This window comes from Lactuca serriola, chromosome 9 (genome assembly GCF_051521515.1).
Source record: "Lactuca serriola cultivar US96UC23 chromosome 9, Lser_US96UC23_V15, whole genome shotgun sequence".
Taxonomy (NCBI): Eukaryota; Viridiplantae; Streptophyta; class Magnoliopsida; order Asterales; family Asteraceae; genus Lactuca; species Lactuca serriola.
The window spans coordinates 86,741,274-86,813,362 of record NC_136416.1 but is presented as its reverse complement, the minus strand read 5'-3'; the positions used below and the strand labels follow the sequence as shown (position 1 = coordinate 86,813,362).

The following is a 72,089-nucleotide window of genomic DNA, read 5'->3' as shown; positions in this document are numbered from 1 at the left end:
CCTTGATCAGGATTTTGACCAAGTTTTACAGGTATTTTGGGTATTTTAAGCCGTGAATTTAGTCTAGGTCACTGTTTTTGATATATATGATCCGTAGAGTTGACAGTTGGAGCTATGACATGTTTAGTTATCTTTTTAGGCTATGAGGTGAATTTTACTCACTATACTTATGGGTGGAAGGCACCAATGTCGGCACATTAAGTTATACATCTTGGTATGTAGGATGTTTCTATGTGATATTGATCTGCTAGATATGCACGATTATATGTTTGCTGGTTATGTGTTTATTTGTTGCTTAGGTTGACATAGGGTGGTTGGGTTGAGGCTATACTACTTCATGTTATAAGCCAACAAACCTAGGGCAATCCAACCGGGAGGTTGGTGGGCCAAGGTAATCCAACCAGGATGTTATGGACCGAATATGATATATGCGTGGCAATCCAACCAGGAGGTTATGGGCCAATGCAATCCAAACAGGAGGTTATGGACCAGAGTAATCCAACCGAGGAGGTTGTGGACCCAACATGCTATATGTACAAACCATGTTGTGTGTGGTACTTTAGGGGAATTCAATAAGCTTTGGCTTACTGTTTTCAGTATTATGTTTTAGATACTTCAGATGACCTGGGGTAAGCAAAGCCAAGATTGTGCACACCCTTCCAATTTTATGATTTTGGATTTTGCGATACTCTTATTTGTGGTTAGTACTTTTGAGAACAATGTTTTGTAAGCAATGATGGGTTTTGCTTGGATTTTAAAAAAAATTATACTTGATTTTTGGGACGTTACAAGTTGGTATCAGAGCCCTGGTTTGAGCTAATTGGATGAGCATTCATGTGAATCCAAACTCAAACTATAGATTTGTAATATTTTCATAATTGATTTCAAAATAGTTTTCAAATGATTTTCAAAAATAACAAAAGAAGGAGGATATCTGTACAATCAATTGGAGCAAGCAAGTTTATCCCAAGTTACCTACACTGTTATTTGTTATTGATGATTACGGTAGAACTGCATACTAGTGATAGCTAGGGATGTTCAGGAGTTACATGATAAAACAATTGTCTGATGTATGATGCCTGATAGCTTAGTAGGACTTCTTGTATGTTAGATGAAATTGACATCATTATTGTAGTCTCTTAGCATGTACATCACAGTTGTACATAACTAAGATTCTATAGCCTGAGAATGTTTGATTTAGCCTTATATCATGTTCCTTGTTTGGTTGTGCGCTTGTGGTAGAATCAGGTATTCGACTCTCTATGGGATCCAGTGTTATGTATGATTAGCATGCACGAGCAGTTACAGGGTTGGTGGAAGTTTCATAGGTGAGTATGTGGGTGTAGATGGCCTGTTGAGGAGTGATTAGCCACTCTCGAGAAGTGAGGATAGGATGTTTGCGTATCGTGTAACTCCCGTCTTTCTAGGCTAAACATTAGTATGATGATGTAATAGTTAGGGAGAACAATTGTAACCTACTTTGAAGTAGTAAATAGGAATTAGTTGAATATTATGTGAATTATGTGATTTTATGTGCATTATACTCATTTATAAGATATAATAAGTTAAAAATAAAAATAAGCATAAAAAACTAATATATAGACCCAATATCTATGAAGAAAGTTGTAGTGGTCGTGACAAGGATTCCAGAGATATAAAGAACGCCGAAATCTGAGTTATAACGATGAAGTTATGGCCTGTCGAAGTTTCACGACAAAATCGGCACAACGCTGTGTGACGTAAAAAGTGAGTTTATGATAAAGTACATTTCAGCCTTATCAATCTTAACGAAAGTCGTAGTATATGTTAAACAAAGAGCCTGCCTAGAAAGAACGTCCAAATCTGACTTCATATGATGAAGTTATGATTTTTCTAAGATTTGACATAGCAGTCTGGCGGCTGGAATTCGAACTTTAGATCGACTGATTTTTAGCCGACAGAACCTAAACAAGAATCAAAGATCTCATTAATAGGAGCTCAACGATAAAAAGACAGACGAAAATGAACTTCGGATGATAAAGTTATGAATTTTTAACGGACTTTACCTATGCATGCCTGTTAAAATATAACTTTAAAAATAAATTAAAAATTAGCCGACGGAGTCTAAACAAAAGTTATAGAGTACGTCTCCACCTATGCGTGGATATAAAGAATATCGAAAATGGAGCTCGTATGCAAATGTTATAGAATTTAGAAGTTGGAAGAGGCTGCTGCGAGGGTGAGTATGCCCTGCGTAGATGAAGCATACGCCCTGCGGTCTCAAAATACTTGGCATTGAAACGTCCAAGTCGCCCCATCCAAACCTCACCATCTGTCCCTTCGTACGCAGAGCATGAATGCACAACGTACCTCCGAGGTACGCCCAACATACCAAGGACCAGATTCCCTATTAAAGGGGTGCGAGGGTTGCCACTTTTACTCACACCATCACCCTTCTCTCTCTCTCTCTCTAACCTCTCTCTAAAACCATCCAAAAGACCTAGTAACTTCTAAGTTCCAGAGGAAAGCCCCACAACATCGGAAGGCTCCAAGAAAAAGAGCTTTTCGGCTCGGAAGTTCTTCCCCCACAAAGCCCGGTTCTTAGCCAAACCTCCCGGTAACTAAGTTATGCTTACCCTACTTTAAGTATAGCTTATGTTTAAGTTTATTATCGTTATTATGAACTTATAAACAATATATATATATATATATATATATATATATATATATATAATATAATATAATATAATATAATATAATATAATATAATATAATATAAAAGGTGTTATTATAATATCCTTTAACTACTCGCGGTACGGGGAATCTGGTTTGAAGGGTTGCATAGGATTGTTGGATTTCAGAAGTGCTATAATGCTAAATTGGTCATGCCCTCCGGTGTTTCATGTATGGCCCCTATCTGTATATAGTGGTTAAAAACTATTGTTTACCACTTATAAAACAATGTCATTCGTAAATAGTCGCAATAAATATTAGACTAAAATCTAGCGGTAATGATACTAGGTTTCGTTAAAGGAAAATACAATTATTAAAACGAAGCGTTGCTCGAGTTGGGAATCATCACTTTAACAAGTGAGTGCATATTTACTTTCATCTTACACATAGATATGAAGTATTTAATATAAATTACGTGTTATGTGTGAATATTATTTGTGTTCCTAATATCTATGCTGGATGAACAATTTATCCATGTTTTAAATGATTTAAAGTTTATATGTATTTTATATCTACGAATATATTGGGTAGGATGAAATAGTTGATGTGAGATGAAATAAAATGATGAGAGGCCTCAATGTTTAAGTTGACTTAGTCATCTAGTGGGGTATAGGTGACGACAACAGACTATTCTAGAGAGTCTAGTGGAACGCTGGCAAGCTCGCAACCTGTATGTGTTTGTGAACGATGTGTTCACTAGTGTACTCCATCCCCCTCATGGTTGCCTTAGTGACATATATTGCTGAGGAATCCACTAAGCAATATTGTCATCCCGATGATGATCATTAGGCTAGGTCCTTTAATTTAAATGATTTAGGGACAGAAAGTGAGGATAACAGGAACAGGTAATTGGGTTAATTGATGTGATGAAATTAATAAACTTAATTATTATGGGTTAAAAACCCTATGTGCTCACCAGGTTCCTAAGCATGGCCCATTCGGTTTCTTGTATACAGGCAGTGGCAAGAGAGCACAGGAGTGATGATCTGATGAGAGATCAATGGATTATTGGCCACTAGAATAAATAGATATTGTAAGGCATATGTTGTTTCTGTTTATGCATTTGATTTGTATTGACAATGACATCCCAAGGATTTTAATATAATGGAAACTAAGTAGAATCGTTGGCCAAGCTAAACCGCCAGTGGTTGGAAGGAATAACCAAGATGGAGGGATTGACAGGGATGGGTGTATGTATAAGAACTTTTTTAGTGCTAAACCACTGAGTCTTTCCAGAAGACCAAAACTAGTAGAGATTATAGACTGGATCTCTGAAATGGAGATGTTATTTGAAATTTGCAACTATAGTGACAAACAAAAGACCGTCTTTGCAGTCAGAATACTGAAGACCAGGGTTTTAAGCAGGTGTAAGTTGTTGGCATATACGATGCTATGAGGAGAAGCCATGAGGATGTCTTGGGAAGCCTTCATGGAGCAGTTGAGGATGCAATACTACTCGGAGGTAGATCTGATAGACCTGAATAATGAGTTTCAGAACCTGCAGAGAGGAAACATGAGTATTGATGACTATGCCACCACATTCACCGAAAGGATGAAGCTTTCCCTACTTGGTGCCTATTGAACTCGCAAAGATAGATAAGTTTGCTAACGGATTTCCATCGGACTTTGACCCAACGGTCAAAATGGAAACTACATTGAAAACGGCTATTGGAGGAACTAAGAATGTTGAGGCCAACTTAAGGGAAAATGGTATTGAGAGAGCTGAGGTTGGTGAGAAAAGGAAGTTTGATGGATCTTCAAGGTCCAACAAGAAGAGCAAATTCTCGAAGTCCGGTTCAAGGAAATTTGGAGGAGGAGGAGGAGGTGAAGCGAAGTGGTACGAGAAGTGCAAAAAGAAGGTCTGTTATGGGTGCAATGAAGAAGGACATATTTCGAGGGAAATATGGTAAGGAGGTGACATATTTTAAGAGTGGAAATGATGGAAACTATGCCGATGACTACACATTCAACAAGAAGGTCTGTTATTGGTGCAATGAAGAAGGGCATATTTTGAGGGACTGCCCAAAAAAGAAGGAGGTGGCAAGGCCTAATGCTCCACCGAGGCCAAAGGTGAGAGATTTCCAGATGACCTTGGAAGCCACAAAGGATGCAACAGATGTCGCTTCAGGTACCTTTCTTGTAAGTCGATTGCCTGCTAATATATTGTTTGATTATGGAGCAAATTGCTCCTCTATATCTCACAAATTTGGTAGAAGACTAGCATTGCTTGTAGATAAACTTGATAATGCTCTATTGTCAAAGTTGCCAGTGGAAAATTCCTACCTGATAGCAATTGCATTAAAAACGTCGTCATCAACTTGAACGGAAACGAATTCCACAAGGATCTGTTACCCACTGAGTTGAATGGTTTCAACATCGTACTGGGAATGGATTGGTTTAGCGCCAATGATGTTGAGATATTGTGCAAGAAGAAGATAGTAAGAGTAAACCCACCTGGAAAAGAGTCATTTATGGTGTACGGGGACTAACATAGAGTAAATACTGGATACATTTCCCTGATAAAAGGCGGAAAATGCTTGTCCAAAGGATGCACATCATACTTGTCATTGGTAATCGATGCAAAGAAGGAGAAGAAAGAAATACAAAGAATACTAGTGGTGTGTAACTATGCTGAAGTCTTTCCTGAAGATCTTCCTGGATTACCTCCTGATAGAAAAGTGGAGTTTCGAATAGACTTGTTACCAGGATCGACACCAATAGCAAAAGCACCATACTGATTAGAACCGACAGAGATGAAGGAGCTTATGATGCAACTTTAGGATTTATTATAGAATGGTTTTTTTAGACCTAGTTCATCACCCTGGGGAGCTCTAGTGTTCTTCGTGAAGAAGAAGGATGGAAGCATGAGGATGTGCATAGAATATAGAGAGCTGAATAAGGCAATGGTGAAAACCAAGTATCCATTGCCAAGGATTGATGACCTATTCGATCACCTGTAAAGTTCAAGCTATTTCTTAAAGATCGATCTTACATCAGGATATCATCAACTGAAAGTAAGAAAGTAAGATATTGAGAAGACCACATTCAGAATGAGATACGGACGCTATGAGTCCTTGGTTATGTCATTTGGACTAATCAATGCTCCAACTGCATTCATGGATTTGATGAATAGGATTTGTAAACCATTCCTTGATAAATCCGTTATGGTGTTCATAGATGACATTCTAATTTACTTAATGAGCCAGCAGGAGCATGGCAAGCATCTACAAGAAGTATTAGAAGTTCTGAAGAAGGATAAATTGTACGTAAAGTTCTCTAGATGTGATTTTTGGATTCGAGAAGTCCAATTCTTAGGTCATGTGGTTAACCAAGAGGGAATAATGGTTGACCCAACAAAGATTGAAGATGTGATAAAGTGGGAACGACCAAAAAGTCCCATGGAGATTCAAAGCTTTCTAGATTAGCTGGATATTACCAAAGATTTATCCAAGGCTTTTCTTTGATAGCTGCTCCATTGACAGATTTGACCCATAAAGGAGCTACATATACATGGATTGAGAAACATGAAGAAGCATTCGAGAAATTAAAGAAGAAGTTGTGTGAAGCACCGATTCTTTCTTTACCTGACGGAGTTGAAGACTCCGCAGTCTATAGCGATGCATCTGGAGTTGGGTTAGGTTACGTTTTGACCCAGGGAGATAAGGTGATATCATATGCATCTCGACAATTGAAAGAGCACGAAAAGCACTACCCCACTCATGACCTGGAATTGGTAGCAGTAGTATTCACATTAAAGATATGGAGGCATTATCTTTACGGCACGAAGTGAAAACTTTTCATTGATCATAAGAGTCTCCAGTATCTCTTTGATCAAAAGGAATTGAACATGAGACAACGACGCTGGCTAGAATTGCTCAAGGATTACAACTGTGGGATACTTTAGCACCTTGGTAAATCAAAAATATCATAGCTGATGCTCTAAGTCGAAAGGTAAACTTGGAAAGAAAATGGCCGAGAGCGTTAACAACTGAAGTTGTCTCAACGATTGTGGAAATCATCAAGAAAGTTCAGGAAGAAGCTTTAGAGAAAAATAACCAAAAGGAAGAACGTTTAGGCAAAACTTTGGTGTTCAGTACAAATAATCTAGGATTGAAGGTATTCCAAGATAGGATTTGGGTACCTAAGATGGGAGAAATAAGAAATCTTATGATGGAAGAAGCTCACAAGACCATGTACTCGATTCATCCCGACAACAATAAGATATATAGGGATCTAAGTGTTGGATAAGGTGTCTAAGTCCATAACTATTTCGGGCTTGTACTTGACCCGACCCGGCATGGTCCATTTGGGTTGCATGGCACCATGCAATTGGATAGACTAAATGAGAGAAATAACACTTGGAGATTATTAATATATTATAAGTTCTAATATATTAATAATATTATTTAATTAGTTGATCAAAGAATTAATTTGGAATTAATTAAGTGATCAAAGGATAACTAATTAAATATATGGGTTGGTTATGTAAATCATCCATATCTTGTATAGTGGGCTAAAAGGATCCATGGATTATCAAGTTGGGTTCTACCCATAGGATGCTCCATGGATGCTCCATGGGAGTTACAAACCCATGGGTCATGGAAATGAAGAGTCATGACACATTAGGGTTTACATGGTGTAACCCTAGATGTGCCAACACTATATAAGAGTCCCATTCTCCACAAAATTGGCTACACAAGCAACACAAGTTGAACACTAAGAAACTAGAGGGCTTGGCCGATTTTGAGAAGTGTGTGTTATCTCAAGAGTCTTTCCAAGAGCATTTGGTGTTGTGTGAAGCATTTGAGGCATCACACTTGGGGTGCTAGGCTCACAAGGTTTCAAGGAACACAAGCAACAACAAGGTAAGTTATTCTATCTATGATTCAAGTTAAAATTGTTCCCCATGTATGCTAGATAGCAATATAACCTTGGAATTCAACTTTGCATGATAATTAGACAAACATAGATCCAAGGTTATTAGGGTTGCATGTACACTTAAGAAGTGTTAGAATGCTCAAAACCCATCAGTGGTATCAGAGCCTAGGCTTGTTTGTTTGTTATTTGTGCTTAAAAGTTGAAGAAAGTCGAAAATCTTGCTGTCTGACTGATGGACTCGGCGAGTCCATGGGGAGGACTCGTTGAGTTCATGTGTATCTTCAACCTACTCGGCGAGTAGGTTTATGCACTCGGCGAGTAGGGTCGACAGAGTGTAGAATTTCGACTTGAGTTGCTGAAAATGGATTAGAATCATTACCCTAAAATGTTTTGGTACTTGAAAACTTGTTTTAGAAGGTGTAATGTCTTTTCTAACTCATTTACAACAACTAGTTATCAAAATTACAAAGATTAAATGTGATTTTGATTCTTGAAAGTGTTCATATTCATATTCTTGTTCTTATGATGTTTAGATGATCATAGGAATTATTTGTAACCTATGTGGTAGATTAATTCATGATCATAATGTGTTTTAATGGAGTCCATAACTTGTCCTCAAGTTATGGAAAACCAAAAGTCTCTTGGATTAAAAACCATTAAAAGAACACAAGAGTTAGGAAAAATGAAAAGTCCTCATTTTATTACTCTAGTAAACTCATAAGTTACAAGAAATGAAAAGTTTTGAAAGTTTACAAAACTTGCCCTCAAGTTTTGGAACAAGTAAAGTTAAGTTAAAACTTTAGTTCCAACCCCTAGAATTTTAAAAGTTAAAATTCAACCCTTATACTTATATTATTATGATTTAATAATTATATATATATGTATAAGAACAAAGTCGTCTTACCGCTAGTACGCCTCATTCACGAAGCCGGTCTATAAGGTGGGTATAAGGTTGTTGCCTATAAAATGGTGACTTAATGGGTGTCCACTCTCACCCACCGCTTGCTTGATCGGTGGAGGGTCGTTAGCCGAACGGGTAAGACAAGGACTTATTAATTCTCATTCAAAGTATGATGAATATTATAAAGTAACTAAATGTTTTATTAAATTCCCAATCTTAGTTACTTTAGGAAAAATGTGAATAAGGTGCTATTCCATGAAATTACACTTTACACTTTGATTAAGTCGTTGGTGGAGCGTGTGTGGTTAACCGGCACACTAACTTGGACTTAACAAGGTAGGTAAAGGGTGACTTAGGGTTTATTATAGTATCGATGGAGCGTGTGTGGTTAACCGGCACATCGATTGAGTGATAAACTTTAAGGGTACCAAGTGATTTGCATGGTTACTTCACACCTCGTTTTGTGATCCTCGGTATCCCAGTCACAAAACTTGGAGGGCACACTCGAGATTGAAACATGCCTTTGAAAAAGTTCATTGAATCTCAAAGAATCTAGGAATTTCTAAGATCCATTCAAAAACCTAATACTAAAATATTGCGGTTTTCGTGGTGGAAATTGGTGAATCGTCATTCACCTACCTTTCAAATATGATATAGCTTAGATTACGGCATACCTCTTCTAAGTTATATTATATTGTGATTGGATCCTAGCCTTAATACTACATTTGGGTGTTTTATTAAGGACTCTCTTATATCTAAACTAATCTTGTCCTCTTTCCTTCAGATGTCTTTCAACAATGCTTCTGGCTCTAATCCTAATGGCTCCTTTACCCTTATGAACTTGTGTGGGAAAGTCACCTTTGATGGATCCAACTTCAATGAGTGGATCAGAAACATCAGGATGATTACCCGCTACGAGGACAAAGAATATGTCCTTGACAAGGAGCTTAAGGAGATTGATGAGTCCACTGCAACTCCTCAGGAGATCGCTGAATTTCGGGCACATGAAAGGGATGCTACGAAAGTGGCTTGCATCATGATGGCCACGATGACAGCGGAACTCCAAAAGTCTTATGAGGATTTCTACCCTTATGAAATGCACCAAGATTTGATGGAAAGATACCATCAAAGTGCAAGACAAGAGAGGTATGAAATCATCTGCTCCATGATAACAACCATGATGAAGGACGGGGAATCCGTCACGAGCCACATGCAGAAAATGCAAAGGTATGTGGATCGTTTGCTGAAGCTTAATGTGAACTTCCCGGAGGATCTTGCAATAGATATTATTTTGCATTCCTTACCATCGTGCTATGATCAATTCCGCATGACATATCACATGAACAAGGAAGAAGTCACCCTCAGCAAACTTCAGGGACTTCTCAAGACCGCAGAATCAGGTCTTAAGGGGAAGTCGGTTGCTATCACTCCTAATCAAAACTCTACTCCGGTTTTGGCAATTGGGAAGAATCGATGGAGGAAGAGAAAGAGATCTTCGAAGGGTACCAAGGCTCGGACCCTTGATGGCTCTTCTTCAAGTGGAACCAAGAAAGGTTTCATTACTCCTTCTTCTGACCCAAAAGAGGCTAAATGCTTCTATTGCCATGAAAAAGCTCATTGGAAGCGGAACTGCCCAAAATACCAGCAAGATGTGAAGGATGGGAAAGTTAAACCCAACCATGCAGGTATTTACACTATCATTTCTAATAACTCACCCCATTCTAATTCTTGGGTCCTTGATACCGGGTGTGGTATTCACATTTGTTGTGACTTGCAGGGACTAAGAAGAAGTGAGGATGTGGAGCAAGGAAGGATAAACTTGATCATGGGGAATAGGAAAGCTATACCTGTTACCAAGATTGGAGTTTATACTTTATCGCTAAGTAGTGGGTTTAGTTTAGATCTGAATAAGTGTTGTTATTCGCCAGGAATGGCAAGAAATATTATTTCCTTCCATGCTTTGTACAAACAAGGGTTTACCTTTTCATTTAATAATGAAGTTGGTTCTATTGATGCTTTCTTTAATAATATTCTTTATTTTAAAGCATTACCTTGTGATGGTGTGTATGAAGCTGTATCTGTTGTTGATAACTTAGGAAATAATGTTTTGTGTATTGATTCTACTAATAATAACTTGGATAAAGCATCATTATGGCATTGTCGTCTTGGACATATAAGCAAGAAGCGCATAGGCCAACTCCAAAAGGATGGAGTCTTGGAGTCGTTTGACCTAAAGTCAGATGATAGTTGCGAATCATGCTTACTTGGAAAAATGACAAAGTCACCCTTCACAGGTTCGTGTGAGAGGGGTGAAGGTTTGTTGGACCTTATACATACGGATGTGTGTGGACCATTCAAACATGCCACAAGGGATGCTAATCGTTATTATTTGACTTTTACTGATGATTATAGTAGATATGGATATGTCTACTTGATCAAGCATAAGTCAGAGACTTTCGAGAGGTTTAAGGAATTTAAACAGGAAGTCGAGAATCAATTGGGCAGGAACATTAAGATGCTTCGATCCGATCGTGGTGGTGAGTATCTTAGTTCAGAGTTCCTCGACTATCTAAGGGAATGTGGGATAGTCTCACAATTGACACCTCCCAGGACACCACAGTTGAATGGTGTGGCTGAGAGGCGTAATCGAACCTTGCTAGATATGGTTCGTTCCATGATGAGTCGAGCTACGCTACCAATCTCATTCTGGGGGTATGCCTTAGAGACTGCCGCCCATATTCTTAATCTAGTCCCTACAAAGAAAGTTGCCAAAACTGCTCACGAGATGTGGACTGGTAAAGTACCTAAACTAGACCACATCAAGATTTGGGGTTGCGAGGCTTTCGTGAGACGCGAGACTCATGATAAGCTCGAACCTCGAAGCGAGAGGTGTATTTTCATCGGTTACCCACAGCGATCCTTTGGTTACCTCTTCTACAGACCTAGTGACAATGTGGTCTTTGTAGCAAGAAGAGGTGTCTTTCGAGAAAGAGAGTTTATAAGCCAAGGAGACAGTGGGAGGCAAATTGATCTTGAAGAAATTCAAGAATCAAGCGGTGAAGGAACTTCAAACTCTAGCCCTCAACTTGAGGAGGAAACTCCTGTTGAGCCAATTGACAAATCTGTACCTCTGAGACGTTCCACGAGAGTTAGGAGTGCACCTGAGCATTACTATGGATTCCATATTACTGCAGAAGGTGAGACACTTATTAGTGATGAGACACTAGTAAGTCAAGATGACCCTAACAGCTACGAGGAAGCCATGGCAGGCCCCGAGTCTGCTAAATGGAAAGAGGCTATGGATAGCGAGATACAATCCATGTATGACAATCAAGTTTGGAACTTGGTTGAAAATGTACCAGGTCGTAAGACAGTAGGGTGCAAATGGGTCTTCAAGAAGAAGACCGACATGGATGGTAAAGTACACACTTATAAGGCTAGACTGGTTGCAAAGGGCTTCTCTCAAATTCCTGGAGTGGATTATGATGAGACCTTTTCTCCGGTAGCCAAGATTAAGTCTATTCGGGTTCTGTTAGCCATAGCTGCATTTCATGACTATGAAATATGGCAGATGGATGTCAAAACCGCTTTCCTTAATGGAAAGTTGGCTGAAGATGTTTACATGAGTCAGCCAGAGGGTTTTGTCAGCAACGAGTACCCTAATAGAGTGTGTAAGCTTGAGAAATCCATTTATGGATTGAAGCAAGCACCTCGCAGATGGAATCTTTGCTTTGATGAAAAGGTCAAGGAATTTGGCTTTTCTAGGAGTGAAGATGAATCTTGTGTGTATGTCAAGGCTAGTGGGAGTATAGTCAGCTTTTTGGTATTGTATGTGGATGACATACTACTCATAGGAAACGACATTCCAACCCTGCAGGAAGTAAAATCCTGGCTTGGGAAGTGTTTCGCTATGAAGGACCTTGGTGAAGCTGCCTATATTCTTGGGATAAGAATCTTGAGAGATCGGAGTAAAAGACTAATTGGACTTAGTCAGAGTACCTACTTGGATAAGGTGCTGAAGAGATTCAGCATGCAGGATTCCAAGAAAGGAGAGTTACCCATCCAGAGTAACACCAGATTGAGTAAGACACAAAGCCCTAGCACTGAGGCTGAGATAGCAGAAATGAGTCGAACACCTTACGCTTCGGCTGTAGGATCGATCATGTATGCTATGACGTGTACTCGACCCGATGTAGCTTTTGCCTTGAGCATAGTTAGCAGGTATCAGGCGAACCCTGGCAAGGCACACTGGACTGCGGTAAAGAATATCCTCAAGTACCTACGGAGGACTAAGGACTGGGTTCTTACCCTCGGTGGGAGTGATGACTTGAGAGTTGTTGGGTATAGTGATGCTAGCTTCCAGACTGATAGGGATAATTTCCGCTCCCAGTCGGGCTGGGTCTTTATCCTAAACGGAGGAGCAATTTCTTGGAAGAGTTCCAAGCAAGAGACACTGGCAGATTCTACTTGTGAATCAGAGTATATTGCAGCTAGTGAAGCAGCAAAGGAGGCGATATGGCTGAAGAACTTCATTGGAGACCTTGGAGTTGTACCAGCTATTAAAGAGCCAATGGAGATTTTCTGTGATAGTGAAAGTGCTGTTGCCTTAGCCAAGGAACCAAGGGATCATGGGAGATCCAGACACATCGACAGAAAATACCATTTCATTAGACATCGGATCGAAGAAGGACACCTCGTGGCAAAGAGGGTATCATCGGATGAGAACCCAGCAGATCCCCTCACGAAGGGACTGAGTAGGGTTAAGCATCTTCAGCATGCTCGGAGCATAGGGCTGAAGGATGATATAAGTTTTAGTAGTTAGATAACCCGGAAATTTGTAAAGTGTAATTGACATTTGATGATGAATAAAAGGTGTTTTATTTATGAGTAAAGTGTTGCTATCTCTTGTCAATCGTTTACTATATTTCTTTTGCATGTTTTGACTTCCAGAATAATTTTGTTTGGTATAACATATTATTCAAACCTCCACAGTCGGTCATATGTTGGAAGTAGATATGAATCAAGACTGTCATGTTTGGTTGTAGAGGTCTTGGACAAGGCTACAACAATCATGAGTGCTCATAAATTCTGAGCATTGGACACAACCCACGCTCACTGGAATCACTTCATGGAATTTTATCTCGAGTGATCGTGAGACGGTAATATCATATAAGTCTTCAAACCTAGAGATATGATTTGTTACTTACAAGTTGGTTATGCATTGACTGTACGAAACCGCATTGGTAACTCGATGTTATAAAACGTACTTTTGTGTGTAATTCAATAAGTGGTGGAACAAACATATGAGTCGAAGTTTATCTGTTCCTTCTTGGATTTAGAAGCTGATATCTGGGCCCCTCGATGATTTTGTTTTGACCCATGTACCGGGCCCGGTCAGAACTAAGTTGATGTGTTCAATTAAGTTCTATGTCAAACAAATCGGAAATCGGGAAACAAATGCTGGACAAAAAGCAAGACAATGTTCCATGTATTTGTCCGGCTGATATCTAGAACAGAGGATTATATGATCACTTATCTTAAATGGCGTATCATCATCTTCTCAGTTCCGAGAGACCTTGAAAGAGCTACGATTGCCGGTCGGTTCCTGAAGTACTAGAGATATAGTTATTAGACTTATCCAAGTGGGAGACTGTTGGATAAGGTGTCTAAGTCCATAACTATTTCGGGCTTGTACTTGACCCGACCCGGCATGGTCCATTTGGGTTGCATGGCACCATGCAATTGGATAGACTAAATGAGAGAAATAACACTTGGAGATTATTAATATATTATAAGTTCTAATATATTAATAATATTATTTAATTAGTTGATCAAAGAATTAATTTGGAATTAATTAAGTGATCAAAGGATAACTAATTAAATATATGGGTTGGTTATGTAAATCATCCATATCTTGTATAGTGGGCTAAAAGGATCCATGGATTATCAAGTTGGGTTCTACCCATAGGATGCTCCATGGATGCTCCATGGGAGTTACAAACCCATGGGTCATGGAAATGAAGAGTCATGACACATTAGGGTTTACATGGTGTAACCCTAGATGTGCCAACACTATATAAGAGTCCCATTCTCCACAAAATTGGCTACACAAGCAACACAAGTTGAACACTAAGAAACTAGAGGGCTTGGCCGATTTTGAGAAGTGTGTGTTATCTCAAGAGTCTTTCCAAGAGCATTTGGTGTTGTGTGAAGCATTTGAGGCATCACACTTGGGGTGCTAGGCTCACAAGGTTTCAAGGAACACAAGCAACAACAAGGTAAGTTATTCTATCTATGATTCAAGTTAAAATTGTTCCCCATGTATGCTAGATAGCAATATAACCTTGGAATTCAACTTTGCATGATAATTAGACAAACATAGATCCAAGGTTATTAGGGTTGCATGTACACTTAGGAAGTGTTAGAATGCTCAAAACCCATCACTAAGACCTTACTACTGGTGGCCGACGATGAAGCTCAATGTTACAAAGTATGTGACAAATTGTGCAACATGTGTGAGAGTTAAAGCACAACATCAGAAACCATATGGGAGTTTAGAACCTTTACATGTATCCATGGCTAAATGGGAAGACATCACCATGGATTTTGTGACTAAATTGCCCAGAATGAAGAATGGTCATGACATGGTTTGGGTAGTCATGGATCGTTTCACAAAGTGTGCACACTTCATAGAAGCCAATGAGAGATTGTCTATGGATAATCTTGAAAACGCTTACATGAAGGAGGCAGTAATACTTCACGGTGTTCCTTTAACGATTGTATCAGATCGTGATAGTCATTTCACATCAAGGTATTGGAGGAGCCTGCAAGAAGAAATGGGTATGAAATTGTGTTTAAGTACAACCTACCATCCGCAGACTGATGGTCAAAGAAAAAGAACGATTGAAACATTAGAAGATATGCTAAGAGCATGTACCCTAGAATTCCATGGTAACTGGGATGAGCATTTACCATTGGTAGAGTTTTCCTACAACAATAGTTACCATACAAGCATCAAGATGACACCTTATTAATCCTTATACATATATAAGTGTCGTACGTTGTCTCGTTGGCTTGAGATCAGAGAAAAGAAGTTTATAGGCCCCAAGATAGTCCATCAGACTGCTAAAAAGTTGAAAGTGATTAAAGAAAGAATGTTAGCAGCTTAGGATCACCAAAAGAGTATGCTGACAAAGAGCAACGACCGATGACATTCGAAGTTGGAGATTTGGTTTTTCTCAAAGTCTCACTGTGGAAGGGACTTATAAGATTCAAAAAGAGAGGAAAGTTGAGTCCAAGGTTTATTGGACCATTCAAATTTCATCAGAGGATTGGGAACCAAGCTTACAAGTTGGACTTGCTGGAAGAACTAGATGGTACTCATCACACCTTCCATGTGTTTTATTTGAGGAAGTTCACGGAGAAGTTTCCGATATAATTCCACTTACGGAGTTAAGGATGGACGAGAATAAGAGGCTAATCGAAGAGCCTTAGACATTTGCTGACCGTAAGACAAAAAAGTTGCGATGCAAGATGGTCGACTTAGTGCTTGTGCGATGGAAACATACGAATGGGCCGAACCTTACCTGGGAAATAGAGAGTGACATGATGAGTTGCTATCCACATCTGTTTGCTGATGCATGATTCCGAGACGGAATCACCCTAAGGATGAGAGAATTGTAATACCCGTGTTTCTAGGCTAAGCATTAGTATGATGATGCAATAGTTAGGGTTAACAACTGTAACCTACTTTAAAATAATAAAGATGAATTACTTGACTATTATGTCAATTATGCGGTTTTATGTGCATTATACTAATTTATAAGATATAATAAGTTAAGAATGAAAATAAGCGTTAAAAATAAAATAATAGTTAGACGCAATATCTATGAAGAAAATTTTAGTGGCCGTGACAAGGATTTCAGAGATATAATGAACGCCGAAATCCGAGTTATAATGATGAAGTTATGATCTGTCAAAGTTTCACGACAAAACCGGCACAACGTTGTGTGATGTAAATCGTGAGTTTACAATAAAGTACTTTTCAGCTTTATCGATCTAAATGAAAACCGTAGTATACGTTAAACTGAGAGCATACATAAAAAGAAAGTTCAAATCTGACTTTGTATGAGGAAGTTATAATTTTTCTAAGATTTGGCACACCTACACGTGGGTATATAGAACATTGAAAACGGAGCTCGTATGTGAAAGTTACGGCATTTAGAAGTTGGAAAGGGCTGTTGTGAGGGTGAGTACGCCCCGCGTAGATGAAGCGTACGTCCCGTAGTCTCGCAATACTTGGCTCCGAAACGTCCACGTCACTCCGTCCGAACCTCGCCATCTGTCCCTTCATACACGGAGAGTAGTCCTCGTACGTGCAACGTACCTCTGAGGTATGCCCAGCGTATCGAGGACCAGACTCCCTATAAAAGGGGTGCGAGGGTTGCCACTTTTACTCACACCTTCACCTTTCTCTCTCTCTCTCTCTCTCTAACCTCTCTCTAAAACCCTCTCAAAGCTCTAGTAACTTCTAAGTGCTAGAGGAAAGCCCCGGAGCGCCAGAAGGCTTCGAGAAAAAGAAGTTTTTGGCTCGGAAGTTCTGCCCCCGTAGAGCCCGATTCTTAGCCAAACCTCCCGGTAAGTAATTTATGCTTACCCTACTTTAAGTATAGCTTATGTTTAAGTTTATTATCGTTATTATGAACATATAAAAAATATATATTATATAATAAAATATAAAAAGTGTTATTATAATATTTTTAACTACTCGCGGTATGCAGAATCTGGTTTGAAGGGCTGCATAGGGTTATTGGATTTCAGAAGTGCTATAATGCTAAAATGGTCCTGCCCTCCGATGTTTCATGTCTAGTGTGTGTCTGTATATAGTGGTTGAAAAGTATTGTTTAACACTTATAAAATGATATCATTTGTAAATAGTCTTAATAAATATTAGACTAAAATCTAGCATTAATGATACTAGGTTTCGTCAAAGGAAAATAGAATTATTAGAAGCGAAGCGCTGTCCGAGTTGGGAATCATCGCTTTAACAAGTGAGTGCATAGTTACTTTCATCTTACACATATATATGAAGTATTTAATATAAATTACCTGCTATGTGTGCATATTATTTTTGTTCCTGATATCTATGTTGGATGAACGATTTATACATGTTTTAAATGATTTAAACTGTATATGTATTTTATATATACGAATACTCTGGGTAGAACATGGGTAGATGAAATAGTTGATGTGTGATGAAATAAAATGATGAGTGACCTCGATTTTTAAGTTGACTTGGTCATCTAGCGGAGTACAGGTGATGACCATAGACTATTCTAGACAGTTTAGTGGAACGTTGGCAAGCTCCCAACCTTAGATGTTTGTGAAGGATGTGCTCACTGGTGTACTCCATCTCCTCATGGTTGCCTTACTAACATATACTGCTAAGGAATCCCTTAAGCAGTATTGTCATCCCAATGATGATTCTTAGGCTAGGTCCATTAATTTAAATGCTTTAGGCACAGAAAGTGAAAATAACAGGAACAGGTAATCGGGTTGATTAATGTGATGAAATTAATAAACTTAATTATTGTGGGTTGAAAACCCTATGTGCTCACCAAACTCCCAAGCCTAACCCACTCAGTTTCTTGTATACAGGTAGTGGCAAGAGAGCACAAGAGTGATGATCTGATGAGAGATCAATGGATTATAGGCCACTAGAATAAATAGATGTTGTAAGGCATATGTTGCTTCTATTTATGCTTTTGATCTGTATTGACAATGACATCCCGAGATTTTAATATAATAAAAATACGTTTATTTAGAAATGCTTTGATAAATTCTTTATCATATTTTTGGGAACAAATTCTGCAACATATTTCTTTAAAAGGGTACTCTGATTTTCAAATAAAGCATAAAAATCGGTGTTTTCTGGTCTTGAAATTTGGGATGTCACATATTGTAGTCATGGATTTATTTTATGGCAGTTTGCGATGATCCATTGAGACAAATATGGGTAGGTGTGGAAGCTAGTATGAGCCCATACTACTAGAAGCACATGACCCGTACGTGTACTAAGGAAGTCACAAACGCCGAGGATTTAGTCTACCTATGATGGTATGGATTGTGGCATTTCTGATATAATTTTGGTTCATTTTTCAGTATGGTGTTCATAATAAGATCTGATTTTGGATCTGGAGCGAGTGGCCATGATAGGCCAAGGCTGATTGCTTGTTTTTAAGATGACTGAATTTTTGTTTCACTCGTGCTATGTCTTTTATTGAATGAAATTCCTTTATCATCTGCTTCTTTAACTCTTCCTAGGGGGTGCATAGGCTTCGTCTACACCTAAGGCCTTGACTTGGATACTCCACTAGAGGAGATCCCTTCCCATGCATGTTGCAAAATTAACTCTATGTTCACCAACACACTTGCTCTCTATCTCTTTTATCCAATGGATCAGACTATCTACTCCTTTGTCTTGATAAAAAGATCTCGATTTACTGCTAACAAAATCTTGATATGGTCTATTCATTTGAGTATCTTCCTTATTGCTTCCTTCATCCTTACTAGCTTTGAGATTTCCTAACATCAGAGACTTGACGTTGAATCATGGTATGAATGGTAGTCAAGTCAATATAGGTTAGCATTGAAGGATTGTTATCCTAATATGACAACAAGAAGGTTACTCATTGTTCCTAATGGGTTGTCATTCTATCCTTTATTTACTGGGAAAACACTAATTTTTCCATTTGTAGGGTACTAGATTTGCTTTCCGAACAACTTGCCTTCTTATCGCTTGTTAAATAAAGACTTTAATTCTATCATATGTATCTTTTAATTTATTATCGTTTTCTCTCTTACTACGACATGCTATTGTTGCTTTCCCAACAACTCTTATTATGAACAAAATTTCTTATTATTCAAAGGAAATATTTCTTCGTTGCCCCCAGTCCTCTAAACAAATTAAAACTCCTAAAAGGTTTTAATATCTAGGGAATCAAAAGCTTTTGGGGATGAAAAGTGTCAATTTTAAAAATTTTGGACATGCGCGATGGGCACACGATGTGCGCCGCACACACATGCAATAGATCATCATTAAAGTCAATTTTTGGCCTCATTCTATACTTTTCCAACATCTATTTGGTCCCCCTCTTTTTTCTCTATTGGGTCCCACATGCATGACGTACGCATTATACACCTACTCTCGAACTTTGATTTTTTATCTCATTCGACTCTTCTGCTTCCAGGTGACCTCTATACTTAATCCAATAACATATTTAGGCTTAATTTCGCGTTTTTAGGTTTTTTGAGGCTTTTATCGATTGATGGATTTTGGTTAAATTTCGTGAAATTGATGAGTAATTTAGCTAACCATACTACCGATTTTAATTCCTAGATACTCAATTTCGAGTTTATTTTATCCATTGATCCTCATTTTGATTTTTTAGAATTCAATTTTTTTCAAAACTTTTAACTAATTCCTTAAATTCGTAATGTTTTAGAAGAAATGAAATACCTATTTGCATTCTAGAAGCCTAGTCGAACATCCTTATTTGGTTATTGTGTTGAAAATTGGACGAAACAACGATTTTCCAAAATTGTTGTTTTTCTTGTTCTTTGAGCACACTACATAGAGGCATGTGTGCCGCATTCACTCACACGTAGCATGCGCCGTTGCACATTTGGTCAATTTCAACACCCTTTTGCAACATCTTAAGTAGACTAGCTCATACTAGATAACATGTATGGGTATTTTGGGAGAAACTTACTTGAGTTCGGCTGATTACATGCACCACACCCTTTCTAATCTTAGAAAACTATTTTTCTTAAAAATATTTTTCTTTTTTAAAACTTTACCAAATCCTCAGTTTGAGTTCAGACACACCCGAGCATATGTCTAAATCCCTCAAACCCAGGCTTTAATACCAATTTGTAACGTCCCAAAAATATGATCCAAAAATTTCATTTTAAAATAAAATAGTATTAAAAAAATGTTATACATACAACCCAAATGAAAATAAGTGTATCAAACATCATATCTATCAGAGTAATATCTCAAAAAACGGAAACCATATAGTGTGTGCTCTACAATCATCCCGAGCTCTTTCATTTGAAAACTGAAGTACCTGAAACATAAATTGAAAATCGTAGGAACAAAGCTTAGTGATCTCCCCAAGATACCACATACCTTACAAACATAAATCACATGCTGGGCTCCCACCCTGCATTGGGCCTCGCCTGGTATTGAGTCCCACTTAGCCTTGGGCCCTGCCTAACATCGAGCCCCGCTCGGCTTTGTCCCCCGCTCGGATTACAAATCTGTCCATCACTAGGCCCCACTTCACTTTGGGCCTTACCTAATACACACATAATCATATAAACATATAACCTTACTAGGACATGCAATAATCACTACGACTATAACATACCATACAATCATCGATCCCCGCCCGACATCGGGCCTCACCTGATAAGCATAAATGTAGATACTAATGACCAGCATACAATCTACTCATCAGGCCCCGCCTAGCATCGAGCCTCGCCCGGTAAGCATACCATACACAACACATGCAAAAGGCAGGCATCCATTTAGCATCCCAACATATAAACTATGGGTTGACATTAGTGCCTTTGACCTACTAAGCACAGTGAGGAAACTCACCTTGCACTGCTGAATCAAATAGATAATCCCTGACTGTTGGTTGACAGATCCCCGGGCTATCAATACCAAATAACATTCAATTAATAATTGGATTCACATTCAAACCATCAGACCAGTATTAGGGTAAATGACCAATTTAACCCTTACCTAGTTTGGACCAGGACTTAAGCCCAAACCTAATAATCCAAAAAGGCCCAAATAAGGCCCAAAATATCCCATGGTCAACCCTGATTAAACTTCTCGTCAAAGTCAAAGTCAACAGTCCATGCTGACCAAACACGCTGTGTTGCCCATTGGCCATGCCATGTTTCACCATCATCTAAATAGTCGGGAAAACCCCAGCCAACACGCCGTGTTTGCCCGAGTTTCAACAACTTAATACATTAAGTTGTTTTCTCCAATTCTAAGAGCTCCAAATCTCAGATCTAGCCCATAACGTGGTCCATAAGGATAAAGTTTCCAACTTTATCCATTGGGACTACCCAAAAAGGTTCAAAGCTCAATCCATAAAGCTTAATAATGCAAGATCTTAACCAACAATCACTTACTCCTCAAATTTTGGGGTCTATCCTTTCCAGAAGTGATTCAAAAACCAAAACCATCCCAAAGGTTGGTGCTTTATAGACATTCATGTCCAATGCAAGTATTGAACCCGTATTAGTTCAAAATGGGGATTTATTACCTAATCTCTAAGCATGACATCAAAACTTGATTATAATCCAGATCCATAACACTACTAACTCCTCTTGACCTGGAGATTCATAAAGTTGCCAACTTTATGAGATATTACCATTCCATCATTCATGAATAAGAAGCTGAAAGAACAAAACTCAAGATCTAACAACTTGGAATGATAAAAATCGAGTCTTGGACACTTACAAAGGTCCAAAAGAGTTTCAAACTAAAGAATGAAGGCTTGCTTGCTGGATCCTTCCCTTCCTACCTCCACCTTATTCCTTCTTTAGCTTCAAAACTGCCAAACTAGACCAAAAATAGAGGGAAAGATGATTAGGGTTTCTTTCAGGGCTTGAGGGGCTGAGGATGAACAAACCCTAGCCATCTTTTTCCTTTAAATAAAGAACAAAACCCGGAAGATTAGGGTTTCATTCCAACCGTCAACACACCGTGTTCCAAGAGGCAACACGCCATGTTGAACATAACGAAAGCTGCGCTTCTTCTTATCTAGACACGACATGTTGGTTCGTCCAACACGCCGTGTGAGATCCTCAAAAGGGGATTTATTCCCAACAATTGTTCCTCAAGATTTCGAGTGTTACAGGATTTCTTTATACCATTTTAACGTTAATAGCGTTATTAACATGGTTGATATTTACTTTTTATAAAATCATAAGTCGTCCAATCGGAGTCAGATTTAGGCAAGGTTTATATCCTTGAGACCACTTTGCTGTGTACTTTCCAAGTACACTGACTATTATTAAAAGTGGTGTAACTTTTTGGTCACTTATTTTTGACACTATATAACGGATCATATTTTTCCTCAAATATGAAAAGCTCTATTATCATCATTTATCTATGCTAATCTCTAGTGACAGTTGATGACATAATTTTCCCAATTTTCACATACTAGTTTCAATTTCATCACGAGGCAACATTCCCAAGTTGATGAAGTCTTCAATAACCGGAACATTAGACCTAACTCGATACCAAGTAACTTTTTTCCCCATGAAGAAACTAAGGATGAACAAAAGAGAAAATACATATGATCATACTTCAATGGGGTAGCAACTAGAATTTATATGAGGTTCTGTTCCGAAAATCCTTGCTCTTCAAAAATTCAAATGTCCTAAAGGAACAGATGGAAAGGATTAGTCCTGGAGAGACAAGCCATGTCACATCATAATTTGCTAAGAGAATTTCACGCCTAGAAGTCTACAATCACCCATGATCTTGGATTGAAGATTTTTGGGGGCATTTGTTATGAGTAGAAATTTTGACTTACCATTTATATATTAAACTTGAACTAACATCTTAGGTAAGCCCAAGATCTTGTATTTATATAGTATCTTAGACTACCATCATTTTTCTTAAAAAAATCTTATGCATGAACTCAAGGCTTAATGAAAAAGAAATAGACCAAGTCAACAACACATGGTCAATGCCTCATGTACATTGGAGACCCTCGAGAAAGTCAGGTCAAGCAGAGATCAAGGAGAATCCCAAGAATGTAAGACTTTAAGTTATTCTTATTATGTATAAAAGTCTAACTGATTTATGCACATATAAATACTTCCACATCTTCTTATCTGATTATTTCAACACTCGAGCACCAAAACATTATTTCTAAGGACAAGTGAGTTTATCATCTCTTGAGGTTTTATGCCGGAGATCCAAAAGGATTAAGGGTTTTCCTCATACATCATTGTGTTCTTATATTGATTTTACCCATTCATGATTGTTTGATCAATGACACCTTTTTTCACATACTTGTTTGATTGTTAATTATCTTTCATATTAAATTAATTATCAATATATTATGTGGTATCTTGGTACCTTTTCAAGTATCTTACAACTTTCTTACGCAAAATAACTTATCAATCATTTTAACATTATTTTTGTCCCAAATATTATAAGTACATTTATTTATGCTCCAAAACGAATAAATTTCATTAAACAATTTTTCTAAATATAATTACCTTCTTCCTAGGATTTTGGGCATGATCAATATATTCGACATCTTTTAAGATCTTTAATACTCTAGTTTTCAACATCATACCACACTTACTAATTTGATTACAAATTTTTTTTGTTAATTTTTGATAAAAAAAAATGCAATGTAATCACATCGTGCTCTTCCCGTACCGTCAAAAAAACCTACAATATTTAAACATGAATCTATAAGCATAATGTTTATTGAGTTCCCAAAGATACCACATACAAATGCGGGCTCCGCCCATGGTACATAACGGGCCACACCCAAGGAACATAATGGGTGCCACCGAAGATACTTAACGAACCCCACCCAACATACATAACATACATGCGAGAATCATAAAGACAGTCTAACATTCTACACAGTATAGTGGTAAGACTCAATTGAACTTAATCAAGAGATGCTCAACAACAACCTCAACAACAGAACAATTAACCTGAGCTACATAAAGCCAAACCGGTACTAGTCTTTAGTCAAATACTTAATTCTACCAAAGTTTGAATAAAAGTGAAACTGGTCAAAAAGTCAACGGTTAACCCACCATGCCATAGCCAACACATGATGTGTCGTGGCAACAAGGCGAAAAAATAGACGTGGCCGAAACCTTCCATTATGCTTCGATCCACCCTCACCACAACATGGTGAGCGTCCAAAACAAATTAATGGATTAAGCACTTAATCCTTAACCTCTAGAGCTCAAAAGCTCAGTTCTGATTCTTCTTAGGGTGTTAATTGATTAAGTTTCCAGCTTTATCTAGGACATCGCAATAAGCCAAGATCTAAAAACCTAAGTCCAAAACCTTACCAAAAGGTAATAACTTGTACATGGACACAAAGAAACCTCATTTCTTCATTGACAAAGGTCCAGTAGCTAAGTATATCACTTAGAAGTTGTGGAATTCTTCAAAATCCAAGGAAACAAAGACTTTGGGACCAAAACGTCATAAAATGAACCCATAACACAAGATACTCATCGATCCAAAGGTAAAACTCAATAAATCATGAAACGTTTTGACTTAAAAACTTATAAAATGTGATTGAGAGTTGAGATCCTCTGATGCAACCTTATTTCTTCATTGACAAAGATCCTTTGATGCAAAGCTACAATACTTAATCTTGCAAGAACTTCTTTATCAAATCACCAAAAATTACACCAAAAATGGATGGGATGAGAGTGGAGTAGCTCAACCTATGAAGATGGAGGCTAAGGTTTTCTCCTAAGGGCTTTAGATGTGATGGAGGATGAGAAAATGACGCAAAAATGAAACCAATCCTTTATATATAGTGAAACCCTTTTATGGGCTTCAGTTGCACAACCACCGCATTGTGGTGACATGACGTGGTGACGGACTTTTGCGGATTCCTTTCAACCTTAAATGATCATACTTCCTCGTTTCAATTTGTTTTTGGTGATCCTTATATACACGCGAAGGTATTAACAAGCCCAAAACTTCTATCTAAATACTTTTTACTTAATGCATACTGAACTTAATTCATTAATACATGGAAAGAGTCCAAAAATATCACTTTTTCTTATTTTACCCTTTTTGGCTCCAAAAAATTAAGGGCTTTAGTTACTTAACCAACTTCATCAACATGAAATAAGGTGTAAACTTTATTTCCTTGAAGTCCAAGAGCTTTACTTGATCAAATTATGGTCGGCTATCCATAATTAAAAACATCATGAAATCGGATTGGATTCAGTTTTGCTAGTTGTTGGTTTAGAACATAAAGTCTCGTTTATAAAAGATTTGTGTCATCTATTCCAAGCTTTGAAGTGGAGATTGTTGTGGTTATAATTTTTCTATCCGAGATAACAAGGAGGCTTAAAATATTCTCTTGTGATTGTGAAGAACATTCCTTTTGACTTATGAGCTCCTCATTGATGTATTCATTTGTAGAGTAAAAACCCCATATTATAAAGAGTAGTTAGTTTGTTTTGTTAATATATATAGTTAAGCTAGATCATGTTATAGTTGAGATAGATCCTATTTTTGTTACTATCATTTATACAAAGAGCTTAAACGTAAAATCCATCTCATTCTTTACGTGAGAAAATGACTTACGAGGCCAACGAAGTTTCCAAACCATTCGAAAAACCCCAATCATGTTTTGTATGTTCAAGAAAACCCAACGAACTTAACATTTTGTCTAAAAAAGCCCAACGGAGTTTCATTTTTGTTGAATTCTATGGAAGTCAAAGAAGAGAAACAGATGATGTGGCTTATTACCATATCAGAAAAATGATTTCTAAGATCAACGATGTTTCCAAACCGTTCGAAAAACCTCAATCGTGTTTTGTCTATTCAAAAAACTCACCGAACTTAACATTTTGAACTGACAAAACATGATTGAGGTTTTTTAAACGGTTTGGAAACTTCGTTGAACCTTTCTAGACAAAAAGTTGAGTTCGTTGAGTTTTCTTCAACATACAAAACATGATTGAGGTTTTTTGAACAGTTTGGAAACCTTGTTGGGCTTGGAAGACATTTTACCTTCATACTCCGCTTTATCAAATGGGGAATTCAACTCAACAGTTACTGCTATAGCAAGTTTAGCTCCTTTTTTAATCCAAAATAAGAAAATGCTAATGCTGATATTACGTGGCATGAAAGTTGTCTTTGGAAGGGTAAAAAGTTTTATTTATGTTGAAAAGAAAACCATTTAACTCAAAAATACATTTTTTTATTTTGATACCAAGTCCTTTTTGACGACTTTTAACAATATATGTGTATATATATATATATATATATATATATGTATATATATATGATTAGGTTATTCTATTCAAAGTAACTAGTTTATAACCTGTGGAAACCACGGTTACAAAATTAATTAAACTTTTATACTAAAAACTCAAATTATTAATCAATTAGTTTAAATAAATTATTAATTAAGATATTTTTTAGTTATATATAAAATTATAATCATTGATTTAAATAAATATGTGAAATTATATCACTTTATAATTTGTATTAATTTTATTTTAATTTTTATTTTAATGCTATTAATTTAATGTAGATAGAGTGGGAAATTTAAAATTTAAAATCAATAATCAATATGTTGACAAGTGGCAATTATTAATTAGGAGATATAATAGGGTGACACATGACAAAAAAAGAATATAATATTCATTAATTAAGAGGTTTAATAAGATGACACATGTCAAAAGGAGAATAAAACGATTTTTTTATCAGAATAGGGATTATTGTGTTATTGTATGCATAAATGTGGGCAAATCATTTTTGGTAAATTAAGAAAGTGATTATTGTGGTTAAAGAAATTAAAAAATAAAAGAGAAAAACTTTCCATTTAGTAAATAGGTAACATCCACTTTCTTAATTTATCAAAAATTTACTAATTAGGAAACACAATTTTAATTAATAAAGACTTTCGAATTTTCAGAGATATTTGATTTTTTAATTTTGAATTTTGATTTTTTTAATTAATTATATTACAATTCTAAGATAATTTTGTTAGAATGAATATTTTGAAGACAAAAAATAATTTTGAACCATCAGTTTAAAAATAACATGATTCTTATATATATATATATATATATATATATATATATATATATGTATATATATATATATATATATATATATATATATATTCATAGACATTGAATGTAAATATAGATTTATACATATTCTTATAGAGTAATAGTCTTGTACATTTTAATACAATTACACATATTCTACCAGAATGTCATAAAAAATAAATAAAGATTTTAGAAAACATAGAATTCTTAAATATAAAATTCTTGACCGAATGCACTTGATCATTTTATTATGGACTATTCTGCCAGAATATAACGATGAATAATGCTTGCTTTTGTGAAGACCATTGAGCATTATTCATCTTCATCTCACGTGCCATCATCCAATGTTCACGCCCTTGATCAGCATGTCTCCTTCACGCATTCTATGAGAATAACTGCTATGAAATTGAGCATGTTATAAGAATAACTACCATGAAATCGTATGACAATCCTTAAAACCAAATTCACAAACTACAAGCAAAAAATTCCAAAATGATGAATATATTTGTTTTAAATAATAAAATAGCAACGTATCTAATTTGACAATTAGGCCTTATGAAGAATGCTTATTAGTTATTATTATAATTGCAAATCAAAACTCATAATCTATTTTGAAAATGCAAAATCCCGAATACACCTTACTGTAATTTAAATGAATATTTTATGTTTGTAAAACAAGTGAAGATAATAGGGCTTGAATAACTATCATGAAATTGAATTATGTAAGAACAAAACTATGTGAGAATTCTTTTATACGACAAAATAAAACAAATTTTAGTAATTCTTAGAGGACTCATACCACATGTTAAAATTAACTAACACAACTAATGAACTCATAAATTATTTTTGTGTTCTTCAAGAATTTGAACATCAAGTTCTCTTTTAGACATTTCTACAAACACCTGTGTGCAGTGTTCTCATAGAATTATTTTTGTGTTCTTTAAGATTTCTTAACCCAATCATTCTTTTTTACTTCATCAACAAATGAAAACCGCACCAATTGTCTCTGTACTTTCTACATTCCAGCAAATATACACGAGATACAGAAAGCATACAAATGAAATCGAGAAAGTGAATTAGAGTACTTACACAATGACATATTCCCTCCCACGATGTTTGACAGGAGTTCCAGATCGGGGAGACATGAGAGGAGAAGCAGAGAGCTCATCGGGGCCCAGGATCTTACCCGGCTACCAGGAATCATTCCGCCTCCGAACCCAAACGATGGGCCCAACACCGTTGAGGAGGAGAGAAGGCAACTTCCGGTGTTGCGAGGGCGGCGATATGTTACTAGATTTGGGTGGGATGGGGTGTGAAGCAGGAGCAGCGATGAGGAGAATAGGGTCAAATGGAGATGCAAGAATGGTCGGCAGATAGTGTGCGACACCGGCGGAGGAATGACAAGTTCCAGTGGTACGACAGTAGTGCTAAGTCGTCGGTTGGATGGATAGGTGAGTGAAGCAGGAGCCTTCAAAGGATTTTAGGGTCTACATCTTGAACGAATTTGAAGGGATTTATAGGAAAGCAATCTAATATTTTAGGGATTAATTAAATTTTTATTTAGTTAACAAAATTAATTAATAGGTTAGATTACATATCCTTATTTAAGTTTTTGAAATGATTGGCCCATATTAATGCATACAATAACATAATAATTACTTAATACCTGAACCTAACTCTCTCTCTCTCTCTCTCTCTTTCTCTCTCTCTCTATATATATATATATATATATATATATATATATATATATATATATATATATATATATATATATATATATATATATATATATATACGGAAGCGTTCAATAGAGAGCATTTCTTATCGCGTGAACATTTGAGAACAAATTTGAACCACACAATTTATTTAATTAAAGTTATAAAATACTATTCATATAAATCAAAAACTAGTTACAAACAATTAAAAAACCTACTAACTAACACCACTCACACCACCACTACCTACCATTCTTAAGTAAATAATAAAAAATCTCATTTTTATTAATTAATCTATAAACATAATAGTACAAGTATTTTATTCGATAGAAAATAAAATATAATAAATAAAAAATGTTATAAATTTCAAAAAATTTCATATTTTTGTGTCAATATTTCATTATATATATATATATATATATATATATATATATATGTATGTATGGGAAAAATGAATATACTTTTAACGGTATATAAGATTAGGTATCCCGATGTATAAAACTACGTAGTTTCGATTAGTGGATTAATTTTTTGAGAAAAAAAAAATACAATTTTCATAAAACATAGAAGTTTCCTAATTAGCCCCGACTAATACAGTTAACATCAACGCATCAACCCAGATCGCCTGCTTCCATGATTGATTGCCTATCATCCGAACTTGAGTCACCAAAAAATATTTCAGAGAAATCGAATTCAAAGAAAAAAGAAAACAATTTAAAAAATCTCAAGTCAAAGAAAAAAACGATTTCAAAAAAAATTCTCAAAAAAAAACGTAGTTTCCTTATGCTGATCACATTGACTAATTTAGTTGCTTCGATTCCTTCCATCATCATCACTATGAACACATCAGAATTAACAAAAAAGGGTTTCAAAGAAATTGAAATTCACCAATAACAATTTCATTCAAAATGGAATTCTATTCAGGGAGTTCTCAGAAATTGCAACTCACATGAATTGGGTTTGAACAGACCTTCAAAAAACTACAAATCCTAACGATTTCAAAGAAAAAACGATTTCTTTCAAAGTAAAAACTGATGGGTTTTGGTCATAAGACATCCTATGTGCTCATACAAACCCTAATGCTTGGATCTAGGTTTCTCTATTGTACATGCTTTAAATCCAAGACTATAAACCCTAATTCTAGCATATGGAAATCAATATTAACATATAATTAGGTTTAAGATATTACCTTGATTGTTATGTAGCAATAACAATCCCAATTCCTCCTTGAATTGACTTTGGAAGGCTTAGAGTCACAAGTGACACTCCTCTAATGGCTTACAAACACCAAGAGCAAATGGAGAAGGTATAAGGAGAGAGGAGAGGTGTTAGAATTCATCCCTAGGACTTCTTGGGAAGGCTTGGATGAATTCATGAGCCTTAGGGGGTTTATATAGGTGTAAAGATTAGGGTTTTAGTCTTTATCCTTATCTAGTTGCTTGCCCACCAAGCAACCATAAGATAAGTCTTAGAAACCCTTATCCTAGTCGAATTCTAAGGCATTATCACCTTAAATTCGTTCACCCTATATATAAGATAATCCTTACCTTATTTTGTACCTATCACATAATTACAATTCAGCCCCTCTAGTTTAATTAATTACATTTGACCACAAAATTAATTCTTAATTAATTATTGACCAATATTAATTAAACAAATATGATTTCTCCTTTAATATATTATTCTTATAACATATTAATAAATCATAATAACCTCTCTCTCTATTTATTTCTCCAATCAAGTTGCTTTGGTGAAGGCAACCCAAAAGGACCATGCACCGTCGGGTCAAGTACATACCAAAATAGTTATGGACTTAGACACTAATCCAACAGTCTCCCACTTGGATAAGTCTAATAACTATTCAACGTATGACTTCAGATCCTGATCTGCAATCGTAGCTTTCCAAAGCCGCTGTCAACTCTGATCATATCAAATACGCGTGTCCTTAGATAAGGGATCATATATTCCTCCATTCTAGATATCGTATGAGATATTATTTCAAATCATTCTCTTTGTACTACTTCTCGATTTCTGATTTATGACGACTGACTAATTGAACAAATCAAATTAGCCCAAGCCCGGCCGAGCATTTACGTTTGTCATCACTAAACCATCGAGGGGCCCAAAGATATCGCTTTTATCCAACTTTGAATAAAAGGAATGGATAAACTTTAATACAATGCTCACTTGCACTCACTAACCAAATCACACACAACAATATGTTTTATAACACCAAGTTACTAGTGCGTTTACATATTATCAACATGCAACCGATTCACAAGATACAACTCACACATCTCGGTTTCAAGAATATAAGATGTTATCGTCTCACCAATCACTCGTGACACAATTCATGGAGTGATCCAAGTGAGCGTGGGTTTAATCCAATGCTCAAATCATATTCATAAGCACTCATGAACGTTGCAACAAACATTTGCTTATGTCTAATACTTTTCTAGACATTCCACACACCAATTCACGACAGTCTTCATTCATATCTACTTCCAACATATGAACAACTGTGGCCCGTTCGAATAATTCGATTATTCTTAATAAACTCAATTATTCTGGAAGTCAAAACATGCAAATGTGAAACACAAGAATAATACTAATCCCATATGGCCTCAAACCTTTGAGTATAAATAAAACGCCTTTTATTTATCACCATATTGATTACTCATTATTTGTCGTTTCGGGTAATCAACTTCTTACTTGAATTCCAACACTTGTCCCATGCTCCTAGTATGCACAATGTTTACCTATGGTTCTTACTTTGTGAAATAGATCACATTGAACACATTTCCAATCCTTCTCATTTCACAACTCCAAATCCGTTTTTCATAAGTTAAAGAATATCAAATTCTTGTTACTGTTAGAATATGCTAGATTCTAACATTTTATGCAACTATCCTTTCATAATGTCACTGCACCAACGTCACAAAGACTATTGCCAATGATATTACAAAGTCCTCTATCGGAGATTGTTACAAGACAATTCCATAGACGTGATGTCTCTCACTCAAAGTACATTCTTTGAACATCCTTTTGCATAGAAGTTTCTAATCTAGTCATAGATTTCTCAATATTCAATTCCCAATATGGACACACTTCCATATGTTCCATATGACAACTCATTCTTAATAGAATCTTATCTATTCGTAATGATGTCGATACGGTCCATCCAATATGGAAACATTTCCATATTTTCCAATACTATACTTCCAACTACTCACAAGCGACCAATCCTCGTCGAACTTTGGGTTCTCCTTTGATAGTTGTTTAATTGTTTTAGTCAAAACCAATTCTAGTCCCTTTTCCCTCTAAATGCACTCGACATTTGGAAAATTTTAGAATGGTCAAACATTAAAGCATTTGCAATCGATCCTATACCCGAAGCGTATGGGACACAGCGCATAGTGTTTTATTTACTATGTTCTCAAAATTCGAATTGTGAAGAGGGATGCCGTAATCGTAATCGAAATTTTAAGAACACACTATGTACCTTTGACTAATTTTTATTAACATTCCACAACCTAAGCCTTTAGATTTGAAATGAAGCATAATATTCTCTCCCTTAATTATAGCAAAACAATTCTTCAACTATTGCGACTTTGCAAAGTATGACCCTTGTTTTCTATAATTAATATTGCTAACCTTGCAATACTTTCCTTAATAATCATACAATCATAACTTTTATGCTCCCACTATCTTGATGATTATTATAAAACATAACACTTATGCTCCCACTAGCTTCGACATGTATTCTTAAACATCTTAACTTCCAGAAAGACAATACCTATTGAATTTCTTAAGTCCATGTTTCTAATACATAGTGCTTTGATAATCTTTTATCAAGGCTTTTTTGAACTTATACACCTTTGCCTTCGATAGTTCATATGTGTGTCTAAACAATTAAGACTAATTGCCAAACCTCACAATTCAAATTATGGAAAGGGATACCGTAACCATAATCGAATTTGAGAATGCAATTTTACAATCACTATCTTCTTAAAATCTTTCTTAGTGAAAACATTTCCTCACAATCATTTTCATGAAGGAGGAAATCTTATGGCACTTAGATTTTAAACGGTGTATGTGTTCCTATCCATGTGAATTTGTTGAAACCAAAGTTTACGACAAATTCAAACTCATATGGACCGAACTTTCTTGATTTCTTGCCTTATGGTAGCATAGCTGCCCACAATGTCTTCCAAGTAGTTAAGCAGCTCACCCTTTCCTATCAATGTACCTTTCATTGATTAAGGTGCTTTGCCTTTTATGCGTTCAAAATGAGAACTCATAGGACTCACATGCATAATTAACTCAATTGGAACAGCACAGAAACAAAATAATATCAACACGATAGGTTGTAAACCTCAACTCGTGTGCTAGTGATGATCGGTAAGGTTTATTTGATTTGTTCTTGAAACCTTTCAAGACCATTAAGACTCCCACTAACTCCTTGACATATAAGATTCTCTTGTCAAAACATTTCTTGAGAAACAAATATTCAAAAGTTAGTGTAGCTTTAATCAAAACTCTTCATAAATTGGTCCTATTTGGTCTTTGTCTTATCCAAGACATCACAACTTTCCACATTTGATGAATGTTACAAACCTTCTTAATACTTTTCACTCAATGTCACAATCTTAACTTTAAGACTTGTTATTGGAACGAAGTATGATTGACTTTTTGATTTAAACATTTCTTGAATCCTTGATTCCTCTTCTTAAACATACAATTGTACTAAGACTCACTTAGAGGATCAATTGAGATATGGTTTTTAATCGTTAAGACTTATCATAAAGCATAAAAGGTACTCTCCCTTCTTCTTAGAATGGAGAAACTTTTATCTCTCTGCCTACTTGATTCTTGTTATTCGTTCTACTATTGATTTAAACTTTTTCAATCAATTTAGAATTACACTTAATCTTATAAGTATAATCATATTTACTAAACCTTTAGTAAATCATGACGAATATCTCGTTACTCTTATGGTGGACTTTGATCAACACACAACTTTGTGTACTCGATCTCCTAGTCCTTTACATGACACTTTGTCAATGAATTAGTCTAATTTCCAAATACGAAATTTCTCATTCATCGTGCATCCACGTTGCATGATTCCAAGTTTCTGTCCAATTGAAACTTGGGCGATGAGAAACTCTCCCTATTTGGTAAATTCTCGACTTTCCATAATATAATAAGAACCAAATCCAATTGTTGTAGAAATATGTAAACACCAATTTTCATAACGATTTTATTGCAAGGAAATAAACAAATAAATAAATAAGTCAAACGAAAATTTATTTTATTTATAAAAGCAGCCGGAAACAATTGTCCTTACAATGCAAAATCCATTGAAAACTATGTATTTCAAAAGAAAAATTTCTAACAACTCTATCATAGCTATCTAAGATCAAAATCTAATCTTCAAGTCCATGCGATCAAGATCCATTCCTTGTGATTAGATTCATCTTGCTCTTTCACCAAGCTTCCTTTCTTTTCACGGATCCTGTAAAACATTCAAATGCAATCTTATTACATTATGTATTAAGAATTAATGAATAGGAACTTAATGGAGTTAGATAGTGGATTTTACCTGAAGCGCAGCCATACTCTTTGACTCTCCCATCTTCTGGACTCTTCAGGCTCTTTGGGCAGACTTGTATCCAACGCCCTTTCTTTTGGCAGTAAACGTAGGTCGGTTCTCCTAGAACGTCCTCGGAAGCATGGTCGGTTGACTTTTCCAACAAATACGCTCCATTGCTTTGCCAAATCATTTCTGATTCAGCAGTAATGAGCATGTAAGTTAGGTCAATGAGGTTGTCGTCATGATTCATCATATAATACTTTCTTTTGAACTCATTATATGATTCAGGAAGTGACTGCAAAACCCAATTCACAGCCAACTCATCTGGGAATGACACACCCAACATTATCAACCTATCAATGTGTGATTTCATTCCTAGAACGTGGGCACACACGGGTTTACCATCTTCATGTTTCATTTCCAATAGGGCTTTAGTGATATTGAACCTTTCAATTCTTCGATCTTGTGGGTTGGGGAGAACAATAGGAGGAGGAGGAGGAAGTGAAGCATGATTTCTCGTTCCTCAATTGAATCGTGGAATACCATCTGCATGTGGAATGCTTGTTCCACGGGATTTGGGAAGACCATAGTTGTCGAACTTTGACATCTACAAAACGGGAGAAAAACAAATTCAAGTTAGTTGATTGATTGAGTCCTTAGTAAATCACCCAAATGAGATACTAAGGCTAGGACCCAACACAATATTCTACAACTCGGGAGAGGGATGCCGTAACCCTAATTGCAAGATATTTGAAGGTAAGTGAATGACGATTCACTAATTTCCACCGTGAAAAACGAAAAAGAAATTTAAGTTTTAAATCTATGAAAACTCCTAGATCCTTGGAGATTCATTGAACTTTCAATGGCATGTTTAAATCTCGATATGCCCCTCTTGTTTGTGATTGGGATGCCGAGGATCACAAAGCGGGTGTGAATAACCATGCAAAATTACATGGTGCCCTCACATGTTACAGTCACCTATTCGATGTGCCGGTAAACCACACACGCTCCACCGAACTATGACAAACATTGAGTCACCCTTTGCTACCTTTCCTTAGAACCATTTAGTGTTCCGGTAAACCACACACGCTCCACTAACGTCTTCGCAAGGGCACAAAGTGTAATTTCATGGAATTGCATCAATTCACTTTTGCCTAAGTAACTAAGATTGGGAATTTTATGAAAACATTTAGTTACTTTTAAATTTCATTATACTTATAATGGAAGGTTTCGTCCTATCCTACCCGTTCGGCTAACGACCCTCCACTAGTCAAGAGTGCGGTGGGTAAGAGTGGATACCCATTCAATCGCCATTTTATAGACAATTTCCTTAAACACCCCTTATAGACCAGCTTCGTGAATGAGGCCTACTAACGGTAAGACTGACTTTTACTCATACATATATATAATGTTAGACTTTTAATGTTATATATAGTATAGGGTGTATTTTATACTTTCAAAATACTAGGTGGTCTAATTTAACAATTATACCATTAATTCAATTAAATTGTAAGCCTAAACTTTTATGGATTTATTAAACCTCTTTTAATTATACACCTTAATTAATTAATAAAACCATAAGGGTGGGATTTGAACTTTTTCAAAACTATATTAGAGTTTTAGAATTTAATATTCCTAATTAGACTTTTAATCAACTTTTAAATTCCAAAACTTGAGGGTAAGTTTTGAAACATTTCAACACATTAGGGTTTCAACTATTTAAATTTCAAAACTACAAAACTATTGGGTTCAAATTTAAACTATAAAACCTAAAGGGTAAAATATGAAACTTTTCATAACAACAAGGATCAAATAAAAAATAATCTAAACTAACATAATTATCCATATTTGATTTGTTTAATGATTTCTTGTAAAACAATTTATCAATTTACTCAAAATAATTAATCAATTATCTTATAAGGAAACAATTATCTTATTAATTGATAAATATCTTCAATTAGATTAAAAATATAGTGAAATATGTCATATAATCGGATTAATATTGATCTAACATGATAAGGTAACTATCCCAATGCAAAAACAGCAAGAAATCCCAAGATAAGCTCTATCTGACGAGTTGACTCGTCGAGTCAAGCCTGGACTCGTCGAGTCACCATGGACTCGGCGAGTTCAGCTATGGACTCGGCGAGTCCAGCCTCCAAAACACCAAAAATCAAATTTTTTAGATATATCATGCATCAATACAATAGAAACCAATGAAGGCTCTGATACCACTGATGGGTTTTGGTCATAAGACATCCTATGTGCTCATACAAACCCTAATGCTTGGATCTAGGTTTCTCTATTGTACATGCTTTGAATCCAAGACTATAAACCCTAATTCTAGCATATGGAAATCAATATTAACATATAATTAGGTTTAAGATATTACCTTGATTGTTATGTAGCAATAACAATCACAATTCCTCCTTGAATTGACTTTGGAAGGCTTAGAGTCACAAGTGTCACTCCTCTAATGGCTTACAAACACCAAGAACAAATGGAGAAGGTATAAGGAGAGAGGAGAGGTGTTAGAATTCTTCCCTAGGACTTCTTGGGAAGGCTTGGACGAATTAATGAGCCTTAGGGGGTTTATATAGGTGTAAAGATTAGGGTTTTAGTCTTTATCCTTATCTAGTTGCTTGCCCACCAAGCAACCATAAGATAAGTCTTAGAAACCCTTATCCTAGTCGAATTCTAAGGCATTATCACCTTAAATTCGTTCACCCTATATATAAGATAATCCTTACCTTATTTTGTAACTATCACATAATTACAATTCAGCCCCTCTAGTTTAATTAATTACATTTGACCACAAAATTAATTCTTAATTAATTATTGACCAATATTAATTAAACAAATATGATTTCTCCTTTAATATATTATTCTTATAACATATTAATAAATCATAATAACCTCTCTCTCTATTTATTTCTCCAATCAAGTTGCTTTGGTGAAGGCAACCCAAAAGGACCATGCACCATCGGGTCAAGTACATACAAAAATAGTTATGGACTTAGACACTAATCCAACAAAAACAATATAAGAGATCGTAGGAAAAACAAAGAAGGTTCAGTTGGCTTGCTACTCCGTCCTCTGTTTTTCCTTTCAGAGCACTTCCAAATAAGTCATTGATCTCATGTGTTTTGGCTTCTGTTTCAGTTTGCTTGCTATTGTATCCTCGGTTATATATATATATATATATATATATATATATATATATATATATATATATATATATATATATATATTAATGTGTTGTGTTTATAACCTAGTATAAACATAACCTACATCCTCAGTTGACCTGCTACTATAAGTGCCACAACCTAAACCATCTCTGTAAAGATTAGATGTAGATGCTACATATACATTGTTAATTGTTGCTCCAAATGAGCCATATCCACATTTTTCAACTACAAAACATCATCAAAGAATCATTACAAATTAAGTTGTAATCATATATATGTATGCATGTTTATATATGTTAATTTTAGTTCCCACTTTTTGATCCTTTGTCATCAGAATCTGAATAGTATGTTGCTCTAGAATGGATGAAAGGGCCATCTGATGTGGCACAATCTGCATGATTTATCATAGAAAAGATCAAAGTCGAAATTATGAAGAGAAAATGAAGTGAAAATGCCATTTTGGGAATATGAAGGAGAGAAGTTGGTTTTGTATGGAAAGAAACAAAGAGTGGTACTTATTTACTGTGAATAAAATGACTCTGTGGTTGGTAGTATTTTCAATGCTTTGATATTTTTGTGTTGAATGAAACTTTTTTTGTTAGATTTTTTCCTTGTCTGAGATATGGAACACCCCTTTGATGACTTCCTCCTGGATATTTTACTATTTTACTCTTTTCATATGAAAACAAATGGCTGATATGAAATTAGGCTGTCATTTTGGGTTAAAAATGAAACTTTGTTGTAATTGTGGGTTACAAATGAAATTTCTTCACAATTTTTTAGTTAAAAATGAAACTTTGTTGCAATTGCCGGTTAAAAATCAAAGTGGTTTGTCATTTTAGGTTAAAAATGAAACAAACATTCAACAACATCAAAGCAACAAACATTTGTTGTTTAGCAATTAATCAAGTTTCAGCATTCAAACATAATCTAAAATCAAAATTAACACTATCATAACAAAACCATCAAAAATTTTGAACATTACAAAATATTAAAAATACTCACATCATAAAACTAGACTTAACATACTTATTTTTAAACAAGACAAAAAGAAAATTTCAACACATAAGAACAATCTTTTCTCATTCCCGCCCGGTTGCACCTGCACCTTCAGCTTATGGTACAAGAGTAGCAACAGCCTCCCACCCATCACCACCACTTAACTGAGATGATTAAAAAACCAAAAAAATATAATTATAAAAATAAAAATTACATCTTTAAAGTTCAAACCATGACAAAATCAACTGGATTATTATGAATCCTTACCCCAGCCCCTTGTTGGACGAGTTTTCCCCTGTTCCAAACATGTTAAACTGCAATATGTAATGTTCTGGGTACTGTTGGATTAATATACACATAAGTTTGATGAGTTTTCTCCTTGTTGGACGATTTTACCCCTGTCCCAAAAAATCGAATTCAACCTTGATGGGTTTTCCTTACATGATCACTAAATAATGTTGTATCTATTTCTCGTGCATACCTATATGAGAAACAAATTTTATTATATTTATTGATTGTACTTTATAAACAACCTTTTCTTACCACTAACCTCGCATAAAAACTATGTAATCATATGGATAATAACCAAAAAATGTGACTATAATTAAGATATTGATCATATTTTATCATAATATTTATCTTAAGGATGCAAGTCTTTATTTTTACGGTATCAAAGAACCATAAAAAGCTTACTTTGTTGATCAAGAGATGAATCTTTTGAGAATGCACTGATGGTTGGCCAAGAACATGAAGAATAAGAAGCCTTCAATGACAGATTCAACTGCAAAACAAAAATTAACTCACTAAAAATATTATAAAGTAAAAATAAAAATAATATATGGAAAACCTATCAAAGTACTTTCCTTCTAATTTTTTTAGTAACATAGTCACTTAATTCAATCAACACTCAAAATTGCATTATTTCACCAAAAGAATCACTAATCAGTCTTTATGCATATTGAGACAAGACTTCACTAAGACATTTAATCGAACACCTAGTGTACATTACCAGTGTAATTACATTTGAAAAGAAAATACATAGAAACTAAATACCATAAACCATGGTATCTTTCAAACACAATAATTTATAGAAATTACCTAATGCCCCCTAGAAAAAAGTGAAGAAGATGAAATCAAAAAATGCCTTAACTTATTACCCCGTATTGTTTCAAGACCCCAATAGATTCGAAATAATGTCATTTGATTTATTAATCTTCATGATTAATATTACTGGGAAGAATTGATGCATAGACGCAATAAAAAAAAGCTCAACTGAACTACAGAAGGATTCCGAAATCAGCCAAACTCGTGAACCATAGCAGCTCCGAAATCGATGACGATTTAAAAAAAAACAAGAAACTCACTGCTTTTACTAAGGATACGATAGGTTTCATTATTGGACACCTGATCTTATATACCTTACGGGTATATTCATTTTTCCATATATATATATATATATATATATATATATATATATATATATATAAAAGAACCTATATGCCAAGTAATATCCACGTAGTATTTTTTTTTAATCTTAAAAATCAGCTATATTTGGTGTAGCATATGATAATTGTGTTTTCTTTTTGAATATTTTTAAAACGTTATGATATAATGAACAAAAAATAATATAGTTTTTTTTTCGAACAAAATAAAACATTGTTGACCTTTAATCACTTATCATCGGTGTGTATGGCTGTTGTGTGAATATTTTCTTTGACTAAAACCAGACCCACTTGATATTTTATTATTATTATATTTGTCTATCATAAAAGATGGAATAAAGACTTCATCTTCCATCCTCGCATATGAAATTTCAATGGCTTCCTGTTCTTCCTCCTGCACTACGGCTTCACCTACTGCTAATTCTTACAGATATGATGTTTTCCTAAGCTTTAGAGGCGAAGATACTCGTGATTCTTTTACAGATCATCTTTATTACGCATTAAAGCGAGCAGGAATTTGTACTTTTAGGGATAACGAAGAAATCAACAGAGGTGAACACCTGAAGCCAGAGATCGAGAGTGCAGTTAAAGAGTCTAGGGCTTCAATAGTTGTATTGTCAAAAAACTATGCAACGTCCACTTGGTGCCTAGACGAGCTTCTGTTAATCCTCACGCAAAGAAGGGAGTCCAGTCATTTCATTCTACCAGTTTTTTATCACGTTGATCCGTCTGACGTGAGGAATCAAAATGAAACCTTCGAAATCGAAGTCAAAGCCTCTTCAAAGTGGACAAATGATAAAGTCAACCTGTGGAGGAAAGCTCTTAAGGAGGTTGCTGATTTGGCCGGCATGGTTTTGTCTGGGTATGCTTGTTTAATCTTTACTGATATCCATTTGACCATTTTTAAGTGGATAGTACTTTATTCAATAATTGGACCATAATTGGTATTAACCTCTAGCGAAATTTTGGTCTACATATCAAATTCATGACACGGTCAATTTTTTGTTGTTAAATTTGTCAATAACTTTGAACTTTTAGGAGATGTTTGTTTCATAGAAATTCGGAGGATTTGGTGAAAATGTAATTCAATTAGGAAAAAATACAAGTTGGGTTGGCCCATTTGGCTATTATGGTGTCTAAGAATTAGAAATAAATGAGAAAAATGTAATCAGGAACAGATATGCAACGATTTCTTCTTATTGATACACCATATACAAGTTTGACTCTTGACTAGAGCTAAGTAAGGTTTTGATTCTTTCTCGAAAAGGGCAGTACGTCTCCAATTTACAGTTTTAGCCTTTTACGAACTGGACTATAAGGGCATTTATTTACATAATTTTTTTTAATCTATCAATATTTGTTTTATTTTGATTTTGATTCAGTTTTCATTTACAGTTTAATGTTTAGTTAAAGTGAAAAAAATTTCTATTCTATTGTAAACACTTTAATTGACCCAGGTTTTATTTGAATTTTGATCTTCATTGTGCAACTTTTAATCAAATTTAAACATTTATCAGTACTACAATTGCATTAGGAAAGTTAAGTATTCGTTGAGAAAGGAGAGAAAAGAAGAGAAAGGAAAGGAAAACAAAATTTTCTTTTGTGTTCCCGAGTTGGAGAGAAGTTGAAGTAAAATTAATCATTTTCTTCTTTCCTTCCAAATCCTCCGAAATTGGAAGGAAAGATAGGAGGGAAAGTGATCATTCCATTTCTCTCCCCTTCCACTTCTTTCCTTTAATGAAACTCGGAAACATCATTTTTTTTCATTTTCTTCTCATTTCCAACCATTTCCTTTCCCTTCTCTCGTTAAGTTGAACTCGGGAACGGGGTGTTAGGTTTTGACACTTCGACGACGATTTAGGGTTTTGGTCTACCCATCCCCTTCCCCTCCTAGATCTTCTTCGCCGCTAGGATACCACGCCACACCCATCTTATCTTCTTCTCATACCATTTGACCACACTATAGTGATGAGAGGAGATATACGGTTGTTGGAGTCTTCATTCGGCAAACCCAAAAAATCGAATGTAGTGGTGGTGGTGGTGTTTGTCAATGGCAACGGTAAAGGGACCATATATTTAATTAAAAATTTTCTTTTAATAGATTAATAATTAATAATTAATTAATAAATAAATAAGAAATAAATAAGAGCAAAATGGTCTTGTTATGTTATGTAAGTTTTAAACTAACAGGGTACAATATTAGTTAATTTTTTAAAATAGTGACTGAATATGCCTTTTTGAAGAAAATATTTTCATTCTTGTCTGTCAACGAATCATTGAACATCATCTAATGAAATTGTTCATTTTCTTGTGTTGTTCTAGGTCTGAAACAGAGTTTCTAAAGGAAATTGTTGGCACCATATACAATAAACTAGATCGTAAACAAGTCCATCTTCCAGTCAATTTAACAGGGATGGCCACACGATACAAGGATATCCATTCTTGGTTAAATGGATCCAATGCAGAATTTTTAGCAATTTGTGGCATGGGAGGAAGCGGGAAGACAACGTTGGCCCGATACATTGTATACTCAAATAGCCAAAATTTTGAAAGCATTAGCATTCTTGAAGACATTGGTAGTAGATCTAAAGAACCACATGATCTACTTCAGATACAGGAAAAACTTTTAGCAGATATTTCAGGTGGAAAGAAGAGAAAAATACCTAGTGTTTGTCAAGGTACATTCAAGATTGAAGAGGCATTACAAGGGAAGAAAGCACTTATTCTTCTTGATGACATTATTGAACCGAGCCAGTTGGTAGCTTTACTAGGATCAGGGCATATTAACAAACAAAGCAAGATTTTAATAACAACTAGAGACAACAATCTAGGTAAATGGTTTGAGTCTAGGTCTTGGAGGTGTCAAGAGTACCAAATGAAATTATTGGATGATGATGAATCATTAGAGCTTTTGAGTCGACATGCCTTTGGATCCAAAACTCTGATGGAAGGTTACGAGGAGCTTGCAAAACAGGTGTTGAAGTATTGTGAAGGAAATCCGTTGGCTCTAGAAGTGTTGGGTTCCTCTCTAGCGCAGGATAATAGCATCCTATTTTGGAAAAGTACATTGAGTTTACTGGGAAGAGATATTGATGTTGGAATTCAACGTGTACTTATCAGGAGCTACAACTCTTTGCCACATGAATCTAACAAAGAGTTATTTTTGCATATTTCTTGTTTCTTTATCGGCAAAGACATAGATTATGTGGTGAAGATATTGGAGCATGATTACTCTGCAGTATCGGGGATCAAAATACTAACCAACAGATGCCTTGTGTCTGTTTCCGCAAACAAGAAACTAATGATGCACCCATTGCTTCAAGAGATGGGGAGAACAATAGTCCATCAAGAATCACCCAAAGACCCTGCAAAACGTAGTAGAGTCTGGTTTAGTAAGGATTCTTATGATGTTCTGCGAAAAGGAAAGGTGAGATGCTTCCTTTGTTGAAGCTTGTTTTTTCATTCACATTGTCTTAGTCTATCTTTAATTCTGTAGTTTCATCCTTTTTTTTCTATTTAGGGTTCAAATACAATGGAAGGTCTAGCACTTGACAAGCGAATGTTACAGGAAGAGCGGCGCGCATTCAAGGTAATACATCACTAAAACCTTATGTTTGTTATTTATATGTAACGAAAACATGGAAGCTCTTTAAGTTGATCCAAAAATTCTTGCATCTTGTTTTTATACATCTATGGGTATACTTTAGTCAAGTTGTAGATTTTAGTAAATCAACCACACGTTAATTTGTGTGTGTTGTATTGTATATATAGAATAGATTACAACAATAAACTCCTATACTAAAGTAGAGATAAATACAGAATATATAATTAAATAATTTACTATCTAGTTATCTAATATCCCCCCCCTCAAGCGAATGGGTGGTGGAGCAAGGCGTAGCATCGCACAAAAGTGATCAAATTGAGCACGCTGAAGACTTTTAGTGAAGATTCCTGCCACCTGAAGCTTGGTTGGTACAAATTTTGTGTAAAGTTTGCCCAAAGCTACTAGTTTGTGAACAAAATGGTAATCGAGATCAATATGTTTAGCACATTTGTGAGCAACTGGGTTTTGAGTCATGAATAAGGCACTTTTGTTGTCGCAAAGCAAGTTAGGGCGATCAGGAGGTAGCGCATGATGTTCCCGTAAAAGATGAGTTATCCAAACAATTTCAGTTACTGTGTTCGTGATGGCCCGATATTCTGACTCACAACTAGATCATGAGATGGTTGGTTGTTTCTTAGCACTCCATGAGACTAAGTTGCCACCAAGAAAAATCGAATAGCCATAAGTAAACCCGCGTGTCTCAAGACAACGAGCGCAATCAGCGTCTGAATACCCAAGAATATTTTTGGTTTGAGGTAGTATGAAAATAAGGCCAAAAGAGACGGTGCCTTTTACATACCCTAGTATACGTTTCATAGACTAAATGGGCATCAGTAGACGCATGGAGATATTAGCTAGCTTTATTCACGGCATATGAGAGATCCGATCTAGGAATTGTTAAGTATTGGAGAGCTCCGACTAGGGATCGATAAAGAGTAGGATCAGAAAAAGGCGTTCCATCAGCTGTGAAAGTCTCATGAGTGGCCAATGGTGTTCGTACTAGATTTAGAGTCAATTAAATCAGAACGAGTAAGATTATGTTTGGCATATTTTGACTTGCTTAAAAAGTGACCATCATCAATACAAGTCACCTCTAAACCAACGATTTAACTCAGAGCACCAAGATATTTTATAGCAAAATCTTTGTGTAGTCGTGCAGTGAAGGCTGTAATGACAGATTCCTGATTATCAGTAAGGATGAGATTGCGACATAGACAACGAGTTACATGATGCATGCATGTCGAGAAAAAAAGAATAAGGAGGTGTCAGGACGGCTACAGATAAAACCATTGGCAAGCAAGAAGGTGCTAAGGTGTTGAAACCAGACACGAGGGGCCTGTTTTAAGCCATAAAGAGCCTTAGTTAGTTTGCAAACATGATTAGGAAGTTGACGATTAGTAAACCCAAACCCAGGCGATTGCTCCATAAAAACTATCACAGTAAGATGACCATGCAGAAATGCGTTCTTGACATCAAGCTAATAGAAGAATGCAAAATGTGGAGGCTTTAACAACCGGACTAAAAGTATGAGAGTAATCGAGTCCAGGAATTTGGGTGAAACCTTGAGCAACAAGTCGGGCTATGAAACGTTCAACTGAGCCGTCAGAGTTATACTTAGTATAATAGACTCATCTAGAACCGACAATGTTGGAGTGAGAGGGTCGAGACACTAAGGTCCATGTGTTATTTGCACCTAAGGCCTCAATTTCTTCATGCATGGTGGCCATCCATTGAGGATGTTTAGCAGCAGATTTGTACCCTTTAGGCTGAGTTGTAGAAAGTAAAGAAACATGCAACGCATGATTGGTGAGTGATGCAAAATCGACTATATGTTGATTTTTGAAAATACCATACTAGGAACGAGTGTGAATTGGATGCGTGGAAGGGATTAGAGATGGTGTGTGTGTGTGTGTATGTGTGTTTGTGTGTGTCTCATTCCAATTCATTAATAGCAATTGATTTATAACTGCAAGATGATAATTCTCAATTGATACTCAAGGAATTAAATCCTAATACTTAGGGAATCCTTGGTGAACTTACTTATGCTTAATTACTATCCCTCTTCACTGTAATTTTGTAGGCATCCCACCTCAAGACAGATGCACTTCAAAAGATGGATAAACTAAAATTGCTCCAGCTAAATTTCGTGCAACTCACCGGGTCATACGAGAATATTTCAGAAGATTTAAGATGGCTTTGCTGGCTTGGATTCCACTTAAGAACCATACCATCCGACTTATTCATGGGAAATTTGGTGGCTATAGACATGAGCTCTAGCAGCTTGGAAGTATTCGACCCACCCATGGTAGGAAATTCAATATCCTCTTTTTGAATTTTAATGGCCTTTATGCAGATACTGAGTGCCACATAAATCTTTTTACTTTCGCAACAGGTTCTTCAGTCGCTGCAGATTCTAAATCTTAAAGACTCGTTCAATCTAATAGAAATCCGCAACATGTCCAAGATTCCACATCTTGAGACTTTGATTCTTTGGAATTGTCATAGTCTGGTTCGTGTTTGTAAAACTATTGGTGACCTAAAAAGTCTTGTACTGTTGAACATGACAGGGTGTGAAAACTTGTGCAAAAGGGAGCACAAAAATTTGTTTGTAAGGATGGTAGCTTCTACTTTTAGTGGAGCAGTTGCAGAACAACCTACATTTTCCTTCCCACATTCATTACACCAATTATTCCTCAAGGATTGTTTTCTTGAGTGTACTGATTCTTTTCCTCTGAGTTTTAGCCTTCAACCATCTTTACAGTACTTGAACTTAGGCAATAGTCTATTTGAGTTCCTCCCTTGTTATGATCATCTGAAAAACCTACGGGTCCTTGACTTATCTTTGTGCTCACGACTTAAATGGATTCTTTGTCTTCCAAATACACTTGAAGAATTGTATGTATATCACTGTAAATCTCTGGAGAGAATAACTTTCGAATCACCTCAATTCACATTACAAGAGTTTGGCTATGAAGGTTGCATTAGTTTGTCTGAAATTGAAGGCTTTATCAAATTGGTGCCTGTAGTCACGCTTGAAGAAAATGATTTGGGACACATGAAGTGGCTAAAGAAATATCAAAATCTTGAGGTGTGCCTGGTTGGTGATGATGAGGTTACCAAAGGCAGAAGTTCGTGTGTCCAGGTAAACTGTTTTTCTTTCAAACACATTCATAAGCACACACAAGCACCTTACAATTCTAACTACAAACTGATTATATGTGACTGAATTCTAGTGTTTACATGGCATAGATATTGTATGAATTCGATATAATGAGCACATCTCTTCCAGACGTAAAGGATCCAAACATGGAGCCTAAGTATGTATCAAAATCGTCATCTTTGTCCTTTGAATTGCCTTCATTTCCCAAGAATAAGAGGCTCAAAGGACTTGATGTAACTTTCAAGTACTCAATATCCGGTGATGATTGGTCATGGTTTTGTAAAATCAGTACAACCAATGGTGTTGATTTGATGTACAACCCCAAAGTCTTTGGCAAACCTGAATTTGGTAATGTTGGTATATGGTTAAGCTATTGGCCAATTGGAAATACATTGGACACCGGAGATAAAGTTAGTATCTCTATTTTTGTAATGAGTGGATTGGAGGTACATGAATGTGGTGTGAGCCTTGTTTACACTGATGATAAAGAAGCTGAAGAAAATTTGGAAAATAACAAGGGATGGGTAGAAATTCTTGGAGGAGATTTGTCTGGATTTCAATTAAGCACAGGAGCGTTCTATCTTTGTCGCCGTGATTTCTTTGAGTTAATGGAGGTTGATAGACAGACTCCTGATTGGTTTAGAATTTTAGTTGGAGATACCATAGACTCTACAGGTATGTCCCTCTTGTCAAGCTAATTCTTAGGGTTTTAGTTATATTTATGCTGCAAATAGATAAAATTCATCTTATGATACATTGTTATATATAGAGGTACGAGGATGGAGAAAGACAGGTCGACCTAAGCACATGCATCAATCATTTACAGAGTTGAAAACTGTTAGATGCATCATCCATGGTCCTGAATTGGTACATTTTCTCTATAATATTTCATTTTTCAACACGTGTACATTACTAAGGGCCTGCAATTCTTACGACTCTCCATTTTTAGAAACTCAAGGGGTTAGCAAATATGTCTATAATTCAAAATCCAAATGATATTTTCTAAAATCCACATTCCCATGGCATTATACATGCGATGCTTTTAAGTTTGATACAAATATCTTTTCTATCAAATGTTACAAGCGAACATAAGTGAAAAAATTATTAAACCGTTATAATCTAATTTAACATTGTGGTACCTGATGTAATGATGTTGATTTTCTGATGATTAGTGTGATATTTGGATTTCGCTAATCTTGATCTGGTATTTATGATATACAAAATTAGGAGGAAATTTACAATATCACAGAGATGTCAAAATCATCTTTTCTAGATAAAACTTTGAAGTTCACATCAAGTATGCTAGGGGAGACAATGAAATTTGCTAGAAGACCCATATCAAAAAATACAAAAATAAAGGTAATTGAATATTTTGTTTAGCAGATCAGTATCTTTTTCTCATTTGATACTTCTTTCGCTATTGCTCACATGGCATGACATCTACATTCAGTTTTTGAGAGAAAATGACGAAAAGTCAGTGAAATTTCAGTTTGTAACATGGTTTAATTTCACCTGAACTTGATTGTTTTGAATTCCTCATCTTGAGAACATAAACTTTCTATTGTTATTCTTGTAGTTTATTCAGGTAACTGGATGTGCCCTTTCATGTTATTGGTGCTTCTATCCTCCCCGCTTCAACAACAACCCACAACTCATGCATCCACTGATCGTTATCTTCCGTATTTTTATCACCATTCTGTTAATCATGTTCTTTATCCTGCGTGTGGACCAGTTATTTGATGAAACCGAGCAATATTCAGCCAGTCAAGAACAAGAGTATGAATCCGAGCCATATTCAGACTGTCAAGAAGAAGACTAGATTTATTGATGGATCGATCATTAACGAAACTTGGTAAATTTAATTTGGTTATGTATAATTCGCGGATGTGCAACCACAATAAGATTGATTTCTTGGATTCTCATAGATGTTTTCCGAAAGAGCGTATGAAATATGGATGATCTCAAGGATTGATTTCAACAATGCAACAATCCAAGAATTGGAAAATTCGCCGTGGTAGGGGGAATTTGGCAGAAAATCATGATTCAGTTCGCATGTAACTGTAGTTATTGCTTGCTTTCAGCTCTTTTTCACTCCTTTATCACCATAATTAGGGGTGGCAAATCGGGTCATCGTGTTGTGTTTTTGTCTGACACGACACGAAACGACAATGTTTTATGTAACACGAACACGACACGACACGATCTCGGGTTTTTTTTAACTCACACGAAAACGAACCGATTAAAAAACGACAAACACGACACGACACGACAAATATAACATGAAATAACAATTAATGTATTTAATTAATATTTATTCATGCATAATACGAAAAACATGTCACACACGAAAACACGACAAAAAAATGTTAAATCGTGACAATTTCGTGTCAAATTTTGAACACGAACACGACGTCATGTTTTTTACACTTGACACGAACACGACACGAACACAAATTCGAATTTCAGTTTCGCCTCAATTTCGTTTCGTGTCGTGTATTTTTGTCGTGTCGTGTCATCAATTGCCACCCCTAACGATAATAAAAGATGTTTCTGCTAATCTTTATAGAATTTGAATCCGTAGGTGTATTTTTTTAGACATCATTTTCACAACTTAGGTGACAAAAGTAAGCCCAAACAGTGGGCGGACATACATTATAGCCGGAAGCCTAGGCAATTAAAATAAACAAACTAAAATTGAAAAAAAAATAAAATTCGAGGGGGGCAATTTAATGTGCTCACATCATTTTGGAACAAAAACCTCCATTTCTAGCAAATGAATCCTCAAATTCAGCAAGGGTCCTTTTGTAATGATATCTTCTATACTTCATAAATAAAGGAACTAATTCGTAGATAATATTTTTTACACAATAATTTTTTTTCATTAATAACAATTTATGTTTTATAGAGTTGTACAATATACTATTGTAATGCATAAATTGTTGTATATTGAAAAAAAATTGTTGTGTACAATAAAAGAATGAATATTGGTGTAACAACCCGAAGCTTTCCTCCAATGTAATTGGTTCGTGTATTGGCTTTTGAATATTGAATTCTTCATCCTTTTGTCAAACTTGAGGTTCTATTTGTGTGCTCTAGACCTAATTCAATCGAAATATGAGCCTTAGAAGGGGTTAGAGAGTGCAATTCATCATGAAATCGAATCAAACACACCAAAAGAGGTGTGTGCGGCCACACTTTAGTGTGTACGGCCGCACACCCAACCTCACACTCTCCAACCTCACACTCAAACATATATATGGGTGGATACCTTCTTCATTCATCCATTTGAATGATCCTTACTCTCTCTTTACCTTCTCTCTCTAAAATCTTCATCCAAGAACACTTTGAAGGCTTCATGTTGTGACCTAGATCATCTTCAAGCTTGTTAGTGGTAAACACTTGAATCCTTGACCTTAAAACTCATCATATTCATCATGTTCATGGTCCCTTGAAGGTGTACGGCCGCACACCTTCATGAGATGGGCCGCACACATTCAAATCTTCATCATATGAAGAGCAAACCTTCATAAGGACTCACAAGAAGGGTGTACGGCCGCACACTCCCATGTACGGCCGCACACTCCTATGTACGGCCACACACACTTGTGTGGAGCCGCACACACCCTCTTGGCCGCACACTCCAGCCGCACACTCACTTCCTAGACCATACACTCACTCAAATGCCCTCATTTGACCCTAGAATTGCATGAATCATTAAGTATGGTTCATGAGACACTTGTACTTAGAAATTCCAATCCCTAAGGATGTTTTCCATCATGTTTAAGCATGAAACACTTTAGTTCTAACTCAATTATGTGTCATCACATGATTAATAGGGACCATTGGCATTCAGGGCATCCGTTGACACTCGAACCCTTCGATAAGCGGTGAGTTTATACCCCTACTCTTTTTCACTGTTTTTCACTGTTTTTAAGGGGGGGGGGGGGGACACAAGCAAAGTACAAGGGTTTCTTGTACTCAAAACTTATTTTCGTGTGTGTGTTTCACAATTCATATGCTTTTAATACTGATATACATAACTAATAACCATCAGAACATGCATACCACGTAAACATTCAACTGTGAAATGGGTTTTATAAACTGTTATGCTATAATTATTTCACAAATGATTTTCCATATTTTATCAGTTAAAAGCATGACATTAGAACATTTGAACATATAAATTGTACATTGTTTGTCCTCGGTAACACTCCACAGAGATACGCGAGTGGAGGATCTTCCTATTATTACTAGTAAATTTGTTATTCCTGTATGATTGGAGACACGTCCTCGGCAAACACTCCACAGAGATACGCGAGTGGAGGACTACACCCATAACCAGAATCTCTGGTATTTAGAGAGCGTGACTCGAGTGTATAGATCTATACGGGGTTGACTACCCCACACCTGGCAGCTACCTACAGTCGAACCAAAAAGGTTCAAGGGTGACGAAAGTCATAAGGATGTGGACCACTTATTGCCACGAGTTTAGTCTATAGTATGGTTATGGAACTCGCAACTAGGATGACAGAGATTACTTATAGTAATAATAAACCACTTTTCACACTTTATAGATAACCAGGTTTTGGTTTACATCTTTTACATCTTTTACATCTTTCACCTAAGGTAACTAACATTCAGGAAAGTATGGGACTTTCCTGGGGAAAACATTGAACAGAACACGATCACATCTTTTACAATGATAACCAACATTCAGGAAAGCATGGGGCTTTCCTGGGGAACTTATACATAAATAGGAATGTGTAACAAAACAAATAACATTACATATTTACAATTGATAACATACAATCAGGAAAGTATGGGACCTTCCTGGGGATACATTAGAACTCAAACAGATTGGTATAACAAACTGGGTAAACCAACTATACATTTTCCACATGAGTAAATGTGTTTTCAGTGTACGAACTTACTATACTTTACATTTTATGAAACAACAACCAACTTTTAAGAAAATGTGGAATTTTCTTGGCGTGTGTTATATTTCGGAAACAGAAAGGAAACATGAACATTTTCACAAACAAAAACTACTTATGAACTCACCAGCGTTATGTTGATTTTCAAACCGCTTGTGTTCTTAGGTCATCGTTAGTACAGGTACCCGAAGATTCACTCGATCCAGGATGGAGTGCGTACAAGACCTGTTCATTTTTGTTTATACCTATACTATATATCACAACTATATAAACTGTATCTTTTGAACAAGTTGTAAAACTTTTAATATGTAATGTAATGTTTGTTTCACTTTACTTACTATGTACATTGGAATTGATACACAACGTGGAGTCAACCCCAAGAACGTTTCCGCCTGCAGTTTTCGGGGTGTGACAAATTGGTATCAGAGCCCTTGTTTATAGTGAATAAAGTATACCAAACCTTACATGCTATAAAACTATAAACATAAAAGGGCCTAAGTGCTCTGAATTAAAAGTATCATCAAACTATAAGTATTTTCAAAAGTATACAAGTATACCGAGCCGTCGAGATCCGTAACTACAAGTAGAACAAAACATAAGTAAATGGGTGTTGTGTACTGCGGTTAAACCTGGGCAGTTATGTAGTCGTATCTAGGATCAATATAGCCTGGCCAACTATATTCATTCGAGACATGGCCAACATGTGCTTGGGAGTGACTGTGGTATGCGGCATGCCTAAAACTTACCCTAATATCACAAACATCGAGCCAGTGTCGTCGCAAATCATGAAATACTATGGGAGTATTTCTAGAACTAATCTTTTGTAGAAATCCTCATTCACGTATAGATCCACGATCATTTCGTTAACGATAGTTTACCTGCTTTGATGACTCTTTCCTGCTTTATCGCTTATTCGATATATATCTGTCATATCTCTTGATTTGAATCAGAGGACTTATCATCCTCTCTCTTTCTTGATCTTATTAGATCATGATGCCTCCAAGAAAGAGACCCAGCTCCAAGACCAACAATCCTCCTCCGCCACCACCTCCTCCTAAATTTGACCCTGTGATGTTCCAGGCACCTGTTACTGCCGCAGTAGCAGCTGCCATGTCTCAAATGAACCCCGGTGGTTCAGGAGGTGGTCCCCAACCCCAAAACCAAGGAAATAGCCAGGGACACCGAAAGGAGGGTTCCTATAAAGATTTCATGAATGCGAAACCTACATCCTTCAATGGCACTGGAGGTGTCATTTCCCTTTCCCGATGGTTCGAGAAAATCGAATCCATCTTCAAAATCTGTGCTTGTTCGGAATCTGATAAAGTAAAGTTCACAGCCTGTACCTTCATTGATAAAGCTCTGACTTGGTGGAATGGCCGAGTCAAATCTTTGACCCTACCAGTAGCCAATGCCATGGGTTGGGAAGCCATGAAAGAACTCCTGTTAGCTGAGTACTGCCCTAGGGGCGAAATGCAGAAGTTAGAGCACGAGCTCTGGAACCTGAAGATGAAGGGTTCCGATATTGCCGCATACACTTCAAGATTTGATGACCTGGCACTACTCTGTCCGGGATTGGTTACCTCGGAGAGTAAGAAGATAGAAAAGTTCATCTAGGGGTTGACCCAGCCAACTAAGGGAAACGTCTTAGTTGCACGTCCGGATACCTATGATAGTGCCAAGAGTTTAGCCCAAACCCTAATTGATCACAGTGATGACATCGAAGAATCCACCACCGCTCCTGAACCGACCAAGAATAGTGGTGAGAAAAGGAGGTTTTGGAAGAAGAAGAAGGGCCAATCTTCTTAAGGATCCTCAAAGAAACAGCAGACTGTAGCAGTCCATGTTGCTATTGTCCCCGTTGCTGCTGCTTCTGTTGTGGGATCTACCACTCAAACATCTATTAGCAAATATGCTGGTAACCTTCCATTGTGTGACAAATGCAAATACCACCACAACCCAGGCCCCTGTCGTGAACTGTCATGTACCAATTATGGTAAGAAGGGGCACACAGTCCGATTCTGCAAAGCTCCAGTCCAGTCGGCCAATCAATCTTCTGGAGCAGGTATTGGTCAAGCTTGCTATAATTGTGGAGAGGCTGGGAATTTCAAGAGGAACTGTCCCAAAAAGACTACAGTCGATAACACTGGAAGAGTCCTAGTCATGGGACAGGAGGAGGCATTCGTCGATCCCACCGTTGTTTCGGGTACGTTCCTTCTCGACAACTCATATGCTAGTATTCTTTTCGATTCGGGTGCTGAAAGAAGTTTTGTTAGTCATTCATTCAAACATAACCTAAAACATAATCCCCAACCTTTAACTGAAACGTTTACCGTCGAGATGGCTAACGGTGAGAAAGAAAGTGCTAACGACATATTCATAGGTTGTACCCTTACCCTGAACGATCATTCATTTCCCATCGACCTTATGCTAGTCTCCATTAAGAGCTTTGATGTTATCATTGGCATGGATTGGTTGAGTCCCAATCATGCTGATATTCTTTGCTACGAAAAAGCCATCCGTCTCAACCTTCTTTCGGGTCAGACTATCGTAATCTATGGTGATAAACTCAGTTCCAATCTTCGTATCATTTCCTGCATCAAAGCTCAAAAGCTCCTGCGAAAGGAGTGCATTGCATTCTTAGCCCATGTAATCAACGAGAAACAGGAAATTAAAGACCTCGCGAGCATCCCCGAAGTCTGTAACTTTCCTGATGTATTTCCCGAAGAGCTTCCAGGAATTCCTCCCGAACGTCATGTCGAGTTCCGTATTGACCTAATTCCTGGAGCTACTCCCGTAGCGAAATCTCCATATCGCTTAGCTCCAATAGAAATGCAGGAGTTATCCAGTCAACTCAATGAATTTCTTAGTAAGGGATTCATTAGACCGAGTTCCTCACCCTGGGGAGCTCTGGTATTGTTTGTCAAGAAGAAAGATGGATCCTTTCGGATGTGTATCGATTATCGCGAGCTGAACAAGTTGACCGTCAAAAACCGATATCCCCTTCCGCGAATAGATGACCTTTTCGATCAACTCCAGGGAACCAGTTACTTCTCCAAGATAGACCTTCGGTCAGGGTATCATCAGCTACGAGTTCATGAAAGTGATGTGTCCAAAACAGCTTTCAGGACTCGATATGGACACTACGAGTTCGTAGTGATGCCCTTTGGTCTAACCAACGCACCGGCAGTGTTCATGGACCTGATGAACCTGGTGTGTCGTCCTTATCTAGATAAATTTGTCATTGTATTCATTGATGACATACTTTTCTACTCTAGAAGTGAAGAAGATCACAAACAACACTTGAGACTAGTGTTGGAAACCCTTAGGTCCGAGATATTGTACGCGAAATTTTCCAAGTGTGAGTTCTGGATTCGGAAGGTAACTTTCCTAGGTCACGTGGTGAGCGAGGAGGGTATTTATGTAGATCCTTCCAAGATTAAAGCGATAGACAATTGGTCAGCACCGAAGACACCCACAGAAATCCGGCAATTCTTGGGTCTCGCCGGCTATTATCGGAGATTTATCCAGAACTTTTCCAGAATCGCCAAACCCTTAACCACTCTAACACAGAAAGGTGTACCCTTCTGTTGGAATGATAATCAAGAAACCGCATTCCAAACATTGAAGAAAGCTTTGTGCAGCGCTCCTGTTCTATCCTTACCCGACGGGACGGAGGACTTCGTTGTTTTCTGCGATGCATCAAATCAAGGCTTAGGCTGTGTGCTTATGCAAAGAAGAAAAGTAATTGCTTACGCCTCTAGATAGCTGAAAGCACACGAAGTCAACTATACCACTCATGACTTGGAACTAGGTGCCGTAGTCTTTGCGTTGAAGATTTGGAGACATTACCTCTATGGAACCAAGTGCACGATCTTCACTGATCACAAGAGCCTGCAACACATCTTTGACCAGAAAGACCTGAACACGAGACAACGGCGATGGGTAGAACTACTCAGTGATTATGAGTGTGAAATCCGTTACCATCCCGGCAAGGCCAATGTGGTAGCAGATGCCCTTAGCCGAAAGGAGAGTGCAGGCCGCAAAGTGAAGAACCAGACGATGACCATCCATTCCAAACTACCCATGCAAATCCGAGAAGTCCAGTTAGAAGCCCTCAAACCTGAGAACATGTCAACTGAAGCTTTAAGAGGTATGGAAAAGAAACTTGAGATCAGAAGTGACGGAGTCCACTATTTTATGGATCGGATCTGGATTCCCAAGTCCGAAGGATTCAGAGAGATAGTCATGGAGGAAGCACACAGGACCAGATACTCTGTTCACCCGGGTTCTGACAAGATGTACTTAGATCTCAAGAAACAATACTGGTGGACAAACATGAAGGCTGAGATAGCTACATTCGTGGGAAAGTGTCTGACTTGTGCCAAGGTTAAAGTTGAGCACCAGAAACCTTCGGGTCTGCTCCAGCAGCCCGACATACCCGAATGGAAATGGGAGATGATTACCATGGATTTCATCACCAAATTACCCAAGTGTCCGAGTGGGTACGATACCATTTGGGTAATTATCAATCGTCTGACAAAGTCTGCTCACTTCATTCCAATAAAAGAATCATACAAGATGGAAAGACTCGCACAGATCTACATCCAAGAGGTAGTACGACTGCACGGTGTACCTGCGTCCATTATCTCTGATCGAGATAGTAGGTTTACCTCCCGATTTTGGCAGTCCCTCCAGAAGGCTCTTGTAACCAAACTAGATATGAGCACGGCGTATCATCCTCAGACCGATGAACAAAGTGAGAGAACAATCCAAACCCTGGAAGACATGCTTAGGTCATGTGTCATTGACTTTGGAAAGTCGTGGGACGCACATCTACCTTTGATCGAATTCTCGTACAACAACAGTTACCACACCAGCATTAGGGTTGCTCCGTTCGAGGCCCTCTACGGTCGGAAGTGCAGATCCTCTCTGTGCTGGGCCGAGGTAGGAGACACGCAGCTAGCCAGGAGTCGGATTCTCGACAGTGCTCTCACTGGTCCTGAAATCATCCATGAAACCACCGAGAAGATCATCCAAATCCGAGAACGACTGAAAGCCTCGCGTGATCGCCAAAAGAGTTACGCTGATAACCGTCGGAAACCACTGGAATTCCAGGTTGGAGACCGTGTCCTGTTGAAGGTCTCGCCCTGGAAAGGCACTGCACGCTTTGGTAAGCGTGGTAAACTTAACCCGAGGTACATTGGACCTTTCGAGATCCTCGCTAGGGTCGGTCCGGTAGCTTATAAGCTTCGTTTACCCAACGAGCCCAGTAACATCCATCCCGTCTTCCATGTTTCGAACCTCAACAAGTGCCTATCCAATGAAACAATTGTGATTCCTCTTGATGAAATCGAGATCAACGAGAACCTGAATTTCGTAGAATAACCAATCGAAATCATGGACCGAGAGATCAAGCGTACAAAGCAAAGCCGCATCCCGATAGTGAAGATTCGCTGGAACGCCAAGCGGGGACCGGAGTTCACTTGGGAGCGTGAAGATTCAATAAAGCAAAAGTACCCACATCTCTTTCCAAGTCCATGATTTGTATCTAATTCTGAATTTTGGGACGAAATTCCCTCTAACGGGGGGATAATGTAACAACCCGAAGCTTTCCTCCAATGTAATTGGTTCGCGTATTGGCTTTTAAATATTGAATTCTTCATCCTTTTGTCAAACTTGAGGTTCTATTTGTGTGCTCTAGACCTAATTCAATCGAAATATGAGCCTTAGAAGGGATTAGAGAGTGCAATTCATCATGAAATCGAATCAAACACACCAAAAGAGGTGCGTGCGGCCACACTTTAGTGTGTACGGCCACACACCCATGTGTGCGGCCGCACACCCAACCTCACACTCTCCAACCTCACACTCAAACATATATTTGGGTGGATACCTTCTTCATTCATCCATTTGAATGATCCTTACTCTCTCTACCTTCTCTCTCTAAAATCTTCATCCAAGAACACTTTGAAGGCTTCATGTTGTGACCTAGATCATCTTCAAGCTTATTAGTGGTAAACACTTGAATCCTTGACCTTAAAACTCATCATATTCATCATGTTCATGGTCCCTTGAAGGTGTACGGCCGCACACCTTCATGAGATGGGCCGCACACATTCAAATCTTCATCATATGAAGAGCAAACCTTCATAAGGACTCACAAGAAGGGTGTACGGCCGCACACTCCCATGTACGGCCGCACACTCCTATGTACGGCCACACACACTTGTGTGGAGTTGCACACACCCTCTTGGCCGCACACTCCAGCCGCACACTCACTTCCTAGACCATATACTCACTCAAATGCCCTCATTTGACCCTAGAATTGCATGAATCATTAAGTATGGTTCATGAGACACTTGTACCTAGAAATTCCAATCCCTAAGGATGTTCTCCATCATGTTTAAGCATGAAACACTTTAGTTCTAACTCAATTATGTGTCATCACATGATTAATAGGGACCATTGGCATTCAGGGCATCCGTTGACACTCGAACCCTTCGATAAGCGGTGAGTTCATACCCTACTCTTTTTCACTGTTTTTCACTGTTTTTAAGGGGGGGGGGGACACAAGCAAAGTACAAGGGTTTCTTGTACTCAAAACTTATTTTCGTGTGTGTGTTTCACAATTCATATGCTTTTAATACTGATATACATAACTAATAACCATCAGAACATGCATACCACGTAAACATTCAACTGTTAAATGGGTTTTATAAACTGTTATGCTATAATTATTTCACAAATGATTTTCCATATTTTATCAGTTAAAAGCATGACATTAGAACATTTGAACATATAAATTGTACATTGTTTGTCCTCGGTAACACTCCACAGAGATACGCGAGTGGAGGATCTTCCTATTATTACTATTAAATTTGTTATTCCTATACGATTGGAGACACGTCCTCGGCAAACACTCCACAGAGATACGCGAGTGGAGGACTACACCCATAACCAGAATCTCTGGTATTTAGAGAGCGTGACTCGAGTGTATAGATCTATACGGGGTTGACTACCCCAAACCTGGCAGCTAGCTACAGCCGAACCAAAAAGGTTCAAGGGTGACGAAAGTCATAAGGATGTGGACCACTTATTGCCACGAGTTTAGTCTATAGTATGGTTATGGAACTCGCAACTAGGATGACAGAGATTACTTATAGTAATAATAAACCACTTTTCACACTTTACAGATAACCAGGTTTTGGTTTACATCTTTTACATCTTTTACATCTTTCACCTAAGGTAACTAACATTCAGGAAAGTATGGGACTTTCCTGGGGAAAACATTGAACATAACACGATCACATCTTTTACAATGATAACCAACATTCAGGAAAGCATGGGGCTTTCCTGGGGAACTTATACATAACTAGGAATGTGTAACAAAACAAATAACATTACATCTTTACAATTGATAACATACAATCAGGAAAGTATGGGACCTTCCTGGGGATACATTAGAACTCAAACAGATTGGTATAACAAACCGGGTAAACCAACTATACATTTTCCACATGAGTAAATGTGTTTTCAGTGTACGAACTTACTATACTTTACATTTTATGAAACAAAAACCAACTTTTAAGAAAATGTGGTATTTTCTTGGTGTGTGTTATATTTCGGAAACAGAAAGGAAACATGAACATTTTCACAAACAAAAACTACTTATGAACTCACCAGCGTTATGCTGATTTTCAAACCGCTTGTGTTCTCGGGTCATCATTAGTACAGGTACCCGAAGATTCACTCGATCCAGGATGGAGTGCATACAAGACCTATTCATTTTTGTTTATACCTATACTATATATCACAACTATATAAACTGTATCTTTTGAACAAGTTGTAAAACTTTTAATATGTAATGTAATGTTTGTTTCACTTTACTTACTATATACATTGGAATTGATACACAACGTGGAGTCAACCCCGAGAACGTTTCCGCCTTCGGTTTTCGGGGTGTGACAATTGGTTACACATTTCTCATAATAGCTTATCCAACAATTTTATTTATTTGTGTGGCTATAGGTCATTTAGAATGTAATATTATTTTAGCTACAATTCAGCTCAATAACCATGACAATTGCAAATGATATTCACTCACCTAGCCACGTGTTTTCATAAGAATCATGACAAGCATGTGTCATAGTTTTATATGGTGGCTAAATGTAATAATTTGTCATGGTTTTGTGATTGATATCTAGATTTATCTTGACACCATTATATTTGGTGGAAATGGATGCTCAATGTTAGAAGTAAAGGGATCAAAATAACAATTAATACAAACTTGGATAGCTTCAAGGATCGTGTTTTCAAACACATTCCGAAATCTGTAATTCCTCCCTTTTGCTTGGGGTATACGAACTCAGAAGTAGGATAGTTCAATAATGAACCAATTTGAATTACCAGCCTAATTCAAATTGTGAAACACAAAATGCCTTGTTAATATGTTCCTGAGAGATTGATCGAATCTTAATAAACATATTTTTGAGAGTATATTATGTAACCCGTTTTCTAGAACATGAATCATGTTCTTATAAAAGAGGGAAAGGTAGTTATTGGTGGTTGCATACATTTTTGATCCTAAAATGGGTAGGTATTAGACATAACAAACACTTGCATCATCATGATGTCAACAAGTGAGTTTGGGCGGGAAAATGCATGGTTGGAGTCATACTAGATATAAAATTTTGTTTAGGTTTCGGGGCTCTGCCCTTAGACCTGTTTAGGTTTCGGGGCTCTGCCCTTAGACCCCGCTAGGGGAACTGCCCCTAGACCCCGCCAGGGGCGCAACCTAAACCCTACACCCATGGGCGCTATTTCCGGACCCCCATATTCTCGAGTTCCATTTATCATTGCGAGTGTGGACCACACACTTCCTATCTCGGATAGTAAATATATATCAACCTATCTCATTATTAATAACAATTACACAAAAATATATTGATAACACTAAAATCACCAACTTTTAATGTTATAACTAATTTGTATAAATTTAAGAATAACATTGAAGTCCTTTGAGGGTTGCCCTCAAGAGCTAAAAGAAGTAGAAAATAATTTAAGAGAGATAAATAAATAGTTTATTAATTTATCATAGCTTGGTAAATTAATAAGAAACTGGTTAAAAATAATATGGAATTAATTAAAAATACATGGACTGAATTGTAATTAATCAATAATTAATTAAATAATTCGAACATTATGGGGATTACTAGGCTTGGACGATATTCCCTAGGGAATTATCCCTAGTGATTTCGATAATTCCTTATAAGGAAAGAGGTGGAATATGAATTAGATAAGGATTTGATTTTGCTAATTTTCCTTATAAGTTTCCTTATCAACCAGGTATTTATCAGCTATAAATACCCCCTCTTACCTCCTCATATTTTTATCCTTTACTCAAAAAATTCTTAATTTCTATATTTTGCTTCCCTCTCACGTGTCCTATTTATAGTAATTAGTCTTTTTGGTGTGATTGCTTAGAGACATTTTACATTGGGTGCTAAATCTTCCAAGAGCATCAAGGAGTTCGAAATTCAACAAAGGCATCTTCAAGTTAGAAAAATAAGATTTATGTTATAAGGTTGGTATCTCTTAAACTATCTCTTGTTCATTATATTACTAGATTAAGATCATTATAGGGTTTAGATCTTAACTTGCCTTGGATTAAATTTTGTTATTTCTGTTGTATATGTATTTACTATATGTTAAGATTAATGAATAGCTACAGTTGTATTAGATCATTAGTCTATGATATTTACACTTGATTTAATTTCTTAAAGATTGATTCCTTAAATTCAAAGGTTTTCAAGAAAATAAAAAACCGCTAGAGTTTTCGATTAACCCTATGATTTTTTGAAAATTAGAGGGTTGTTTGGAGTTTTGTAAAACATGAATCCGTTAAGGATTTTAATATTTAAATGGTTTAGTTTCCTAACTAATCAGATTTGAAAGATTCAAATAATTAGTTGGATTAATTTATATTTGGTAAGTTTGAATTTAAATAATATTAGATTTAGTTAAAGATCAAATTTAAAATATGATATATATATATATATATATATATATATATATATATATATATCCGTATTCTAATAAAAAAAAATAGATTTAATCTCATATTGACAAGTATCATACAATTAGAACTCCCCATTAATGTTATATATCACATATCATGCCACTTGTCAACATATTAATTATCCATTTTAAATTTCAAATTTTAAATTTCCACTCTAATTACATTAGATTAATAATTGCTTATCCATTTCAAATTTCAAATGTAACGCCCGATTCTCAGGTAATTCTTAAACAAGATTCATTGGGTTAAGCTCTACTCGATGAGTTGGTTGGCCTACTCGTCGAGTAGCAGCGGGGTGGGATCGCATGTTAAGTGACCTACTCGACGAGTTCATTCTGGACTTGGCGAGTAGGAGCTGGCAGTAGAAACCCTAAATCCCGGGGTTTGCACCTCTATTTAAAGGAGCCTTAGCCTCCTTTGGCCTCTTTATAGTCCATGAGAGCCCCTTAAAACCGTAATTCGAGTGTGTGCCTTGGTGTGCGTTTGAAGCTTGGAGAAGAGGATCTTGGAGGAAGAAAGCTAAGGGGTGCAAAGGAAAGTGAAGCAAGGAAGGAGCGGGAAGCAGGATTTACCTCAGCTAGCATCTTTTGGAGGTTTCAAAGTGCCATTCTTACTTCCTTTTCTTCCCTTTTGTTGAGTTTCTAGGGTTTTTATGGATTTTCAGGTTGGGATGATGAGCTATGGGCTAGATCTGAAGTTGTAACTTCAGATCTGGACCCTCCTTGAATTCTAGAAGCATAAATTCATAGTATTGGTTGTGATTAAGGTCCCTCTTGAGCATGAAGTTCCATTTAAGAATTTAGAATAGACATTTAGAGCCTTTATGGTCATGCATGCACGTAAAGTTTGCAACTTTACGTGATAAGCATGCCCTAAAAGCTTGGATCTATGAGTTGGAGCCGTTGTATGGCTCAAAATATGTCTGTATGAAGAAAAAGGACTGAACGGACTCGGTGAGTCACATGAAGATGGCCGTGAACTCAACGAGTTGGATGAACAACTTGACGAGTCCGATGAAGATTGTCATAAGACTCGAAGAGTTGAAGAACAACTCGGCGAATCGGATGAGTTTTCTCTAGGATATGTATGAGTGTGTATCTGTCGAGTTACAAGAAAGGAACTCGACGGGTGACCTTAAGTTTGATCGAGAATCAAAGGAACTCAACGAGTTACTCCGATGACTCAGCGAGCTGGAATGTACTTCAGGGAATTCGACGAGTAGCCAAGGGTAGTCGGCGAGTTAAGGTTAACATGGACTGTTGACCTTGACTGAGGAATTTGACTTCGACCAGGGGTTGACTAGTGGGTTATGGAGTACCTTATAAGGTTAAGGACTTATGAGTATGTTGTGCTATGATGATAGGTGGGGAACCTGTGTCAAGTGATCCGGGAGTTGGAGTTTACCTTTCGTGTCGACATCTGCGATGTGAGTTATCCTCACTATATCGATAGTGTCTACGGCACCAAGGCCGACCCTTTAGTTGTTATTGTTATGGTATGATACATGTGGTTATGATCTGTTAGATCGGAATCGGGGTAGACATTATGCTATACTCTTATGATCCGTAGGGATTGGTATGTTAGTGACCTACTAGGTCGGTACTCTAGTTACAAGAGAATTCTATGTTTTAGGATTGGTGTGACAGATATGTTTGATGTTTGTGTATGCCTTCATATGATGGTATGCACACATGGTTATTTGCGTGTAGTTGGGTTGAGGCAGTCCTGCTTTGTGTTGAAGGCCAATATAGCCTATGAGCCGTCCGGGGAGACTGTAGGCCCACGTGGCGGACCAGTCGTGCCGAAGGCTTGGGATAGATTCAGACAGACTGCAGCCCCGGTAGGGCGGTCCAGTCAGGCCGATGGCCCAATATGTATGATGATTGATTGATTATTACTGATATGGTATTGTCAGTGTGGTATTGGTGTTTTGGGATTAGCTCACTAAGCCCTCGGGCTTACAGTTTTCAGTTTATTGTTTCAGGTACTTCAAAAGATCATGGAAAGGCGAAGGCGTAACCGTACCGCTCCTCATCCTTTTGTTATGATTTTGGGACACTCTGATGAAAAATGATTTTGAAAACATTTTTTAAACAATGCTATTTGGTTTTTACTCATGATTAAAAATGTTTGAATTTGGCGTAAAATTTATGGATGTTACAAGTTGGTATCAGAGCCTTGGTTTGAGTGAATTGGAGGAACGGTCGTGAGAATCCAGTCTCAAATCAAGGAGATTTTCGGAACATAAGTTTTAAAATGGTTTTCAAAATAAGGATGGTGGATGCAGAGGGTACGATCAACCAGAGCCTGTAAGTGAACCCTAAAATACCATACAGTTATTTGATATTCTGATATGTTAGAACAACATGGTAGTGCTAGGCTAGGGATCTTCAGGAATCGCATGATAGACTTGCCTGATTATATGATGTCTATTAGCCTAGGGTTTCTTGTATATGGAATTGACATCATAACTGTAGATGTTTGGTGTATGCATCACGGTTGTGTATAATCAAGATCTTATAGCCTGAGAATGTCCGATTCGACCTTAGTGTAGGATTGGATATTCGACAGTCTATGGGGTCCAGCGTTATGTGCAGCTAGCGTCCACCGTCACTGCAGGGGGATGATGGAAGTTTCATGGATGTATGAGTTGTGATAAGTGGTGAGAGTAGATGCGATATATTTGGTATTCCCCTAGAAGTGAGGGTTGGGCATATTTTATGATGATGATATTGTTAGGGCGTTGTGGTGATACTTGAGACAAACATGGGTAGGTGCGGAAGGTAGTGTGGGCCCGTACTACCGAAAGCATAGGACCCATGTGCGTAGCAAGGAAATCACAACCCCTGGGGTTTCAGGGGTTTTGGTCTCCCGACATTATGTTATTTATCTGATGACTTGCATATATATTCCAGTATGGTGGTGACGAGACGTGTTGCTCTGGGATCCGGATCAGGATCAAGATCAGGATCGCGGTCGGGAGACGGAGGGTTGGAGGTGCCGGTAGCACCTGAGCCCGTGGTTCAGATAGGGACCGAGGAGTTGGATGCCAGGATCAGGGAGATCATGCACGACGAGATTGCTATTGCATTCCGAGCGCAGCTGCTAGAGATGCTTGGGTCGATTAAGACCACGATGGCTGAGTATTTTGATGAGCGATATGCAGCTCTAGCAGAGACAGCTGCCGCTGCAACCACTTCGGTTGTAACTGCGGCAGGGGTTGGAGGAGGAGCCGACATGGCTTTCTAGTACCGGGACTTCAATAATATGAAGCCCCCGAAGTTTGATGGTACACAGGATGCAATTAGGGCTATGAGGTGGTTATCTGACGTGGAGGGTTGTTTCTTCACGTGCTCTTGTCCTGCTAACCAAAAGGTCAGGTGTGCCCTGAACCTGCTGAGGTTTGGGGAAAAGGACTGGTGGAGGCTGGCGACTGGGTCGTATACTAATGATCAGCGGGCTGCTGTTACTTGGGAGCAGTTCAGAGATATGTTTCGCACCCGCTACATTCCATGCGTTGAGCGGGAGCGGCTTGCGCAAGAGTTTTTGACATTGAGACAGGATGTGGAGTCTGTGATGGAGATTACCCGTATGTTCACGGAGAGGGCTATGTTTTGCCTGGAGTTCGCTTCAGAGCAGTCTCAGATGAATCGTTATTTGAGTATGTTGAAGACTGATATTCGACACTTTGTGTCTACTTAGTGATGTGATACCCTCCTAGACCTTCAGGAAGCCGCACGACGGCGTGAGTTGGAGATAGAGCTACAGCTGAAGGAGCAGCGTCAGGCACCGACATTGTCTCAGCCGGCGCCTAAGCAGTCTAAAGCCGCTGATACACGGTCCGGGGGTCATCAGAGCCACACTTGTGGAAAGTGTGGCAAGGCTCATTCGGGGGTTTGTCGAGCAGGAGGTGGGTGCCACAAATGTGGCAAGGAGGGGCACTATGCCAGGGACTGCTGTCAGTCCGCCCCTCCAGCAGATATGAGGATTTGTTAACATTGTCATCAGGTTGGTCATGTGAAGACCAACTGTCCGCAGCTCACCGCTAAGCCGGCGTAGGGTTCCGCGCCAGCTGCTGGGAGGATTGGAGATGGAAGGCCAGTCAAGGTGGAGCCTCCGAAGGCTCAGGGTCGCACCTTCCAGCTCACGGCCGAGGAGGCCAAGACAGCACCGGATGTGGTTGTTGGTACGTTTTCTATTCTTTGTCTCAGTTATTGTATTTGTGTTATGCTTATTGATTGTACCTGTGATTAGGTACGTTTTTAGTGAATTCTTTGCCCGCTTTGGTATTATTTGAATCGGGGGCGATTCGATCGTTTGTATCTCAGACCTTCTCTAGAGGGTTCAGTGTGCCAATAGATGATCTTGAGTGTCTGTTGCGAGTTTTGATCGCCAACGAGCATGGGGTCTTTGCTTCTTCAGTATTCCGAGGATGCGAGTTGGAGATTTTCGGGGTGTCCTTCCCGATAGATTTGATTCCTATTCCCATGAGGGATGTTTGCGTGATTATAGGGATGGATTGGCTTATCCGTTTTGGCGCCATGATCGACTCTGAGGGGCAGCGGGTGGTGGTTCGAACCCCAAGTGGGGGAGAACTTGTAGTCTATGGTGAGGGCACCAGGTTGGGATCAGGGTTTTGTTCGGCAGCCAGGGCTCGACAGTATATTCAGCACGGGTGTTCCGGTTATTTGGCGTATGTTATAGATACGCGGGTTAGAGAGCAGCTCTTAGTTTCTGAGGTTCCGGTGGTAAGGGAGTTTGCTGATGTGTTTCCAGAGGAGTTACCTGGAGTACCTCCGGAGAGGCAGGTTGAGTTCAGGATTGACCTAGTGCAAGGTGCGGCCCCTATCGCTGGGTAAGCAGTTTATTCGTCTGAGTAGTTCACCCTGGGGAGCACCGATCCTTTTCGTTAGGAAGAAGGACGGTTTGCACAGGATGTGCATTGACTATAAGGAGCTGAACAAGTTAACAGTGCCGTTATCTGCTTTCGAGGATAGACGATCTTTTTGATCAGTTATAGGGTGCATCCTTGTTTTCCAAGATTGATTTGAGATCAGGATATCACCAGGTCAGGGTGAGGAAGGAAGACATGGACAAGACCGCGTTTTGGACTCGTTATGGTCATTACGAGTTCGTGGTGATGCCCTTTGGACTCACCAACGCGCCAGTAGTGTTCATGGATCTGATGAACCGGGTATGCAGACCGATCATTGATCGCTCGGTCATTGTGTTTATAGATGATATCTTGGAGTACTCCAAGGCTCGAGAGCAGCATGAGGAGCATCTCAGGGAGCTGTTGGAAGTTCTGAGGCGAGAACGGTTGTATGCCAAGTTCTCGAAATGCGAGTTTTGGTTACGGGAGGTCCAGTTCCTCGGACACCTTGTTAACCAGGAGGGGATTTTGGTCGATCTGGCCAAGGTGGAGGCGGTTATGCAGTGGGAGACCCCGAAATCTCCCTCTGATATCCGGAGTTTCTTGTGTTTAGCAAGGTATTATCGGAGATTCATTCGTGATTTCTCCAAGATTGATGTACCCCTTACTCGTCTAACAAGGAAGGGGGTGGATTTCCCGTGGGGCCCTGAGCAGCAGAGGGCGTTTGAGACCCTCTGACAGTGTTTATGCGAGGCGCCGGTGTTGACACTCCCCAAGGGAGTGGATGATTTTGTGGTATTTTGTGATGCATCCATCACTGGCTTGGGGGAAGTCCTCATGCAGAGAGGATGGGTGGTAGCCTACGCATTGCGGCAGCTGAAGCCGCATAAGACGAGGTACCCCACGCACGATTTTGATTTGGGAGTAGTGGTTTTCGCCCTCAAGATTTGGAGGCACTATCTGTACGGGGTCTGTTGCACTATATACACAGATCACAAGAGTTTGAGACACATCATGGATTAGCCGAACCTGAACATGAGGCAGCGCATGTGGCTGGATGTGGTCAAGGACTATGATTGCGAGATCCTTTACCATCCTGGTAAAGCAAATTTTTTTGCGGATGCTCTAAGCCGCAAGTCAGCTTGGTCCTCGACCCCAGCCAGGTGTATGAGGATAGCGGTGGATTCCCCACTAGTGGGTTTGATCAGGGATGCTCAGAGTGAGGGCATGAGACCAGAGAACTGGAAGTTGGAGGGGATTGAGGGCGAAAGAGCCCAGTTTGTTCAGGATAGCCGTAGATTGTTGACCCGTTACAGTCGGGTTTGGGTTCCGATGTCCGGAGGTGTCCGGCAGACGGTGATGGAGGAGGCTCATAAGTCTCGTTTCTCGATTCACCCTGGAGCCACCATGATGTACCATGATTTGAGTTTGACTTATTGGTGGCTTGGCATGAAGCGAGATATCGCTTGGTTTGTTGAGAGGTGCTTGACCTGTAGGATGGTCAAGGCCGAGCATCAGAGGTCGCATGGTAAGTTGCAGCCTCTGGAGATTCCCATATAGAAATGGGAACGGATCGCGATGGATTTCATCACAAAGTTGCCGAAGACGGCAAGTGGGTTCGATGCTATATGGGTAGGGGTGTCAATTTATGACACGACACGACAAAAATACACGACACGAAACGAAATCGGGACGAAATCTAAATTCGAATTCGTTTTCGTGTCGTGTTCGTGTCAAGTATAAAAAACACGATGTCGTGTCGTGTTCGTGTTTACAAATCCACACAAAATTGACACGATTGAGCATGTGTTTGTCGTGTTTTTCGTGTTTGTGATTTTTATCGTGTTATTTATGATTAAATAAGAATTAAATAAAATATTAGTTATGTAATATTACATTTTTCGTGTCGTGTCGTGTTGTCCTTTTTTAATTGGTTCGTTTTCGTGTTAGTGAAAAAAACACGACATCGTGTCGTGTCGTGTTAGTGTTACAAAAAGTCTTGTCGTGTCGTGTCGTGTCAGAAAAAAACACGACACGACAGCCCGATTTGACAGGCCTATATATGGGTCATCGTGGATCGATTGACCAAGAGTGCCCATTTCCTAGCCATACGAGAGAGTTCGTCAGCAGAGAAGTTGGCTGACCTGTACGTCAGAGAGGTTGTCTCTCATCATGGGGTTCCTGTTTCTATCGTTTCCGATCGAGATGTCAGGTTTACTTCCCATTTTTGGCAGAAGTTCCATGAGGAACTGGGTACACGACTGCATTTCAGTATGACGTTCCATCTGCAGACTGATGGATAGAGTGAGTGGACCATTCAGACACTCGAGGATATGTTGAGGGCGTACGTTATTGATTTCGATGGGAGTTAGGATTCCCACCTACCGTTTGCAGAGTTCGCCTACAACAACTATCATTCGAGTATTGGTGCCCCGCCTTTCGAGCTGTTGTATGGGTGGATGTGTAGGACCCCAGTCTGCTGGGGCAAGGTTGCGCACAGAGTGATGGGTCGGACAGAGGTAGTTCTGCAAACCACCGAGATGATACAGCAAATTAGACAGTGACTGCAGACCGCTCAGAGTTGACAGAAAAGTTATGTCGACCGATGCCGATCTGAGCTAGAATTTCAAGTGGGTGACATTGTCCTCCTGAAGGTCTCGCCCTGGAAGGGTGTGATCCACTTCCGGAAGAGGGGAAAATTGGATCCCCATTATATTAGGCCGTTCAGGATTATTGCCAGGGTTGGCAGGGTGGCTTATAGGCTAGAGCTTCTGGAGGAGCTTAGCCGGATCCACAACACATTTCATGTTTCGCAATTGCGGAAATGCATTATGTTCCAGGAGCCAGTGATATTGTTGGATGACATTCAGGTCGATGAGCGCCTGAACTATGTGGAGAGGCCTGTGGCTATTTTGGAAAGAAAGAAGAAGATACTGCGGAACAAGGAAATACCTTTAGTAAAGGTATGGTGGGAACATCGGAAGGGATCTAAGTGGACATGGGAGCCGGAGGCGGAGATGCGCGAGCATTACCCAACATTGTTTACTCTAGCAGACTTCGAGGACGAAGTCTAGTTCAAGTCGGGGAGAGTTGTAACATCCCAATTCTCAGGTAATTCTTCAACAAGATTCATTGGGTTAAGCTCTACTCGACGAGTTGGTTGGCCTACTCGTCGAGTAGCAGCGGGGTGGGATCGCATGTTAAGTGACCTACTCGACGAGTCCATTATGGACTCGGCAAGTAGGAGTTGGCAATAGAAACCCTAAATCCCGGTGTTTCCACCTCTATTTAAGGGAGCCTTAGCCTCCTTTGGCCTCTTTACAGTCCGTGAGAGCCCCTTAAAACCCTAATTCGTGTGTGTGTGCCTTGGTGTGGGTTTGAAGCTTGGAGAAGAGGATCTTAGAGGAAGAAAGCTAAGGGGTGCAAAGGAAAGTGAAGCAAGGAAGGAGTGGGAAGCAGGATGTACCTCAGCTAGCATCTTTTGGAGGTATCAAAGTGCCATTCTTACTTCCTTTTCTTCCCTTTTGATGAGTTTCTAGGGTTTTTATGGATTTTCAAGTTGCGATGATGAGCTATGGGCTAGATCTGAAGTTATAACTTCATATCTGGACCCTACTTGGATTCTAGAAGCATAAAGCCAGAGTCTTGGTTGTGATTAAGGTCCCTCTTGATCATGAAGTTCCATTATGAACTTAGAATAGACATTTAGAGCCTGTATGGTCACGCATGCACGTAAAGTTCGCAACGTTACATGATAAGCATGCCCTAGAAGCTTGGATCTATGAGTTGGAGCCGTTACATGGCTCAAAATATGTATGTATGGAGAAAAAGGACTGAATGAACTCGGTGACTCGCAAGGTGACTCGGCGAGTCACATGAAGATGGCCGTGAACTCGACGAGTTGGATGAACAACTCGGCAAGTCGGATGAGTTTTATCTGGGATATGTATGAGTGTGTATCTGTCGAGTTGCAAGAAAGGAACTCGACGGGTGACCTTAAGTTTGATTGAGAATCAAAGGAACTCGACGAGTTACTCCGATGACTCGACGAGTTGGAATGTACTTCAGGGAGCTCGACGAGTAGCCAAGGGTACTCGGCGAGTTAAAGTTAACATGGATTGTTAACCTTGACTGAGGACTTTGACATTGAACAGGAGTTGACTAGTGGGTTATGGAGTACCTTATAAGGTTAAGGACTTATGAGTATGTTGTGCTATGATGATAGGTAGGGAACCTGTGTCAATTGATCCGGGAGTTGGAGTTTACCTTTCATGTCGACATCTGCGGGGTGAGTTATCCTCACTATATCGATAGGGTCTACGGCACCACAGCCGGCCCTTTAGTTGTTATTGTTATGGTATGATACATGTGGTTATGATCTGTTAGATCAGAATCGGGGTAGACAGTATATTATACTCTTATGATCCGTAGGGATTGGTATGTTAGTGACCTGCTAGGTCGGTACTCTAGTTACAAGAGAATTTTATGTTTTAGGATTGGTGTGACAGATATGTTTGATGTTTGTATATGCCTGCATATGATGGTATGCGCACGTGGTTATTTGTGTGTAGTTGGGTTGAGGTGGTCCTGCTTTGTGCTGAAGGCCAATATACCCTATGAGCGGTCCAGGGAGAATGTAGGCCCACGTGGCTAACCAGTCGTGCGGAAGGCTCGGGATAGATTCAGGCATACTGCAGGCCCGGTAGGGCGGTCCAGTCAGGCCGATGGCCCAGTATGCATGATGATTGATTGATTATTACTAATCTGGCATTGTCAATGTGGTATTGGTATTTTTGGGGTAGCTCACTAAGCCCTCGGGCCTACAGTTTTCAGTTTATTGTTTCAGATACTTCAGAAGATCATGGAAAGGCGAAGGCGTGACCATACCGCTCCTCATCCTTTTGTTATGATTTTTGGGACACTTTGATGGAAAATGATTTTGAAAACATTTTGTAAACAATGCTATTTGGTTTTTACTCATGATTAAAAAAGTTTGAATTTGGCATAAAATTTATGGATGTTACATCAAATTTTAAATTTTCCACTCTAATTACATTAAATTGATAATGATTCTTCATTTTAAATTTTAAATTAAATTTTCTCTCTCTAATTATATTAAATTAATAACATTAG

General features: G+C 37.9%; 1 protein-coding gene across 2 annotated transcripts; it reads left to right on the top strand.

Moving 5' to 3' along the window:
• The first annotated feature begins 40,645 nt into the window (after positions 1-40,645).
• LOC145072556 (disease resistance protein RML1A-like) lies at positions 40,646-49,107 on the top strand. Of its 2 annotated transcripts, XM_079019007.1 has the most exons (10): positions 40,646-41,169; positions 42,630-43,734; positions 43,828-43,896; positions 45,992-46,216; positions 46,304-47,053; positions 47,161-47,746; positions 47,841-47,938; positions 48,299-48,430; positions 48,648-48,923; positions 48,997-49,107. In XM_079019007.1, exons 1-9 carry the CDS (start codon positions 40,682-40,684, stop codon positions 48,888-48,890), a joined length of 3,696 nt encoding a protein of 1,231 aa, XP_078875133.1. In that variant the 5' UTR covers positions 40,646-40,681; the 3' UTR covers positions 48,891-48,923; positions 48,997-49,107. The 2 variants fall into 2 exon arrangements, with proteins under 2 accessions (XP_078875133.1, XP_078875132.1); XM_079019006.1 differs by having other exon boundaries at positions 48,648-49,107.
• The last annotated feature ends 22,982 nt before the right edge of the window (positions 49,108-72,089 follow it).

Bases quoted from the DNA above. Each gene is read 5' to 3' on its own strand.
- LOC145072556 (XM_079019007.1), top strand. From the start codon at position 40,682: ATGGCTTCCTGTTCTTCCTCCTGCACTACGGCTTCACCTACTGCTAAT. The intron at 47,054-47,160 runs GTAAACTGTTTT...TACATGGCATAG, and splicing joins GCAGAAGTTCGTGTGTCCAG to ATATTGTATGAATTCGATAT. The intron at 48,431-48,647 runs GTAATTGAATAT...TTATTCTTGTAG, and splicing joins CAAAAAATACAAAAATAAAG to TTTATTCAGGTAACTGGATG.